The sequence below is a fragment of the Symphalangus syndactylus genome, chromosome 7 (assembly GCF_028878055.3).
Source record: "Symphalangus syndactylus isolate Jambi chromosome 7, NHGRI_mSymSyn1-v2.1_pri, whole genome shotgun sequence".
NCBI classification, from domain to species: domain Eukaryota; kingdom Metazoa; phylum Chordata; class Mammalia; order Primates; family Hylobatidae; genus Symphalangus; species Symphalangus syndactylus.
The window spans coordinates 51,463,805-51,527,332 of NC_072429.2; the positions used below are offsets into that span (position 1 = coordinate 51,463,805).

The 63,528-nt window shown below is 37.8% G+C and overlaps 1 protein-coding gene across 5 annotated transcripts; it reads left to right on the forward strand.

Annotated features, from left to right (window-relative positions):
• Positions 1–1,043: 1,043 nt before the first annotated feature.
• MYBL1 (MYB proto-oncogene like 1) lies at positions 1,044–50,386 on the forward strand. 5 transcript variants are annotated; one of them, XM_055286180.2, is made up of 16 exons: positions 1,044–1,517; positions 11,865–11,970; positions 12,614–12,685; positions 15,193–15,285; positions 16,807–17,027; positions 18,609–18,783; positions 21,490–21,564; positions 22,138–22,242; positions 34,506–34,739; positions 36,074–36,442; positions 38,968–39,110; positions 39,891–40,005; positions 45,585–45,701; positions 45,789–45,893; positions 46,339–46,518; positions 47,758–50,386. In XM_055286180.2, the coding sequence occupies exons 1-16, from the start codon at positions 1,498–1,500 to the stop codon at positions 47,884–47,886; spliced, it is 2,259 nt and encodes a 752-aa protein (XP_055142155.1). In that variant the 5' UTR covers positions 1,044–1,497; the 3' UTR covers positions 47,887–50,386. The 5 variants fall into 5 exon arrangements, with proteins under 5 accessions (XP_055142155.1, XP_055142157.1, XP_055142154.1 ...); XM_055286179.2 differs by having other exon boundaries at positions 1,077–1,517; positions 36,074–36,445; XM_055286182.2 differs by lacking the exon at positions 46,339–46,518 and having other exon boundaries at positions 1,049–1,517.
• Positions 50,387–63,528: the final 13,142 nt, after the last annotated feature.

Here is a 63,528-nt window from a genome sequence, read left to right on the forward strand (position 1 = left end):
TCTATGCAGCAGACCATGTTGCCTTGCAAATTTTCCTTAGCCAAGTCTAATTGTTACTGTAGCAAATCTACTTTAATGCTACTTGAACAGTTCGTAGTTATTAGACTGGAACCTCAAGTAGCTGCAACCGCTAGAAAACTCCTCCGGTGGTTCCCCCCTCCCTGGTCTCTCCAGAGGGAAGAAGGTCACCTTCTACACTTAACTACCATGCTCATTCATCTGGACGAAATGCTCAGTCCACTGTCATCTTCACGCGTTATTCTCCAGGACCGGGCTCCTCCGCCGCGGACGTTATTTCCTGCAGAGCGGGCACGAAATTAAGCACCTTGAGGACCAGCGGTAGACACAGATTATCTCCCGTTCCAAGCACGTCTCCCGCTAGGAACTTTTTTCACTTGTCACGCTTCTTCTGCTTTTTGAGGAAAATAGGTGATATTTGGTTTCCTGCCAGAGTCTTCGTCACTCTCGTAGCTATGATGTCTGGGTAAAAATAGCTCACATTTTTGCTTAAAAAATAACGGCCGCGCAAATTTATGGTTAGATTTGTCTCAAGTCTGAAGACCGCGCCTCCTACCTAGTGAGGCGGAAGACACCTAAGGAGCGAGGGGCTGTGGCCGAGACGAGGATGGGGAGACGTTCTCTTGCTGGGCCGCGGGACCACCCACCCCGCCAGAAACTCGGTCCGCTCATCCTAAGAAGTTTGAGGCAACTGGACGGCTTCACCGCCCGCTTCCGGACCCGCTCCGACGCCGTTTCCGGACCCACTCCTCGGCGAGCGCAGGAACTCGCTCTCCCAGCAGGCCCCACGCGGTGCGCCTCTCGGCGCGTTCCGAGTCCTGTGACAGCTCGGCTCGCCTGCCCCACCCACGGCCCCACCCGCGGCCCCACCCCCTGGCTCCCGGCTCCTTCCCCGACTCCCGCGAGTTCCAGTCCCAGTTTCCAGCTCCCCAGCCCCGCCCTCAGCCGCGCGCGCTCTCCCCGCCCCGCCCTCGCTCCTCCGCGTGCGGCCCCCACAGCCAATGAGGTTCAGGGCCGCGTGCGCAGATTCAAACGGCGGCTCTTGAGGGAGGCTGGGCGCGAGATTCGGCGGTGCGGACAAAACCCTGCAGGAGCTTGCGAGCCCTGCAGAACTGCTAGCTGCGGGGAAGAGGGCAGGGGTCGGGCCCCTGTGGCGGAGCCGGGTGGGACCCGGGCGGGGAGGCTGACAAGCGGCGGGAGAAGGCGGCGGAGGGCGGGATCGCGCCTCCTGACATGTTGGGGGCATCCCTGGCCGAGCCGGGCCGGGGCTAAGAGCTGCGCTGCGGGTCGGGGGCGGGTCGCGGTCCGCCCCCGCTGTCCCTCCGTCCTGCCCTGTCGAGGACGTGCGTTCCGCACTCGGCCGCCTCCAGAGGGAGAGAGGGAAGCGGCTGGAGGATCGGGGAGAAGGAGCATTCGCCGGAGGCTGGAGAAGGCTGACCCGCGTCCCCGCCCAGCCCGCTCCTATGCGGTACTTGAAGGATGGCGAAGAGGTCGCGCAGGTGGGTGGTACCCCTTTCGCCCAGGCCTGTCGGCGCCGTCTCGGCTCAGATTCTCTTTCCTATCCCGCTGCCTTCTCCCGCCATAAGGCCCTCCCCGGCGAGGGCAGAGGTTTTTCTTCCCGCGTCCCTGCGGCCGCTTGGCCTCGATGGCCGGAGCGCAGCTGCGACGTGTGGAGAGTTGGGGACCAGGGTGTTTGAGGCGCGGGACGTAAGAGATGCCCAGGTTTCTCGGTGGCTCTCCCCACAATGCGCGTCCAGATTCCTGACCTCATGCTGCCACTTCTTCGAGGCAGGTTTCTTGCCAGGTAAGTCGAGCGCTTTTAGGGAGTTCGCTACGCAGAGAAAACTGGCTGTGTCCTGCCGGGAGGACTTGAAAATGGTGTTCGGGCGACTCTTTTCTGAATGACGGTACAGTCAAAATAGGAACTCCACGGTGAACCTGGGCGGCCACCCCTCTGCCAACTTGGCTATCTTGAAACGTTGTGGAAAATCCTCTGGGGAATAGCTGAGAGGACTTTTCTGATGTTTTCTGTAATTCCTATACCCATATTCTCAGCTTTATGGATATATGTATATTTTAATATCCTTTATTGGGACCATGTCACATAGTAACAACTAGTAGTAACAACTAGTAGCTTGATCTTAAAATGAAACAATGTGTTTGATTCACTTAATATTTTGAGTGTCTGTGTTTGGCTCTGACCGTACCTAAGTGTTGCACAGAGGTAAGGCACTTTTTTCCACCTTTGCCTGGAAAATTTGCTAGGATGAATTTATGCGTCTAATTTTTGTTTACATGCCATTACAGCAGCTACTCATAAATTATGTGGAGTAATTGCTTAGATAACAAAAATATAGGATGTCTTCTGATTTTCAGCATTATCAAATAAACCTGAAAAGATGTTTGGCAGAATTTCCAAATATTTAATTGTCTAGATCCACAGCCCCAAAATCTTAACTAGAGATGTATTTCCTAAGTTGAAATTTAGTAATGGGGATCATTCACTGCAGAGTTCTGCTAAAAATTGGCAGTAACTATATATACATAATTGTTTTTTCCTTAATTTTCTGTTAAGCATCTGCTGTGTGCAGGATGCTTCTGCAGAAATCCGTAGGTCTCTGTAAGCTTATTAATTTTGAAATAAGTTATAGGACAAACCCTTGAGATGAAATAAATGTATACACAGACCCCTCTAAAACTGTTTTCAACCTTTGCACTATTGACATCTTGGACCAGATAATTCTTTGTAATGGGGAGATGTTTAGCAGCATCGCTGGCTTCTACCCAGTAGAGATAGTAACACTCCGCTTCCCTCAGTCATGACAGTAAAAATGTCTCCAGACATTGCCAAGTATCTTTTGGGGGACAAAATCACCCAGGAAAGAACCACCCCTCTAGAACTTCAAGCACCCAATTAACATCTATCTTCAGAAAAGATAGATATTTAAAGCTCTTGTAATTATGATTGCTGAAGTACTGGTTTAGGCTTTTTGAATTTTTAAATATGAAAAAATTTAAAAATAAGATGACAATTGAATATGTTAACTCAATAACAAGTTTATTAATGTGTGATATTATCTACTATCAGTATTGATGTTAACCTTATTTGGAACAGTTTCTTGGCTAATTCTGTCATCAGCATTTAGTTAAATTTAAATTATGGCTAGACACGAATGTTTAAATGTCAGAACCTTCCCCTCACCATGGGTTTTCTGTCCATATGTGTGAAGTGTATGCTTCGTAATAATGGACAAAGAAAGGAGAAATAACTTAATGTTAGTTTGCTTATATAAGTTATTTTATTGAGAATACTGTGAGCTTGAAATCTGAATATTGTACTTTTGACATTTATCCCTTGACAGTTGTGTAAGTTAATTTAAACATGATAGAATGATTTAAAGGGTCATAAATCTGGAGTAATTAAATGTGGTGGGGTGAAGCTACACTCTCCCTGGGAGTATACAGATAGAGGATGTGGGGAGAAATTATCATCTCTGAATGATATATCTCTTAAGTCTTCATACTTGAATGTGTTTCATACTCTGAATTACATTTCTTGCCCACGTAAATATGATTTACATATCTTAGAAGACAGTAGATGCTCTGCTTTTGTGCTTCAACAAAAAACAAAAGAGGATATAGTGTGAATTGTTTTGAAGCAAAAATAATGTAGTCATTGGGAAAAATCTCTCTTGCCTTTTAGCTAAGTATCTTAATATATTTGAACTCAATTTATAGTTGAAAGGGAAAAGAAATAATTCAGTTACTTCAAGTTGTAATTTGAGATCTCCAGTATACAACCACTTAAGCGTTCAATTGAAAACTATACTTTGCTGTATAAAAGTTTTGCCTAAGAGCATAGGCGTAAATCCTGTAATATATGTTTCCTATGTGATCTGAAAAAAAAAAAAAAAAAAAACCCCAAGAGTAGAAAACTAAGTGTTACCTCAAGTGTGAAACAACTGCAGGATGTCAGCTGTTTTGATCTTTAAGATAGCTGTAGTATCTGTCCTCTAGATTTACATAAAGGAAGACTCATTTGTATTGTGACTTTAAATAATTTTACATCCCACTGGGAATTGCAATGACAATTTACAGGCACTACTAAAATTAATATATCTGTTATTAACATATATTTGACTTTTAAGCATATTTATATATGCATAATTAATTTGAGATTCGAAAGTCAGTTTTACCCTTTAAAGTAAGCTTTAAAAAATGGCATTTAGAAACCTGTTTACTAGTAACAGATTAAACTATTTACACTTGAGATGACCTATGACTACACTAACCTGAAAAGATAAAAGCCAGCTCTTGAAATAGAAGATGTTTTTTGCAGTGTTATGTATATGTATGTGTATAGGAACCAGTTTTACTGTGTTGTTTCCAGCAAAATGGGTGGGAGTGAAATTATACCGAAATATGAGAACTGATCTTTTAATCAGTTTTGTCATTAACTGGCAATATTGTTTGGGGAAGCAGATAAACTCTGCCTCAGTTTTTCATCTGGTTAATATATGGAGTTTGGATTTTATGGTCTGTAAGGTAGTTTCTAGCTTTAATGTATATATTTGAAGACATTTTGTAATCTTTTCTCATTTAAAAGTACATACATACTAATGAAATAGAAATTTTCTCACATTGTTTTTGTTTATGGAATTACTAGGTAGAACTCTCCTCAATATTGCTATTAATAATGATCAAAGATTTTGTAAAGTTTGTCTTACTATAATAATGCTGGTTTGCAAAGTCTAGATTTGGAAATAAAATATTCATGTATGCAGTACATCATATTAACCACTGGGTGGCCTAATTTCACTTTATTAAATCAACCTGGTAAATTTTCATACCTTGAATATGATTGGACTTGTCCTCAAGATTGTATAATAAAGATATTTTTTTTTTTGTCTGTGATAAAGATTTCGGACTTGAGTTAATTTGTGATTAAAATATTATCAACCTGATGCGATTTTACTAGAGCAAATTTATAGAACCGGTATCTCTCTTTCTTTTAGAATAAAAAATTTCTAAAAATTTCAGTTTCCTCCTTGGAATACCTCATTTACTGGTTTAAGTGATATAATTATTATCCTCTAAAATTGAACTTCTAAATGTTTTATCTTAACATCACATGTGAATTATTTCATCAAGTACGTATTATTTCACAGACAAGGTCATGACTATCATGTCCTGTTAGCTTGTACCCCAATGTAAAATTACTCTTAAACTATTTTCCTGGCCTAATGAGTTATACAATTTTTTTGTGTGCTTCCTTTGACTGTTTTATAATAACTGTAATCACTTTAATTCACAGTCCGTGAAACTTACCATTTGAATATAGTAGTTTGGTTATGTATTAGACATTTATCACATAAATATTTTCTTTGACTTAGGAAAACTAGCAGAATCATTCTGGAAACCAAGTCCTGGGCTGGAGAGTCAAAGACCAAATTAATATATTATTGCTTTGTGACTAGAGAAATAATGTCACTTTATTTTGCTGTCTTCTAGATAATTACACTAGGCTAGAAATGGTTTATTTAACTACATGGTAGGAAGCCGATTTTATTAAATTATTACATATTACCAGCATTGATTGCTATAATACAGAAATGTCAAAAGATTATATAAAAGTAGACAAATAGAGCAGATCCATTTTGATGATGTCTAACCATTTTTCAGTGATGGGACTTTTTCACTGTTAAATGGTGAAACTGGGGTATTGGTGCAGTGATTTGTGGGGTTTTCTCCTTTCCCCGTTTTCTTTGCAAATTATACGCATTCTTAGGCATCTTTCTTTGTAGCTAGTGATGTTGATAGATATCTAGGATCTTTTTTTTTTTGGTCTCATGTATTTGAAAGTTAACATTGTCTTTTCAATACTCATATATATGTAGAGATAACTTGATGCTATAACTAAGAAGTAGGTAGACTGTAGGAAAGTCCCAGTGGTAGATAATTCTAAGAATTCTACTTGCTTCTTCACACTTACCCATTCAAAAAGCCCAGCTTACTGAACATTGAATGGGCTGTATAACTCAGTGTCTGAAACTGATGACCATGCTGAAATGCAAAACAGAGAATGAAACCTCATGTAGAAATAGAAATTTCTCACAATAAAGTATGTGGGTAAAAAGGGGCAAAGTTTTACAGTTAAAATGAACAAGTTTTTAGGAAAATTACTCTTTGAAAACTCATCTTTTTGACCAAAATAATGTTTTTGGACTCATATCCTTAAAATATTTTGTAAGAACCTTAAAGTGGGTTTTGTATAGATTAAATGTGATGTAGATTTGTGAATACTCAAGATTTATATGGGCAAATTCCCAAGGTAAAAATTATTTTGACTTAGAAATAACCTGTATTTTAAAGCAGTCTCAAATATGCTGTTATGGAAACTTTGAGGATCTGAAGAGAGGTAGGAAAAGAAAGAGACCCTGTGAAAAGCATGCCTGGGGGCTACTTGGGGTGTTAGGAAGTGGTAATGTTGCTGGTGGCATTTCTAAGAAAGGTTAAACAGTATAGTAGATACCTTCAAATAACCTTTTCTGTATTGAATATTTAAAAATGTTTGTTTCAGCAGGTTCTGCTTCTTAAAATTCTACCACTTGGAGGTGTTTTTTTTTGGGTTTTGAAAGTCTCCTTTAACAAATGAGAATGCCTTTTACCTCTTCCTAGAGGTATTTTCATTTGTTAAGAAGTTTTCTTTCTCAGATCCACTTTGAGATCACATGTATTGAAGAAGGTGGAAGTTTTGGTTGGGTTGGAAAGAAGTGAGATAATTTTGGAATATAGAGCTCTTGGTGAAGCTGGAAGGTTAGGGAAGATTGTTCATTAGTTTTACAAATATTTGAGTGGCAGGTACTGTGCTTAGTTAGTCCTGAGAGGTGAACGTGATAGTAGACATGGTCTGCACTCATGAGCTTACTTATTGGATGTGGAGGTTGGCAAATGTGATAAACATTAAAAAGAAGAAAGGTAGGTGCTCTTAGTACATACAAATAGGGCAGCAAGTTACAGTTTGGTGTTTTATCTGATTCAGTAGCTTTCTTAGAAATTTAGAAGTCATTGGACCCTGAAGCATGTCGAATTTAACAATTTAATATTGGCCAATCAGGTGATATTTCTGATAGCCGAAAATGGCTGCACGTATCAGATATTTAATCAAGCCTGTAGAGGTTTTTTTTTTAGTTGTTGTTGTTGTTGCTGTTTTTTAACACAGTTTAATAAAACAACCATATATGGGCCAGGCGTGGTGGCTCAAACCTGTAATCCCAGCACTTTGGGAGGCCAAGGTTGGCAGATCACCTGAGGTCAGGAGTTCGAGACCAGCCTGACTAACATGCTGAAACCCCATCTCTACGAAAAAAATACAAAAATTAGCTGGGCATGATGGCAGGCACCTGTAATTCCTTCTACTTGGGAGGCTGAGGAAGGAGAATTGCTTGAACCGGGGAGGTGGAGGTTGCAATGAGCCAAGATTGTGCCACTGCACTCCAGCCTGGGTGACAGAGCAAGACTCCATCTCAAAAAAGAAAAAAAAAAAAAAGCCATGTATGGAAGGAGGACTGGTGGATTATTGTTACAAATAGACAATGGCTTCAGGGAGAGAACATTGGACTACTGAAGTGTGTTGAACTGTAGAAGCAGATCATAGGGGAATGGGAGAATCTTGGTGTTTTGCCTGGTCAAATATGAAGAATTTTGTTCCAATGGAATTGACAAGTCAACGGAAGTTAGATGTTCCTGCAAAGGATCTATAGACAGCATATATTAAATCTGGGCCTTCATTTTTCAATTTTGTAAGATTAAAATTACATAACTTACATAGATATTAGAAACTACTTGCATGCGCTTAACTATATTAGAGTAAGCTTAAACAAATCTTCAAACTTTTGCTGTTTGAAATCAGAATGAATTTTTGAGAAAGAGTTGAATCTAGTAAGGCAAAAATAATTTTGAATACTATTAGGTGATCAGCCTATGCACGTAATACTAATATTGAGGCACCTTTCTGTGCCATGTGCTGTATGAGGTGTTATATATGTTTTCTCATTTAATTTTATCCTTAAAGCAGCACTGTAAGGTAGGTTGTATTATTATCATTTTACAAACAAGTAAACTAAACCCCTGAGAGGTTAATGTGTTCAAGGTTACAGAGTGAGTAATTAAATTAGAACCAGAACCTTGTTCTGATTCCAAAATGAACTTGAGGTTTGTCTTTAGTATCTTCCAGCTTCCTAGAACTTTCCCCCTATTTTTCCAGTATGTTGTAGTATAGTGGTTAAATAGTGACTGTGGGCAAGAGGTTACATTTCTAAGTCAAAGTTTCCTATTCCGTGAAATGGGAATAATGATAATATTCCCCTCTTCCAGTTGTGAGGCTTTAAGAGAAAAATTTAATAGACTACCACAATGTCTGGTACTTAGAAATTTTTAAATAAATGTTAGACTGTGTTATTTTCAGATGCCATGACTTTATTCAGTCCACTGCCTACTCAGAATCCTCTAATTCAGTTTACTTATTTATTTATTGAGACGGAGTCTTGCTCTGTCAGCCGGACTGGAATGCAATGGTGCGATCTCGGCTCACTGTAACCTCTACCTCCCAGGTTCAAGTGATTCTCCTGCCTCAGCCTCCCGCGTAGCTGGCATTACAGGCACCCACCATCATGCCCCGCTAATTTTTGTATTTTTAGTAGAGACGGGGTTTCACCATGTTGGCCAGGCCGGTCTTGAACTCCTGACCTCAGGTGATCCGCCTGCCTCAGCCTCCCAAAGTGCTGGGATTACAGGTGTGAGCCACCACGCCTGGCCTTCTAATTCAGTTTATTGTTAAGGCTTGCCCTTCTTTATGGGGCTTTATTCTTCAAAGTTGCTTTTTCTTTTTTTACTCCATCAAAACTCAGATACTGACTTTGGCCCTTTCCTCACTTTATTAATTTTCCTTGGGTCATCCTGTGCCCTCAACTATTCTTTGTGTGCTGGCCAAAACTGCATCTCTACCCTAGACCTTGTATTTGAGCAGGTCCACATGCTCATTTGCCTTCTAGATTTGCTCTGCCCCGTAGGATAGCCACTAGCCACATGTGGCTATTGAGCTCTTGAACTGTGGCTAGTCTGAATTGTAGTGAACTCTAACTACAAAACACACGCCAGATTTTGAAGACTTTAGTAAGAAAAAAATATGTAAAATGTTTCATTTATACTTTTTTATATTGATTACATGTTGAAATGATTATATTTTTGCTATATTAAGCTAAAGAATATTGACTATTGAAGTACATTTCACTTATTTCTCTTTTTTTAAAAAATGTGGCTACTAGAAAATTACATATGTGGCTTGTATTATATCTCTGTTGGGAAGTGCTGTTCCAGACATCCACCTGTGTATTTTTCAAGTACCTTGAAAACAGCTAGTCCCAAACTATACACACTCTCCCCATTTTCTTCTCTCTCCCAAAGTTCTGTTTCTCCTTCTATCATTTTCCATGGTAAATAGCTCTACTTATGTTTTCAAAGCCAGAAACTTTGGAGTCATCCTTAATTCCTCCTTCTTCCATGTCCCTCATCTATCAGTTACAAAATCCTTTTTTTTCTACTTTTTAAATATCTCTCAGTTTAATATATTTCTTTCAATTCCTAATATCATTGCCTTGGTTGATCTATTTTATGACTTCCAGATTTTTGTCACATTTACCTCTCTTTTACTCAAGGATATGAAAAATAGACTTCTTTTGTGTTTTCTTATAGTACTATTATGGTTTCATGTAAAAAATGTAAATAATTGCTTCACCCCAGTTTATTTTATTGTAAAGTAGGACACCATGGTTTTTTTTTTGTTTGTTTTTGTTTTTGTTTTTGTTTCTGTTTTTTTAATTTTGAAATGGAGGTTCGCTTGGTTGCCCAGGCTGGAGTGCAGTGGTGCAGTCTTGACTCACTGGGTACAAGCAATTCTCCTGCTTCAGCCTCCCAAGTAGCTGGGATTATAGGCACGTACCACCACACCCAGATAATTTTTGCAATTTTAGTAGAGACAGGGTTTTGCCATGTTGGTCAGGCTGGTCTCGAACTCCTGACCTCAAATGATCTGCTCGTCTCAGCCTCCCAAAGTGCTGGGATTACAGGTGTCCATGCCCAGCCCATCTTAATTTTAAAAAATGGCTCCCCAGTGTCTTAACACCATTTATTGAAAAGTCTACCTTTACTCCACTGATTTGAAATGTTACTGTTATAATTTACCAAATTCCGTGTGGGTCTTTTTTCTTTTCTAAATGTTCTGTTCTGTTCCATTTATCTATGTGTTTGTTCGTGTGGCAGTACCATTCTGTTTTATTTCTCTACAGTGTATTTTGATATTGGGTAGTGGTAATTCTCTGATTATTCTTTTTAAAAACTTTTCTCGCCATTCTTCTTGATTTTTTTTCGTATGAATTGTAGATTTAGCTTGTCTAGTTCCCTCCCAAAATCTATTGGTATTTTTATTCATTTAATTTATGAATTAGGGGGAATGGGCATCTCCCTAAATTAGAGAATGGACATATCTATAATATTGTTTTCTTATCCAAGAATGTGGTCAGGAGGCTGGGCATGGTGATGCATGCCTGTAATCCCAAGCGTGGGATTTGGGAGGCTGAGGCAGGAGGATCACTTGAGCTCGGGAGTTCAAGACCAGCCTTGGGGTGGAGCAACATGGCAAAACCCCATCTCTACAAAAAATAGAAAAAATTAGCTGGGCATGATGGTGCATGCCTGTAGTCCCAGCTACTCGGGAGACTGAGGTGGGAGGATTGCCTGAGCCTGGGAGTTCGAGGCTACAGTGAGCTGTGATTGTGCCACTGCACTCTAGCCTGGGCAACAGAGCAAGCTGAGACCCTCTCTGAAAAAAACAAAACAAAACAAAAGTCAGAATGTTCTTCCATTTGTTCAAGACTTCTGTGTCTCACAATAGTGTCTTGTCACTTACTGTACCTTTATCTTTTATGTTAAAAATATTTTTAGATGTTAAAAATTTTTTGTTGTTGGTATTGTTAATTGGATCACTTCTATTGTGTCTTTTAATTGGTGTGGTTTGTATTTTACCACTACCATTTGTCAGGCCCCAATAATTTCTTGCTTGGGTTGTTGTGAAGATTACTAATTGGTTTTTCTTTTTCAGTTTCACCACACTCTTGTCATTGATTTTTCTAAAACACAAGATATCTGTCTTTTGTCTTTTGCTGTGTTAAAATTCTTTAACTCTTTAGAGTAAAGGTCAAATAAAGAATAAAGGTCAAATTCCTTAACATGATGTACAAGATTATGATTTTTCCCATAGTGGCATATCCAACCTCATGTGTTTGGTATCAGTAAGAAGTATAGCTCCAGGCCAGGTGCAGTGGCTCACGCCTGTAATCCCAGCACTTTGGGAGGCCAAGGTGGGCAGATCACAAGGTCAGGAGATTGGGGCCATCCTGGTTAACATGGTGAAACTCTGCCTCTACTAAAAATACAAAAAATTAGCCGGGTGTAGTGGTGGGCACCTGTAGTCCCAGCTACTCGAGAGGCTGAGGCAGGAGAATGCCATGAACCTGGGAGGCGGAGCTTGCAGTGAGCTGAGATCACGCCACTGCACTCCAGCCTGGGCAACAGAGCGAGACTCTGTCTCAGAAAAAAAAAAAAAAAAAGTATAGCTCCACCCCACCCCGTTGTCTGACTCTTAATTTTTTATACTTTGAATAATTTCATTGTGAATATGTCTTGTAGTCTGTATGATTTCTTCAGTCATACCTGCACACACAAGTTCAATGTTTGAATTTACAAATTTAAATAAAATTCTTGATTTCACAAATTGTGTTTTTTTGTAGTGAGGATGAGGATGATGACCTTCAGTATGCCGATCATGATTATGAAGTACCACAACAAAAAGGACTGAAGAAACTCTGGAACAGAGTAAAATGGACAAGGGACGAGGTAATTATCTGACAAGGTTTCATAGTTTCTTACATGTATTTATTGGTTAATACTACTATAGTTATACGGCCGGGTGTGGTGGCTCATGCCTGTAATCCCAGCCCTTTGGGAGGCCGAGATGGGCGGATCACTTGAGGTCAGGAGTTCAAGACCAGCCTGGCCAACATGATGAAACCCCGTCTCTACTAAAAATACAAAAATTAGCCTGGTGTGGTGGTGCATGTCTGTAATCCTAATCCTACTTGGGAGGCTGAGACAGGAGGATCGCTTGAACCTGGGAGGCAGAGGGTTGCAGTGAGCCAAGATTGCACCACTGCACTCCAGCCTGGGTGACAGAGCGAGGCTCCATCTCAAAAACAAAAAAAAATGCTACTATAGTTATGAAAGATATTTAAAAACATATGAGAAAAGGTATGCATCAATTAACTGTACGTTCTTTTTCTTCAACCAGAGACGTGAATAACTGATGACATTGGGACTTACAGAAACAGTATAATAAATGGAGGAATTTGTATTATAGTGGGTGGCTTTAGTTATTCTGTGGTTACCAGATATTCCTTAATAGAATTGGAGAGTTATCTATATTTAGGGGTAGAGGTAAAGGATGGGGGAAAGCTTTCTAATTTTCGTACTGTTTTAATAGGATGATAAATTAAAGAAGTTGGTTGAACAACATGGAACTGATGATTGGACTCTAATTGCTAGTCATCTTCAAGTAAGTGAAATATTAAATTATATTTCTAACATGGCTGGTTTAAGGCATTGGGTTAAATTTGCTATTTTTCAAAAATGTGTCTACATATTTTAATTTTAGGTTTCCTTCCTAAAAACATCCCTGTTTGGTCTGCCTGTAGTTGGTTGCTAATGGCTTAGAGAGTCTGGTTTAGAGTCTGGTTTTCTAGTAATGTGTTTATCCAGGGGCCTAAAAAGATTATTAACTTAAAACAAAAATGATAATAAATGTATGTGGGACCTTATAAATATTTGCTAATACATGTTAAAACATTCTGTGAGAAATATATTGAGATATTTGATAGCTAACCAAAAAATCCAGAAAAGCCGTATTAAAAAAGCTTATCATCTGAGGCTTACCTTTTAAAATGTTGATTTTAAAAACTGTTATGCCTATTGTTTACCATACTACTATTCACCTGCTGTTTGTTATATAACTTTATAATTTATGAAGTATTTTCACATGTACTCTTTTTTTTTTTTTTTTTTTTTTGAAACGGAGTTTCGCTCTTGTTGCCCAGTCTGGAGAGCAACGGCGCGATCTTGGCTCACTGCAACCTCCGCCTCCCAGATTCAAGCGATTCTCCTGCCTCAGCCTCCTGAGTAGTTGGGATTACAGGCATGCACCACCACGTCCATCTAACTTTTTTTGTATTTTTTTTTTTTTAGTAGAGACAGGGTTTCTCCATGTTGGTCAGGCTGGTCTCGAACTCCCAACCTCAGGTGGTCTAACCACCTCGGCCTCCCAGAGTGCTGGGATTACAGGCGTGAGTCACTGCGCCTGGTCCTCACATAGGCTCTTATTTGTATCCTTAATACACTGTGAGTAGTGAGGGAAAATATACATATTTGAATTTAAATATTGACTACTTTGGGTTTCAGAAACCATGTTAACTATGTTTTCTCTATATTGTCATATGCCTTTCAACATAACCCAAAAATTGAGATCAAGTAATGGAAAGAGCATAAATTTTGGAGTCAGTTTGAATTATGTTCAAATGTCAGCTCTATGAGCGTGGAAAAATTACTTAGATAAGGAAGATTGTCACCTTCCTTATCTATAATGTCTAGATAATCATACTTGTTTCTGTAGTATGGTTGTGTAGAACTAGAAATAACATATAGGATGTTTGGCACAATTCTTAATATTTAGCAGGTGTTCAATAAATGGAAGCTAGGTTAGAAAAGTTATTTACATTAGCATTAACAGAAATGCTACAAGGATATACAGGAGCAACCTGATTATTTTGAAGAAAGTGTCAGCCTTAAATAGATCAGCGTTGGTGTACAGAAGCCATAAATGAAGCTGAGTTTGAATAAAAATAATTTTAAGTACATTAGGCAAAATAGCCATTGGTAGGCAAAACATTTTTATCTGTCCCTTTGTATGTTTCTAGATTTTCTGTAATCTTGCTTATGAACTAACAATTTTGTAAACTGTGAATCACTAATAAAGTGTTAGGTGTCATTATCCTTGTAATGTATAGTAATTACCAGGTTCTGAATTGACTAAAATAAGGCTTCATTTATTATTTTTGGAGTTTGAGATGTTTCTACCCAGATACTGCATAGGTTTTCTTATTCTGGTGAATTCATTTTCTTTTTAAGTGTCAACACTTAACCAATTTAATTGAAATGTAACATGCATCTTCTGTGTAGACTATGTAATGTTTTCTTAATAACTTGGAGTCATAATTTATAACATCCTTTTGATCCCATGCAGTAGTATAGTAATGCCTTTACATTTTTTTAAAACTGTATAGTTAGGTACTGCTGAACTACGTGAATCCAGACTGATAGGCTATTTGAGTTCTTTTTCTTTTTTTTTTTTGAGATGAGAGTTTCGCTCTTGTTGCCCAGGTGGGAATGCAGTGGTACAATCTCGGCTCACTGCAACCTCTGCCTCCCGCGTTCAAGCGATTCTTCTGCCTCAGCCTTATGAGTAGCTGGGATTACAGGCATGCACCACCACATCCGGCTAATTTTGTATTTTTAGTAGAGACGGGGTTTCTCCATGTTGGTCAGGCTGGTCTCGAACCCCAGACCTCAGGTGATCCACCCACCTCAGCCTCCGAAAGTGCTGGGATTACAGGCATGAGCCACTGCGCCTGGCACTATTTGAGTTCTTATGTCAGCTTTGTGTAGTTTTCTGTCCACTGCTTTTTATTCCTCCACATTAAATCCATTTCTTTATGGCAGTTATCTGTGTTTTATCTTTGCTGCTTCTGTATTATAAGGTGTAGTGTAAAGATACACACTTTAGTTTTAAATAAATTGTTTTTGTTTGTAGTCTAAGCCCTGTTGACTACTATAATTAAGAAAAAACATAATTGGAACAGAGACACGTAACATAAATGTTACATGTTTAAAGAATGCTATTGAATACACTATTCTTGAAGTCTTTGTTCTAAGGATGTGAGACATAAATTCGGGCTGACTTGCTTTCTGGAAGACAGTTGTTTAATAACAAAATCATCTAAATTTTTTCAGAATCGCTCTGATTTTCAATGCCAGCATCGATGGCAGAAAGTTTTAAATCCTGAATTGATAAAGGGTCCTTGGACTAAAGAAGAAGATCAGAGGGTAATATGTTCATATTCTTTATATACACTATGTAGGTAGACTAGCTTTTTTCTTTTTAATGTGGTGTTTTGACATATGAAGTACATGTTTAAGTCACTTTGATTTTCTCTGGAGGCTACTTGCATAAGAATTGAATGTCAAGTGTCTGGAAATGTTGTTGGGTTTTTAGAAAATTGAGTCAAACCAAGTATAACATACAGCCCTTTCTTTCTGAGAGTTTGGTTTGCAGAAGGAAAAATACTTGCTGTAAGGTTAGTTACCTTGTTTTGAGCTCAGTTTCATAACTATTAGGGTATAGTTTTTTGTCAAAAATCTAATTAACATTTTAAAACAGATTTTCATTTTATTTTTACATCTAATAACTTGATAAGCATGGAAGTCATTCTTAACTTTTTTCTCTTAACCTATAATGAGCCCCAGGATTAGACAGATGTCAGAGCGTCATGTTTCCAAAGGTTTTGTGATTTAAAAACCCAGGTCATTGTTTGTGCTATGAAGTTGGAGATGAATAGAAGCGTTTCTGCACTCTTTAGTTAATGCCCTTTAAGTCATAAAAGTTGCTAATGCAGTTGAGGAATTAGAGCATCCTTACTCCTGCTCAAAACAAACTGTATTTGTTATTCTTATTTTTTAAATTTTTTGAATAAGTAGAGATGGAATCTCGCTATGTTGCCCAGGCTGGTCTTGAACTCCTGGGCTCAAGCAATCTGCCCATCTTGGCCACTCAAAATGCTGGGATTAGAGGCTGAGCCATCATGCCCAGCTAGAACAAACTTTAAAGTTACTTCACCTAGACTGCTCTGATTTATTTGATGGCTACTCATAAGTTTTAAAATGTGTGATCTTGTTTAAAAATACATTTACCAAAGCCTGAAATTTTATTTTTTAAAGATAGTAAATAGATACATATAGTGAAAATATCAACATATATTAAACTTAGTCTACCAATATAAAATGTTTCTGAGGTGATATTTGACATAGGGCAGTGAGGTAAAGTGGGCTGGAATAACTATTCTTGCAATTTTAGATGAAATAAAAACAACTGTAAAATGTGGAAAAAAGAATATGTAATCTGTGTCCTTTCAGTTTGAGAAAGGAAGAAATGACAACCAACAACTGGGTAGACTCTTTCTGCTTCCTAATTGTTTTTTTGTTTTTTGGCTTTTGGCTTTGTGCTGAAGCGTTTTTTTTGTTTTTTTTTTTTTGTTTTTTGTTTTTTGTTTTGATGTAAGAGTAGAAAATGCACAAGTTTCAGCATGTTTACAGTTATTTCAAGTTAATAGTGTGTGAAAGCAATTGAATTTCAAGAGTCTTTAATTAGCCCCTTGGATTTTTAGATGAGTTTGGAATCAATTTTTGAAGCTGGCAAATGCTAAAGGGGTATTTATTAGTAATTTTTTTTTTAACAAATTGTAGTTGTGGCTTGGATTTAATGCATTTATTTAAAATGGTATTCTTGAATTATGTTTTAAAATTCTTTCAAGGTAATGCTTTTTTAAACTTTGTTTTTCTGTTTCCTAGGTTATTGAATTAGTTCAGAAATATGGACCAAAAAGATGGTCTTTAATTGCAAAACATTTAAAAGGAAGAATAGGCAAGCAGTGTAGAGAAAGATGGCATAATCATCTGAATCCTGAGGTAAAGAAATCTTCCTGGACAGAAGAGGAGGACAGGATCATCTATGAAGCACATAAGCGGTTGGGAAATCGTTGGGCAGAAATTGCCAAACTACTTCCAGGAAGGTGCTTATATAAATGTATATATATTTTTCTGTACTTAAACATGACCTTTATTACCTTACTATTAAATACATTTACAAGTCCCCCATGACTTTTTTTAAAATTTATAATTAAAATGTAGACTATATAACATAAGCAACCTTTTGGGACCATTTGTACTAAATTCTGTGGTAAAGGGTATGATTACTTTTTTAATTAATTATTTTATGGCAATAATTTGTACAATAAAATGATAGATTTTAGACTATATAAACATTTAATACATTCCTAAAATCATGTTGATGTATCAGTGCCAATCAAGTGAGATCCCCTTTGTATAAACTCTGTTGGAACAGAATCTAAATCTAAGATTTCTTTCATGTTGCGTTCTGTGTGTAAGACCAGGGAATGATATGCTACCTGCAGTAAACTGCTATGAAAGTGTGTTGGGGAAAATTCAATCTTAATTAATTATGGTGTGATCCAAACCATGGAAGTAGTATATATATATAATATCCATGTGGCTAAAATACAAAATTTTCCTCAGAGGCAGTCATGTGCTAAGTACACTCTACATTGTACTGGTTCATATGTTTTCTGATAGTGTTTAGTACAGCAGACAACAACCTTGTGAAAATTCATAACTTAGAAGATATGCATTTGTCTTTTGTTGCTGTAATCTCTATCTGTATAGTACTTTATAGCATTAAGTGCTTTTACATGTATTCTTAATTTTTATAGACTTGGAAAGTATATAGAGCAAACATTGCTATCTTTGTTTTATAGATAAGATATTAAGGCATAGTGTTAAATTTTTTATTCAAGTTATTAAACCAGGTCTAGATGCTTTTAATCTCTTGTACATCTTCTTGCTTTCCATAGAACCTAGCTTAGTGCCTTAACATTTACTGAAAACCTGCTGTACGTGTGTATATTTTATGAGGGATGAAATTTGCACTACAGGTAGCCATAGGTTGAAGATTTTCATTTTTATAAAGGGAACCTTAGACAAGAAGGGAGCCAATGAATTCTTTCTTACCATAAATATTTTGTTCTAAGAAGTGAAAAAGAATACTGGGATTCTTTAGTTTGTGATTTGCTTTTCATGATCATGTTTGTTCCTGGCTTAAGACCTTCGCCCTTGCTATGCTCTTTATCTGGAATGCTCTTTTTTTCTTTCTGTTCTTGTGTAGCTGGTTTGTTCTAACCAAACCAAAATTACTCTGTTACCCACTTTTCTTATCCTACTTTATTTGCATTGTACTGATTTTTTTTTTATTTATTTGTTTTTCTATTCTTCTTTGCTTCCCACTCCCACACTTCCAAGGAGAGTGTAAGCTCCACGAGAGCAGTGACCTACTTTGCCTTATTCACTGCAATATTTCTGGTGCTTAGAACTAAGCCTGACATATGCACATACAGTTTATCTTTTGAATTTTTAAAAAATACCTATCTTCCTGAGTAGAAACTCCAAAAGAAAAATTAAGAAAAAAGTATCTAATTTCATCAGTGTAAAAATTTGTTTTAAGCACTTTGTACAAGTTACATAGTGTTGAAACCTGTGGAATCCTTTTTTCTTTTTAAATCATACCTTTCCTTTCTTAGGACTGATAATTCTATCAAAAATCATTGGAATTCTACTATGCGAAGAAAAGTGGAACAGGAGGGCTATTTACAAGATGGAATAAAATCAGAACAATCTTCATCTAAACTTCAACACAAACCTTGTGCAGCTATGGATCATATGCAAACCCAGAATCAGTTTTACATACCTGTTCAGGCACATACTTTTAATACCTTTATTATTTAAAAAATTTTCTTAAGTTGCTATATGGGAAGGTGTTTGGTTTCTTAATAGGACAAATACAATGCGTATTAAGGGGTAAATAGACAAACTGAAAAAAATGTGTAACTTTGATTTATAAGTATTTTGAGAACAAACTTATTAAAATGTTTCCTTTTATATGTAATTTTTACATTAAGAAGCTATGTACATTGCCTAATACTCTGATTCTTTGAATCTTCATTTATGATTCAAAGCTAATGGTCATCTGTGCTTTAACATTCTCTTGTACTTTCCATTTTAAAAATTTTGGCGTAATTATAGTATTGCTTATCTCTAAGAGGTAGGTATATATAGAATGGCTTAAAAGAGAAAGTAGCAAAAAACAACTCAAGTAATTGTTTTGGGGGTGTGGTAATTAATTGGACTTTGCTGGCATTCAACTTTGCTTTTCCCCCTAATAACTAATCACTTGGGTAATTTTAGTCTTTGTTTAGATGATTCATTAAAGTAGATATTACACAAGCTCAAAATGGGGCAAGCTCTATGTTGTCCCTTACAGTGCATTTTTCTACTTGGAAGAAATTAGTGTAGGAGTCTTCATGGGATTTGTTTTACATTTCCCTGTCTACCTGTTATGCCATTTTTCACAATGAGCAATTCTTGATTCTTGTCACATAAATTATAAAGATTAAGTCAGGACTTAGTAGTTGTCTACCAAAAGATAAAATTGGGCAAGTTATTAAAAATCTGTGCTTACTATGCCTCAGATTTGATTTTTGACATTTTGTGGACGTTGTTAAGTTTTTTAAGCATCATTTTAAAAGAACCACTTAGAGTAATGACATTTTCATTAACAATAGGAAAACATGTGAAGACAGTATAATTATCTGCTGATACTCAATACCTTAAGGTTTTTATTATGTTTCTTCACATTTTTCTTTAGAGTCTAGGTTTCAGCAGCATAAACTGAAACATTCTGCTTCTGTCTTAGAAAGGTTATCATTTAAATTTATTTTTTTAAGTCGTAGAAAGATAATATATGGGGCCAACAGTATTTAAGTCTTAATCTAAATATGTTGGAAAGATGAGGATATTTCTTATACTGTAAGAATTGTTTCCCTTTTAATTTAGATATATTCATTATTCATTTAATTTAAACTAATAAAATAATTTTATTATATGTGTGACTTGATAAAAAAATAGATGGGTTGGCCGGGCACGGTGGCTCAAGCCTGTAATCCCAGCACTTTGGGAGGCCGAGGCGGGCGGATCACGAGGTCAGGAGATCAAGACCATCCTGGCTAACACGGTGAAACCCCGTCTCTATTAAAAATACAAAAAATTAGCCGGGCGTGTTGGCGGGCGCCTGTAGTCCCAGCTACTTGGGAGGCTGAGGCAGGAGAATGGCGTGAACCCGGGAGGCGGAGCTTGCAGTGAGCTGAGATCGCGCCACTGCACTCCAGCCTGGGTGACAGCGAGACTCTGTCTCAAAAAAAAAAAAAAAAAAAAAAAAAAAAATAGATGGGTTTAAAATACTGTCACAGATTTTCATGAAAAGTTTGGGGAAGATACGTTTCTAATTCATTAGAGTTACCAAGTTGAGTGATGAGTGGTACTAATCGAGTATTCTAAAAGTTAGTTAGAAGTTATACATAATGATTCTGCATTATATAGTGATTTAGGTAGACCATTACGGAAAGCAGACAATTTCATATTTATAGTTTTTGATTTTAAGGCTTTTTTTTTTTTTTTTGAGACAGAGTCTCTTTCTGTTGCCAGGCTGGAGTGCAGTGGTGCGCACACAGCTCACTGCATTCTCAACCTCCTGGGCTCATGTGATCCTCCTGCTTCAGCCTCCTGAGTAGCTGGGACTACAGGCGTGCTCCACTACACCAGGCTAATTTTTGTATTTTTTGTAAAGACAAGGTCTTGCCATGTTGCCCAGGCTGGTCTTGGACTCCTGGGCTCAAGCGACCATACCCCCTCAGCCTCCCAAAGTGCTGGCATTACAGGGGTGGGCCACGGTACCTGGCCCCGATTTTAAGGCTTTTAAAAACACCTTTTCTCTTATTTCTTTCCACTACTGCTTACTAAATTTATATGTATCTTGAAAATTCTTATTACAGATGTTTTAGAAAAGAAGCAGAATGATACTTAGCGTATCATCAGTGTGTCTATTAAAAGTATATGAGTGATTCTTATTGTTTTTCTAAGACAAGTAATAGAAGAAGACTTTGGTATGGGGTGGTGATAAAAGTAGGAGATATGAACATTGAAAAACTTGCTTCAGGTTTCTGTCCTTGTGAGTGCTTCATTCATATGGACACTTAGGAACACAATTACTTTGTTTTCTTTAGGAGATAGAGCAACCCTTCTAATAGTAGATGTTTAAATATATTTGGTGAATGTTAGATTTAATAAACTGGCTGATAAATCTAGGCTAAGTAATTCTCATATTTCATCTGGGAAAAAAAGTCTTTTCTAAGTGTTACGACTTTTAATCATAGATTCTAGGAGTGGAGCCATAGTTATTATTTAATAGATAAGAAAGTATTATAGGTATAAAATTTCAAAATTAATACAGGTACTTTTTAAGTGTTTTACGTTGATACTGTGTCAAAAGTTTTTGTCATTTGCTTCAGATTTTAAACATTTATATAGCATTATGTGTATGATAATAATGCATTAATTACTTTTTAGATCCCTGGGTATCAGTATGTGTCACCTGAAGGCAATTGTATAGAACATGTTCAGCCTACTTCTGCCTTTATTCAGGTAACTTATTTATAACAAAAACCAAAGGAAATGTGTTCAGTCACATTTTTAAAAGCCTAATAGTATCTATTTCCTCATCTATTAAACTAGTGTAAAAATAATATGATCTGTCCTACTTGGAGTACTCTAACCTTAAAGAAGAAAGTGTGTAAGTGAGTTTGAAGAAATATAAACTGTACAAATATGATTGATGATACCAGTATGATAGTCCTTTCATTCTTTCAAGGTAAACCATTCAAGTTGGGAATGGACGTATTTTTGCCAAATTGTATAGAATGTATGTATTAAGATTTAAAAATCTAAAATATTTCAGACATACATTTCAGCTGATAGAGATGATGCAACATTTTTTAAGGCATTAAAATTTTCCCACATCCATTAAGTTGAAAATATTTACCAGCACCTCTTTAGATACCAGAGGGATTGTGATAATGAGTATTTAGTATTTAGTAGCATTAAGCTTTATTAGAAAAAATATATTTCATGTTTCATAGAAGAAAATAAAAATGAGAACACTAATAATAAAGCAATTATGTAAGTAGCCTGTTTTCTGTTTTATTTAACTTATTTTAGCAACCCTTCATTGATGAAGATCCTGATAAGGAAAAGAAAATAAGGGAACTTGAGTTGCTTCTTATGTCAGCTGAGAATGAAGTTAGAAGAAAGCGAATTCCATCAGTAAGAAATAAGCTTGTTATTTGTATTGTTAGAATCTTTCATATATGCTTTTTGTCATTTTTATCAGTTAGAAAGCATACTCAGTATGACTGCGGATTTTAATATGGAGTAAAAATAGTTTTGTTTTTTTTTTCATTTGCAATTTTGAGGTTGCCTGTTTTTTTCTTTTTCTTTTTGAGACAGGGTCTCGCTCTGTCACCCAGGCAGAAATGCAGTGGTGTAATAACTGCTTACTGAAGCCTTGACCTCCTGGGCTCAAATGATGCCCCACCTCAGCCTCTCAAGTAGCTGGGACTACAGGTGCCTGCCACCATGCCTGACAAAATTTTTTTATTTTTTTATTTTTGTAGAGATGGGGTTTCGCCGTGTTGCTCAGGCTGGTCTCAAACTCCTGGGCTCAAGTGATTCTCCTGCCTTGGCCTCCCGAAGTGCTGGGATTATAGGTGTGAGCCGCTGTGCCTGGCCCAAGTTTGCCTGATATGCATTTCTTTGAGCATAATTTACAATGTTCTGTATTAGGATACTTCTTGAGTCATAAATGCAAAGCAGATGTAAAGTAAAATCTTATATATATACACATATATATTTGTGAAAATTATGTGTGTTTAGATTAGGCTTTGGCTTTATTTTAGACATTCCATGTAATGATGGGTTTAATTCTTTTTGAAATAAAGAATTGAGTAGATGTAGAGGGATTTATGAGCTCCAAAATTACTTTTATTCTCTTTGAAAATTTTTTCCTATTTACTAGATTTAGAATATGAGTTCAGTAAATTAAAAAAAAGTAATAACACTAAAAATATATGGAAAAAGGAACATTTAGATTTTATGCTCTCTAAACAATTCTTCTAAAAGAAGAAATTTTATATAGATGTTGGGTGTTGGTTACCACATGTGAAAACTATTGTGTAAGATTTGGTTGATGAGACTAACTAGGAGTGTTAAATTAGGATCAAAGATAATCATTCTAGTAGAATTAAGCAGGTTATGCTAGATTGGTTAGAAGAAAGATACAACTTTATATTTAAATGACTTTTTTTAGGTTTTTAAATTAAAAATTTATGTTTTTTTTTGAGACAGAGCATTGCTCTGTTGCCCAGGCTGGACTGCAGTGGTGCGATCTCGGCTCACTGCAAGCTCCGCCTCCCAAGTTCACGCCATTCTCCTGCCTCAGCCTCCTAGTAGCTGGGACTACAGGCGCCCACCACCACACCCGGCTATTTTTTATATTTTTAGTAGAGACTAGGTTTCACCGTGTTAGCCAGGATGGTCTTGATCTCCTGACCTCGTGATCCTCCTGCCTCGGCCTCCCAAAGTGCTGGGATTAGGGTGTGAACCACCGCGCCCGGCCAAATTAAAATTTTTAAATTGGGAAATACTTGTACATATTCGTGGGGTACACAGTGATGTTTCCGTACATGTAATGTATACTGACCAGATCTTGGTAATTAGTATATTCATCATCTCAAATTACTTATAATTCTCTGTCTTGGGAACATTGAATATCCATGCTTCTAACTATTTAATATTGTTAACTGTAGTCATCCTACAGTGATATAGAACACCAGAACTTGTTCCTTCTATCTAGCTGTGATTTTGTATTCCTTAACACATATTTCCCTGTCCCTGCCTTCACCCTACCCTTCCTTTAAATAACATTTTTAAAAATTTAAAATAATGCCTTGAGCCTTATTATTATTATTATTATTATTATTATTATTTTTTTTTGAGACAGAGTCTCACTCTCTCTGAAGCAGGAGTGCAGTGGCACAATCTTGGCTCTACAAAACTTTTTTTTTTTTTAATTAGCTAAGTGTGGTGGTGCACACCTGTGGTCCTAACTACCCAGAAGGCTCCTGGATTCAAGTGGTTCTCCTGCCTCAGCCTCCCGAGTACCTGGGATTACAGGCATGTACCAACATGCCCGGCTAATTTTTAAAATTGTTTTGGTAGAGATGGCATTTCACCATATTCCCCAGGCTAGTCTTGAACACCTAACCTCAAGTGATTTGCCCACCTTGGCCTCCCAAAGTACTGGGATTACAGACATGAGTCACCATTCCTTGCCCCTTTTTACATTTAGAAAAGGGTTTGTTTGTTTGTTTTTTGTTTGGGACTGAATGAGAGGACAGAATATTGAGAGTGACTGGGAACTCAGGCAAAATTACTAAGAAGATAACCTGAGATCTTGAAATAGTATTATAAGGCAACTGGTGATGTCTTTATACTACTTAAGAGGATATTAATAAAAATGATATTTATTGATTATAATAGGCAAGATATATACCATAAGAAAAGCAATTTCTGTTTTTTGTTTTTTTGGGGTTGAGTCAGGGTCTTGGTCTGTTGCCTAGGCTGGAGTGCAGTGGTACGATCATGGCTCACTGCAGCCTCAGCCTCTTGGGTTTAAGCAGTCCTCCCACCTCAGCTTCCTGGGTAGCTAAGACCACAGGTGTGTGCCACCACACTTGGCTAATTAAAAAAAAATACTTTTTGTAGAGACAAGACTTCCCTATGTTGCAGTTTCTGTTTTGAAACTGCAAAAACCATGAGCAACTAGGAAGACCTGACATATACTTACCTTAAAGTTAATTTGTTTTGTTAAGAAGCTACAAATAGACTGGGCTTGGTGGCTCATGCCTGTAATTTCAGGACTTTGAGAGGCTGAGGTGGGAGGGTCACTTAAGCCCAGTAGTTTGAGACCAGCCTTGGCAACACAGTGAGACCGCATCTCTACAAAAAATTTAAAAAGAATTAGATAGGCGTGGTGGCACATGCCTGTGGTTCCAGCTACTCAGGAGGCTGAGGCAGAAGGATCACTTGAGCCTGGGAGGTCGAGGCTGCAGTCAGTAGTTATCACACCCCTGCACTCCAACCTGGGCAACAGAGCAAGACCCCATCTTAAAAATAAATAGATTAGCCAGGCATGGTGGCATGTGCCTGTAGTCCCAGCTACTCAAAAGGCTGAGGAGGGAGGATTGCTTAAGCCCAGGGGTTTGAGGCTGCAGTGAGCTATGATCATACCACTGCACTTCAGCCTGGGTGACAGCAAGACCCTGTCTCAAAAAAAAAAAAAAAAAAGCCACAAAGAATTATGGTTAAAGAATCAGCATTTATAGATGATTATATCATGTTTAAACCATTTTGGATTTTTAATAGAATCTTACCCTTTTTTAATTTAACAGGAAAAATATAACTAAAAGAATGAATATTTTGCATTAAAAAGGAAGAAAGTTATTTTCTTTTTAGAACTCACTATCTAAAATCTGTTCTCATAAAGATTTGGTTGAATAAGCGTATTCTGAAATCTAGAGGGAAGTTGCTGCAGCCAGTAGAATAGAGTCCATACACATATAAAGCATTTTTTTCTTTCTTTTTGAGATGGAGTCTTACACTGTCGCCCGGCTGGAGTGCAGTGGCGTGATCTCGGCTCACTGCAACCTCCAACTCCCTGGTTCAAGAGATTCTCCTGCCTCAGCCTCCTGAGTAGCTGGGATTACAGGCACGTGCCACCACACCCAGCTAATTTTTGTATTATTAGTAGAAACGGGGTTTCATCATGTTGGCCAGGATGGTCTTGATTTCCTGACCTTGTGATCCTCCTGCCTTGGCCTCCCAAAGTGTTGGGATTACAGGCATGAGCCACCGTGCCCTGCCTAAAGTTTTTTTTCTAAACAGTTATGTGACAATATTGACTGCCATTTTACTGAGTATCCATTGAGCTCTACTCTTGTGAATGTTTTATATGTATGCTTGGTAATCCTGATGTTAACTCTGTTAAGTGGGTAGAATTTCATTAGAGAGTTCACATTTAGGGCCGAATGTGGTGACTCACGCCTGTAATCCCAATACTTTGGGAGGCTGAGGCGGGCAGATCACTTGAGGCCAGGAGTTTGAGACCAGCCTGGGCAACATGGCAAAACCCTGTCTCTGCAAAAAATACAAAAATTAACCAGGTGTGGTGGTGCGCTCCTGTAGTCCCAGCTACTCGGGAAGCTGAGGTGGGAGGATCACTTGAGCCTGGGAGGTGGAGTTTTCAGTGAGCTGAGATCGGGCCAGTGCATTCCAGCCTGGACGACAGAGTGAGACCCTGTCTCAAAAAAAAAAAAAAAAAAAAAAAAAGAAAAGAGATTCACATTTAAGTCTGTGTGATTGTAACCTACGGTTTTTTCACTGGGCCCAGTTATCGCCCTCTTTGTGTGTTGGATCTTTTTCTCACCTGCATACCAACTGAAAGGTATGTGGTTTGGAGGGAACCACATGTTCCCTCCAGCATGACAGGAAAACCATGCTGTCTCCTGCAAGTGATTGTCAAGTCAGAAGGTGGCTATGCTAATGAAATGGGAAATAATGAAATAAGATTACTTTAATTTCTTTTATTTATAAAACAAAACACGTCGAATTTGCTTTGCAACAGTGTTTTATTACCTTATTTAAGTTGAAATGTAACATTTTGTTGTGAATCTCTAGAACATTCTGAAAATTTTTACTTTAAGTAGTAATGGTTAACATTATTCAGTGCTTCCTATGGACTTCCAATGTGCTGTCTACCATATGGTAGTTACTAGCCACATTTAATTTTAAACAAAACTTAAAATTCAGTTCATTAGTTGCACTAGCCACGTATCAGTTGCTTATATGGCTAGTGGCTCCCATATTGAGCAGCTGGAAATATAGAACATTTTCATCATCTCAGAAAGTTCTGTTGAACAGTGCTACACACTTTACATGTTGTTTCTCATTCATAACTTCAAGGCCTCTTTTCTTATTTTTTATTATAAAACACTAGAAAGCTAGGCTTGCAAGATAAGTAAATTGCCTAGTGTACATTTCTAAAGAGATAAAGAAAAATGACATAGTCTCTGACTTCAGGTTTTACTCTGCAATGGGAACCTACACAAGAAACAGGATAGTATATGATAAAATAAGACACAAGGGTTTTTTTGCTTTTATTATTATTTTTAATTGACACATAATAATTGTACATATTTTCTGGGTGTACAGTGTACTATTTTGATACATGTATGCAATGTGTCTTGGTCAAGTCATGGTACTTAGCATATCCATCAACTCAAACATTTATCATTTCTTTGTGTTGGGAACATTTAAATCCTGCTGTTACAGCTATTTGAAAATACACAACAGGCCCGGCGCGGTGGCTCACGCTTGTAATCCCAGCACTTTGGGAGGCCGAGGCGGGCGGATCACGAGGTCAGGAGATCGAGACCACGGTGAAACCCCGTCTCTACTAAAAATACAAAAAAAAATTAGCCGGGCGTGGTGGCGGGCGCCTGTAGTCCCAGCTACTCGGAGAGGCTGAGGCAGGAGAATGGCGTGAACCCGGCAGGCGGAGCTTGCAGTGAGCCGAGATTGCGCCACTGCACTCCAGCCTGGGCACAGAGCGAGACTCCGTCTCAAGAAAAAAAAAAAAAACAAACGAAAATACACAACAAGTTGCTGTTAGTTATAGTTACCCTATAGTGCTATAGAACACTGGAACTTACTCCTCCTCTCTAGTTGTACTTATATATCCATTAACCAACCTTTGGCTACTCTCCCTTCCCTGCTTCCCTTCCTTGGCTCCCCTTCTTCTCCTCTAGTAGCCACTATTCTTCTCTATGCTTCTATGAGATCTACTTTTTTAGCTTCCACACGTAAGCTAGAACCTACAGTGTTTATGTTTCTCTGCCTGGCTTATTTCATTTAACATAATGTCCTCCAACTTCATTTGTGTTGCCACAAATGATAGGATTTCATGTTTTTTTTTTATGGCTAAATAGTATTAGGTCGTTATGTGTCTGTGTGTGTGTGTGTATAAATATATAGACACAGCACATTTTCTTGCTTTATTCATCTGTTGATAGGTAATTAGGTTGATTCCATATCTGTGAATAGTGCCGTAATAAACATGGGAGTACATATATAATTTTCTTTCCTTTGGATACATACCCAGTAGTGGGATTACTGGATCATATCATAGTCTATTTTTAGTTTTTTGAAGAGCCTCCATAGTGTTTTTGATAATGGCTGTACTAATTTACATTCCTTCCAACAGTAGAGTTCCCCTTTCTCCACATCTTTGCCAGCATCTGTTATTTTTTGTCTTTTTGATAATAGTCATTCTGACAAGGGTGAGGTGATATCTCATCGTGGTTTTGATTTGCATTTCCCTGATGACTAGTGATATTGAGCATTTTTTAATATACCCATTATCCATTTGTATGTTTTCTTTTGAGAAATATTGGTTCAGCTCATTTGCCTATTTTAAGTCAGATTATTGGCTGGGTGCCTTGTCTCATGCCTGTAATTCCAACACTTTGGGAGGCTAAGGTAGGTAGATTGCTTGAGCTCAAGAGTTCGAGACCAGCCTGGGTAACATGGTGAAACCCCATCTTTACAAAAAATACAAAACTTAGCCAGGCGTGGTGGTGAGCACCTGTAGTCCCAGCTACTCAGAATGCTGAGGTGGGAGGATGGCTTGAGCCTGGGAGGTGGAGGTTGCAGTGAGCTGGGATGGCACCATTGCAGTGTAGCCTGGGCAACAGAGCCAGACCTTATCTCAAAAAAAAAACAAAAAACAAAAAACAAAAAACAAAACCCAAACCAGATTATTATTAGTATTTTTTGCTGTTGAGTTTTTTTGTCTAGTCTAGATATTAATCCCTTGTTGGTTAATAGTTTGCAAATATTTTCTCCCATCCTGTACATCATTTCTCTCTTCACTCTGTTGATTGCCTCCTTTGCTGTGCAGAAGCTTTTTAGTTTAATATAATCCCATTTGTCTATTTTTGCTTTTATTGCCTGTGTTTTTGAGGTCTTCCCCAGAAAATTTTTGCCCAAACAATGTCCTCAAACATTTCTCCTATGTTTTCTTTCTTTTTTTGAGACGAAGCCTCATTCTTGTCACTCAGGCTGGAGTGCAGTGGCAGTGGCACGATCTCGGCTCACTGCAACCTCCACCTTCTGGGTTCAAGCAGTTCTCCTGCCTCAGCTTCCTGAGTAGCTGGGATTACAGGCGCCTGCCACCATGCCCAGCTAATTTTTTGGTATTTTTAGGAGAGACAAGGTTTCACTATGTTGGCCAAGCTGGTCTCGAACTCCTGACCTCAAGTGATCTGCCTGCCTCGGCCTCCCAAAGTGCTGGGATTACAAGCATGAGCCACTGCTGTGCCCAGCCTTTTATGTTTTCTTCTAGTAGTTTTATACTTTGGGTGTTAAATTTAAGTCTTTCGTCCATTTTGAATTGATTTTCTTCTTTCACAAAAAAGGAGGTTTTTTTAATATGGTGAGAGATAGGGAGCTAGTTTCATTTTTCTGCATATGGATATCCAGTTTTCCCAGCATTATTTATTGAAGAGACTGTCTCTTCAATGAGTGTTCTTGGTGCCTTTGTTGAGAGGCTGTAAATGTGTGCATTTATTTCTGGGTTCTGTATTCTGTTCCAGTACCATGCTGTTTTGGTTACTACAGCTCTATATAGAATATTGGGAAGCGTGTTAGTGTGATGCCTCCAGCTTTGTTTTTTTTGTTTGTTTGTTTGTTTTTTTGCTCAGGATTACTTTAGCTATTTGTAGTTTTTTAAATTAATTTTAGCATTTTTTGCTACTTTTGGGAAGAATGTCATTGGTATTTTGATAAAGATTGCACTGAACTGTAGATTACTTTTGGTAATATGATCATTTTCACAATATTAATTCCTCTAATTATTGAACATGGGAGATCTTTGTATTTTTTCATGTCCTCTTTGATTTTTTTTTTATCAGTGTTTTGTAGTTTTTCTTGTAGAAATCTTTTACCTTCTGGGTTTAATTTATCCTACGTATTTTATTTTTTTGTAGCTATTGTAAATGGCATTGCTTTCTTGATTTCTTTTTGTGCTAGTTTGTTGTTGGTGTATAGAAACACTACTGATTTATTTTATTTTATTTTTTAATTTTAGATATGGGGGTCTCGCTATGTTGCCCAGGCTGGTCTTGAACTCCTGACCTCAAGTGATCCTCCTGCCTTGTCCTCCCAAAGTGCTGGTATTACAGGCGTGAGCCACCGTGCCCAGCCAAAACACGACTGATTTTTTGTGTGTTGATGTTTTATCCTGCAACATTACCCCATTTGTTTGTCGGTTCTAAGAGTTTTTTTAGAGGAGCTTTATATAGGGTTGGTTATAGGGTTTTCTATATATAAGTTCATGTTGTCTGCAAACGGTGACAATTTGACTTCCTTTTTTCCATTTTGGATGCCTTTTCTTTTTCTCTTGCCTAATTGTTTTGGCTAGGACTTCCAGTACTGTGTTGAATAAAAGTGGTGAAAATGGGCATCCTTGTCTCATTTGAGATCGTAGAGAAAAAGCTTTCAACTTTTCCTTGTTCAGTATGATGTTTGCTGTGGTTTTGTCATATATGGCCTTTATTGTGTGTTTTTTCTGTAGTTAAGTTGTCAAGAGTTTTTATCATGAAGGGATGTTGAATTTTATCAAATGATTTTTCATGTCTATTGAGATAATCTTTATTCTACTGATATTTGATTTTATTTATTGATTTATGTATGTTGAATCATCCTTACATCCCTGGGATAAATTCCATTTGATCTTGGTGAATGTCTTTTGCATCTATGTTCATCAGGGATATCGGCTTATAGTTTTCTTTATTTGGTTTTGGTATCAGGGTAATGTTGACCTTGTAGAAGGAGTTTGGAAAAATTCCTTACTCTTCAGTTTTCTGAGAGAATTTGAAAAGAATTGATAGTTCTCCTTTATATGTTTGGTAGAATTCTACAATGAAGCCATTGGGTCCTGGGCTTTACTTTTATAGGAGATGTTTTATTGCGGATTCAGTCTTGCTACTTGTAATTGGTCTGTTCATGTTTTCTATTTCCTCTTGGTTCAATCTTGATAGGTTTCATCTGTCCAGAAGTTTATCCATTTCTGCTAAGTTTTCTAATTAGATACACAGTTATTCATAATAGCCTCTAATGATCCTTTGTATTCCTGTGGTATTAGTTGTAATGTCTCCTTTTTTGTTTCTGATTTTATTTGTTTGGGTCTTTTTTTTTTTCTTGGTTAGTCTGGCCAGCAGTTTGTCAATTTTGTTTATTTCTTTAAAAAGCCAACTTCTCATTTCATTGATTATTTGTATTTGTTTGTCTCAATTTTGTTTATTTCTGCTTTGATTTTTATTATTTATTTTCCTCCGCTAGCTTTGGGTTTGGTTTGTTCTTATTTTTCTGGCTACATTGTTTATTTGAAATATTTCTACTTTTTTGGTGTAGGTATTTATTGCTATAAACTTCCCTTTTGATACTGCTTTTGCTGTATCCCATAGGTGTTGGTATGTTTGTTTCTAGTTTTCATTTGTTTCCAGAAATGTTTTGGTTTCCTTCTTAATCTCTTCATTGACCTATTGGTTGTTCAGGAGCATGTTGTTTAATTTCCGTTTACGATTTCAAAAGTTCCTTTTGTTATTGATTTCTAGTTTTATTTCATTGTGGCCAAAAAAGGTATTTGTTATGACTTTAATTCTTTTAAATTTGTTCAGACTTATTTTGTGGCCTAATATGTGGTCTGTCCTGGAGAATGTGCTGATGAAAAGAATGTATATTCTGCAGATATTGGATGAAATATTCTGTAGATGTCTGTTAGGTTCATTCGGTATAAATGTGCAATTTAAAGTCAATGTTTGTTTCTTTGTTGATTTTTCTGTCTAGATGATCTTTCATTGCTGAGAGTGGGGTATTGAAGGCTCCAACTATTTTTTATTGGAATCTATTACTCCTTTTAGATCAAATAGTATTTGTTTGATGTAGCTGGGCGCTCTGATATTGGTGCATATATATTTACAATTATATTCTTTTGCTGAATTGATCCCTTTATCACTATATATTGACCTTTTTTGTCTTTTTTTATAGGGTGGTTTTTTTTTTTCTTTTTCGAGGCAGGGTTCCACTCTGTCTCCCAGGCCGAAATACAGTGCTGTGATCTTGGCTCACTGCAACCTCAACCTCCCAGGCTAAGGTGATGCTTTCACCTCAGCCTCTCCAGTAGCAGAGACCACAGGCATGTGCTGCCATGTCCAGCTAATTTTTTTTTTTTGTAGAGATGGGGTTTTGCCACGTTGCCGAGGCCGGTTTCAAATTCCTGAGCCCACCTTGGCCTCCCAAAGTGCTGTGGTTGCAGGCATGTGCTACCATGCCCAGCTTCTTTTTATAGTTTTTAATTTAAATTATGCTTTGTCTGATATGAGTATAGCTATTCCTGCTTGCTTTTAGTTTCTGTTTGCATAGAATATCTTTTTCCATCCTTTTACATTCAGTCCGTATGTGTCTTTACAGGTGACATGAGTTTTTGTAGGCAGCATATAGTTGGGTCATGTGTTTTTAATCCATTCAGCTAGTCTGTGTCTTTTAAGTGTGGAGTTTAATCTGTTTACATTCAGGGTTATTACTGATATGTGAAGACTTACTGTTTTCATTTTGTTAATTATTTTCTGGCTTTGTACATTCTTTGTTCCTTTCTTCCTCTCTTCATGTTTATTATTGCAGTTTGGTGGTTTTCTGTAGTACAGTGGTTTGATTATTTTATCTTTCTCCTTTGTGTACCTGCTCTACTAGTGAATTTTATACTTTTACATATTTTCATAATAGGGTCTGTTATCTTTTTGCTTTCAGATATAGGACTTTTTTGAGCACTTCTTGTAAGGCTGTTCTAGTGGTGATGAATTCCCACCATTTAAAAAGAAAAAGTCTGGGAAAGACTTTATTTCTCGCTCATTTCTGAAGGATAGCTTTGCTGGGTATTCTTGGCAGGTATTTTTCTTTTTTTAGTGCTTCTCAAATGTATCATTTCATTCTCTTCTGGCCTGTAAGGTTTTTTCAGATAAATCTGCTGTTATCTAATAAGGATTTCCTTATATGTGATGTAATACTTTTACTTTGCAATTTTTATTTTTAATTTTCTTTTGATAAGGGTCTCACTCTGTCAGCCAGGCTGGAGTGTGGTGGTGTGATCATAGTTTGCTGCAGCCTTGACTTCCTGGGTTCAAGTGATGCCCTCACCTCAGCCTCTCAAGTTCTGGGACTACAGGCGCGTGGTACCATGCCCAGCTAATTTTTGTATTTTTTGTAGAGATGGGGTTTCGTTATGTTGGCCAAACTGTTCTCAAACTCCTGGGCTCAAGCAGTCTGCCTGCCTTGACCTCCCAAAGTGCTGGGGCTATGGGCATGAGCCACCGTACCTGGTCTCTCTTGCTATTTTTAGAATTCTGTCTTTGACTTTTGACAATTTGTAAGTCACAAAGTTTATGGTAGCATACAGGAGAGGTGCTTGATTTAGATTGTTGTCATCAGGGAAGGGTTCCTGGAAGAAGTCCTAATTGAACTCAGCCTTGAAGGACAATGATTATATATTAGCAAGTTAAATGAATTAGGACATTATTATGAATGAAGCAGATAAAAGTGTATAATCAGATGAAGTACTTTCCAGTATTTGAACTGTGTCTTAAGAATAGCTTCTCTTTGGGAGGCTGAGGTGGGCGGATCACCTGAGGTCAGCAGTGTGAGACCAGCCTGGCCAGCATGGTGAAACCCCGTCTCTACTAAAAATACAAAAAATTAGCTGGGTGTGGTGATGGGTACCTGTAATCCCAGCTACCTGGGAGGCTGAGGCAGGAGAATTGCTTGAACCCAGGAGGTGGAGGTTGCAGTAAGCCGAGATAGCACCGCTGTACCCCAGCCTGGGCAACTGAGTGAAAACTCCCATCTCAGAAAAAAAAAAAAAAAGAATAGCTTCCCTGGTCAGTAGGTTACAGAGCATTTTATTAATAGATAAAGGGAGCAGCAATATGTGCAAAGGCACTCCAGTTCAAAAAAACAGTATAATTCACTGGGGAATTGCAAGTTGCTATAGTTGGGTATTCCTGATAACTACCAGGAATAAATAGATACACCTGATAAGGTTTAAATATATAGCTCTTGAGTAGAAGTGTTGAGAAATGAAGTTTGGAAGGAAGGGAGTAGCCAGATTCTAAGAGTTTGGACTTTATGTTGTGTGTAAATGCTTGTTTTATCTCATCGTGATTGTATAGATTAAAAATTTTAATTAGAAAAAAGAAACATATTCAAAGCATGAAGTTTAATGAAAAAAGTATACCAATTTTGAGGAAAGACAAAATATTTGCTACCATATTTTTAGCCTAATTGAAATGTGTTGAAATCTGAATTTATGCCTACATTGAGAATGACAAATAATATTCAAATTTCTTTTGTACCTTTAGCAGCCTGGAAGTTTTTCTAGCTGGTCTGGTAGTTTCCTCATGGATGATAACATGTCTAATACTCTAAATAGCCTTGACGAGCACACTAGTGAGTTTTACAGTATGGATGAAAATCAGCCTGTGTCTGCTCAGCAGAATTCACCCACAAAGTTCCTGGCCGTGGAGGCAAACGCTGTGTTATCCTCTTTGCAGACCATCCCAGAATTTGCAGAGACTCTAGAACTTATTGAATCTGTAAGTAAAAAATTGTAAGATTATCTAAAGTTCAATTTTAGTTATATGATTTCATGCTCAGAAACTCAGTTTTGGACATTGGCCAGTTTTATGTTTTGTATGCCATGCTTAATTTTGTTCTGATATTTTGCAGTGGCTTCTAGGGGAAAAAAGTTTAAATTTTTCTCAAGTATGTGCCTTGTGAGGAATTTTTAAAAATTAAAAACTTAATTCATTTTTTATTATATAAGTTATACAAGTGCATTAGAGAAAGCTGGAAACTAGAGAAAACTATAAAAAAGAAAATTAAAATCCTTCATAAACCCAGAGTTAATAATTTGATATATTCCTTTCAGTCTGTGTTCTATACTTAGAAAACATTATATTTTTAAACCCAAAAATACACTTCTGTATTATATTTGTGGATTTTTTTGTTTTCCACCCTGTCATGAGCATGCTTCTGTTTCCTTTTTTAAACTTGATTTTTTTTTTTAAGATGGAGTCTCACTCTGTCGCCCAGGCTGGAGTGCAGTGGTGCAACCTCAGTTCACTGCAGCCTGTGCTCCTGGGTTCAAACGATTCTTCTGCCTCAGCCTTCTGAGTAGCTGAGATTACAGGTGCCTGCCACCACACTCAGCTAATTTTTATATTTTTAGTGGAGATGGGGTTTCATTATGTTGGCCAGGCTGGTCTTGAACTCCTGACCTCAAGTGATCCTCCCACCTCGGCCTCCCAAAGTGCTGGGATTACAGGCATGAGCCACCGTGCCTGGCCTAAATTTGAATTTTGGGGGCTTTGTAGTATTCCATCAAATGAATATAAGAAAATATATTTACCCAACTATTATTATTGGACATTTAGGTAGTGTCTAGTTTTTCAGTACTACAAATAACATATAAAGCTTTGTGCAAAATCATGATTATGTCTTTAGGTTAAATTGAATTTCTGGATCAAAGTGTATCACCATTTTTAACATGTTCCATACACATTTCCAAATGATTATGCAGAATTTGATGGTGTCTTCCTGATGTGCGGTAGAATGTGAAGTTTTATGATGAACTATACTTTTGGATAATAACTTAATTTTTGTAATAACTTATAATTTGTTCTTCTTAAAGTACTTTGACAGTAAGCTTCAACTACTGAATTAGATGAACTATTATGTATTTTGGAATCATAGGAAAACCATAATCTGTTCCTCTTAAATGGTCTTGCTTAAAAAAAATGTCCAAGGAAAGCATTTCTACTGATAAAATGAGTTGTTAATTAACTCTGTGGAAATCATCATCCTGTGTTCAAGATCAGATTTAACTGGGTTATAGTATTAACTTTATTAACAGTTTAATTTATTGCAGGATCCTGTAGCATGGAGTGATGTTACCAGTTTTGATATTTCTGATGCTGCTGCTTCTCCTATCAAATCCACCCCAGTTAAATTAATGAGAATTCAACACAATGAAGGAGCCATGGAATGCCAATTTAACGTCAGTCTTGTACTTGAAGGGAAAAAAAACACTTGTAATGGTGGCAACAGTGAAGCTGTTCCTTTGACATCCCCAAATATAGCGAAGTTTAGCACTCCACCAGCCATCCTCAGAAAGAAGAGAAAAATGCGAGTGGGTCATTCCCCAGGCAGTGAACTTAGGGATGGCTCATTGAACGATGGTGGTAATACAACGCTAAAACATACACCACTGAAAACACTACCGTTTTCTCCCTCACAGGTAGTGGTGTTGATTTTGTTTATGTTTCTAAATGTCAATGAGTTACATTAAATTAGATCTTTAACATCCTTACTAGCAGTTGGTAGCTTTGATAACATATAAAAATAATGTGTTTAAATGTATATTGAGAATACTGAACTCTGAGAGAATAGAAAGTATCTCACAAAATGTAGTAGCTGCAAATATTTATTTATTTATTTATATATTTATTTATATTTTGGAGACAGGGTCTCACTTCGTTGCCCAGGCTAGAGTGCAGTGGCACAAACACGGCTCACTGCAGCCACAACCATCCAGGCTCGAGTGATCTTCCCGCCTCAGCCCCCCAAGTAGCCTGGACTATAGATGCGTGCCACCACACCTAGCTAATTTTTATATTTTTTGTAGAGATGGGGTTTTACCGTGTTGCCCAAGCTGGTCTTGAACTCCTGAGCTCAAGTAATCCACCTGCATTGGCTCCCAAAGTGTTGGAATTACAGGCGTGAGCCACTGCTCCCAGTTCTGCATGATATTATACTACAGTTTTTAGAGGGACATTTTCTTTATCTTGTAGTCCCATATCTTTAATAGAACTCATCAGAAAACAAGCCCAGAAAGGTAACATTGATTTGCCCAAAGTTATTTAATGCAAGGCTGAGACTAAGATCCAGTTTCCTGACTGACTACTGTTCGATAGATACACCTGATAAAGTTTAAAGTGGCCTTACCTATTTAGAGCAATTTATTTAGTTTGCCCACTGAATTTTTCCTTTTAATGTTCTTTGGAAGAAACTTAGATAATTGCTTACTGTAAGAATTTAATGTGTCAAGAGGTTTCCTAAGCATGTCTGGAACTACCTACTTACTTTCTCCTCTCGTAATATCCCTGGACAATAGATGTTTATGTTAGGACAGTTTCCTATTGAACACTTGCTATGCTCCAGGCTGTTTGCCAAACACTTTTTTTTTTTTTTTTTGAGATGGAATTTTGCTCTTGTTGTCCAGGCTGGGGTGCAATGGCACCATCTCGGCTCACCGCAACCTCCGCCTCCCGAGTTCAAGTGATTCTCCTCCCTCAGCCTCCCGAGTAGCTGGGATTACAGGCATGCGCCACCACGCCCAGCTAATTTTGTATTTTTAGTAGAGACAGAGTTTCTCCATGTTGGTGAGGCTGGTCTTGAACTCCCGACCTTAGGTGATCTGCCCGCCTCGGCCTCCCAAAGTGCTGGGATTACAGGCGTGAGCCACCGCGCCCGGCCTCCAAACACTTTTCTTACAGCATCTCAGTTAATGCTCTTTCAAAAGGAGTTAGGTGGAATAAAATTCTGAAGTTGAGCCACTTGTCAAAGGCAACAGTTAGTAAGAGATGGAGCTGATGTTTTCTGAAAGTGTTTGGCAGAGACTACAAAGTTTAAGGAGGAAGAAGGGAGTTTAATGGTCAAACATGGAGAATGCTGGGATATTATTGGACGTATATTTTGAGGCTAGGGAGATAAGTAGGATCTGGCAGAACACAGATCTCTAAAAATTGTGCACCCATGCTTCAGGGGATGTTGTGTAGACTACAATGTGAATAGTCTGTTCACCCCCAGCCCTGCTCTCAGAGTTAAAAAGCACTGGAGAAAGTGAAGTAGGCTTGGGCACACTAGCAGTTTTCTATTCTGGAGTTTTGCATGCTAGCAATTTTTGTTGAAGTGTGAATTCTAAGGTAGAAGTGGCTGAAAGATGCTAATTTCCCATGGCAAACTGCTTGGATTTCATCCTGTAAAAGAGGGTTTGATTACTAATCTTAGGGTAAAATAAATTCAAGTATTCAGAGCCAGAAGTGATAGAGCTAGACTTCATTCTAGTTATAAGTAGCTTTGAAGCCATTTCTATGGCTTCATATCACTGTTTCTAATCTTTTGACTACAAAAATAAATTAGTATTTCACAATTGTATTGTGAATATAATTAGTATTTCACAATTGTAAATTATATAATTTAGAAAATGGACTCTGTTATGCCAGTTTTGGCTGCTTAGAGGTTCAGTTCTGTGTTCCAGATAGGCAAATTTGCCAGACAGCTGTATTTCTTATCAGCAAAGCATTATTATTATATTCTAAATTAAAATACTCTCATAGAAAAAGCCACTTAAGGTCATTTATTAATAAGAGCTAAAAAACTTGTTTTTTCAGTTACACACTGTTGTACAAAACTGTTACATTTAACACAGCAGCTGTTTATGGTTTCTATAGATCTCTATTTGATAATATACTGTTTTTTAAGTTTTTAGTATTTTTTTGTAACTTTTGAATATTTGTTAAATATTTCTTGAATTCCTATATGTGCTAAACACTGTTCTAAGAGCTGGGGAGACAAAAATGAACAAACCAGACAAAAATTCCTACCCTCATGGAGCATAATTTCCATGGAGTATAAGTGTAATATTATTCTAAGCTTTTTTTAAGAGGTATGAAGAAATAATTTGAAAATCTTATCAGTTTAATATTTGTGTAGGGATTTTGATGTTCTAGAAGTCATCTTTAAACTCTCTTCCCTTTTTAGTTTTTCAACACATGTCCTGGTAATGAACAACTTAATATAGAAAATCCTTCATTTACATCAACCCCTATTTGTGGGCAGAAAGTTCTCATTACAACTCCTCTTCATAAGGAAACAACTCCCAAAGATCAAAAGGAAAATGTAGGGTAAGTAGGTATTAAATAATTGTGTTAGAGAAAATGGGGTGCACAATGTCAAAGTAGATTAGCTTTTTGTGCATATAAATAGCATGTATCATAATCCCTATTCCTGCAGGACTTAGAATTTTTTTTTTTTTTTTAGATGATATTTCACTCTTGTTGCCCAGGCTGGAGTGCAATGGTGAGATCTTGGCTCACTGCAACCTCCACCTCCCGGGTTCAAGTGATTCTTCTCCTGCCTCAGCCTCCCGAGTAGCTGGGATTACAGGCATGTGCCACCATGCCTGGTTAATATTGTGTATGTAGTAGGGATGGGGTTTCACTATGTTGGCCAGGCTGGTCTTGGACTTCTGACCTCAGGTGATCTGCCCGTCTCAGCCTCCCAAAGTGCTGGGATTATAGGTGTGAGCCACCGTGCCCAGCCAGAATTTTTTTTTAATCGTCACCTTATGTTTTCTCCTTAGGACAGTGAAAACCCACTTAAATATAGTATCAAAACTATATTTTTATATATCAAACTTTGATTTCAATCAAAATCAAACTTTGATTTCAATCAAAACATTTCTAGTACTTTTTTCTATATTAATTCTTTTTTTCTATTTTAAGATGATTGATTGAAATCAGAATTACCATAGGTGGGCATACTTTAAAATAATCTTAGAATGTTTAAATGAAGCATATATATATGTGTAAGAAAATTTAGCGTGTGCTTAAATTGCTTTGCTTTCATTAACTTGTATGAAATCAGATCGTGACTATAACATAAATATCTAAATGACTGGATAGGTTTAGAACACCTACTATTAGAAGATCTATATTGGGTACCACACCAAGAACTCCTACTCCTTTTAAGAATGCGCTTGCTGCTCAGGAGAAAAAATATGGACCTCTTAAAATTGTGGTATGTATATTCATTTTATTTTTAATAATTTTCCTAATTTTAATAAAACACAAATTGTGATTTTTTTCACTTTGATTTTTAACATTTAAGAAAAGATATTTACTGAAACAGATACAAAGGTTTATCTTTTGATTTTCAAGGTTTTTTTTTTTTTGAGACGGAGTCTCACTTTGTCACCCAGGCTGGAGTGAAGTGGCACGATCTCAGCTCACTGTAACCTCCACCCCCTGGGTTCAAGTGATCCTCATGCCTCAGCCTGCTGAGTAGCTGGTATTACAGGTGCCTGCCACCACACCCGGCTAATTTTTGTAGTTTTAGTAGAGATGGGGTTTCACCACATTGGCCAGCCTGGTCTTGAATTCCTGACCTCGGGTGATCCACCCCCCCTCGGCCTCCCAAAGTGCTAGGATTACAGGCGTGAGCCATCACACCTGGCCTAATTTTCAAGTTTGAATGTGTGTTCACCTTTTTCTTTAACTTGTAAATAAACCCTTGCTTGGCTTGTTTTGAATTCTTAACTTTATAGCATCTAGAGAAAACAGATCAGATGTCAGTGGAACTCTTTTCCTTTTTTTTCTTTTTTCTTTTTTTGAGACCCAGTCTTGCTCTGTCACCAGGATAGAGTGCAGTGGCTCATTCTCGGCTCACTGCAACCTCCGCCTCCTGGGTTCAAGCGATTCTCCCCCAGCCACCCGAGTAGCTTGGACTACAGGCTTGCGCCACCACGTCCAGCTAATTTTTGTATTTTTAGTGGAACTGGGGTTTCACCATGTTGGCCAGGATGGTCTCTATCTCTTGACCTCGTGATCCACCCCCCTTTGGCCTCCCAAAATGCTGGGATTACAGGAATGAGCCACTGCGCCCTGTTGGAACACTTTTCTTAATACTGAAATATACATTTTAGTAGTTTCAGTCATGGTTACATGTATTAGAATAAAATAATTTTAATATTTTGATATACTGAAGCACTTTCATGATAATATTTAGGAAACTAATCAGGGTACGTCTTTAGGAAACTAATTAGGAAAAGGCTCAGTTTCCTTTTCTATGCAAAGGAGACCATAAAACACACCCCAAATTGTTATTGTGAAGCTGAAAGAGATGATGTAATTAAAGGGGCTTGTCTGAGTTTCAAGTAGTGTGTGCTTGGTTGCTGCTATTATTCTAATAATCGTATTTGTGGTAGTAGTTCAGAATGAATAGGACTGGGAAGTGTTCTAGTTACTGTACTTTCATATATCTTACCGCCTTTGAAATACCTTGGAAAAGTGATGGGCATTTTAGGCAGATACAGATTTCTGACAAGTTCTTTAGAAATAGGATTTTTAAAATACTGGTCACTTCCAGGGTTTTTCAGTTATGTTCTTCTATTTTTAGTCACTTTTTGGTTAGATTCATTAACAAATTCTAGTTTACTTGATTTAATTAATTTTCTGCCCCAAAGCATGTTACACACGCACATCTTCTCGTCTTTTCTTTCTTTTTCAAAATACTGTGTTAAAGGGTAAATAGTAGGGTTGATCGTCTTTTTGTCATTTAGCTCCATGTACTGCTGTGAACAATCATATTTCCTTTAGAGCTTCCTAGAGTTTTTATTTATGCATATACATAAATAAAACAAGAATATGACCACACTTTATTATTTTATAACACTTTTTTAATTTAACCAAGTAAATGTATATATTTATCCCATAATTTTTAATGTTTGCATAATATTCCATTGTATGGAATTACCTGATTGATTTAGGCTGTTTCAGTGTTTTGCTGTTTATTTAAAAAATTCATCATTAATTCAGCAAATATTGATTGAGTGCCTAATAGGTTCCAGGCACTGTACTAGGCTTTAGGGATGGAATGAATGTTGAAAAGGTCAAGTATGGTTTCTGCCTTCATAGGAGCATGTAGACTAATTTGGGATTAGACAAGTAAACAATGATTTGAAAGCATTTAAAAGTTCTACAGTGAGTCAGGGTCATTTGATCAACATATAAGTGGAATAAAAATTATAATTTGATAGCTGGGTGTGGTAGTATGCTCTTGTAGTAGTCCCAGGAGGTTTGTTTGAGCCTGGGAAGTGGAGGCTACAGTGAGTGGTGATGAAGCCACTGCGCTCCAGCCTAAGGGACAGAGTGCAGCTCTTTTTGAAAAAAAAAAAAAAAAAAAAAAAAAGACAAAAACAAAAGTATCATTTGTAATAGGTTTCAAATACCTAAAGTCCTTGTCAGTTTGTTTACTAGCCTTCTGACATTTTAAATTTAATACCAGCAGCACTCACAGCTCTTTGGATAGAATTTGACTGTTGCCAAAATAGATTACTTGCATCAGCAATTTAAGATAAAAGGAAGGCAATGATTTATAAATTAAAATTCCTAGAATATCTATAGGCTCATACATCTCTTTGCAGTAAGCTGACTTTTCATTTCTCCTGCTCCTCCTCCAGTTATTTACTGAGCATCTACTATATGCTAACCATTTAGCTTTCTTTTGTATCTTACTATGAGTCAAATGTGCTTCTTGGAGATTGGCTTTGGAATTTTAATCAGGTATACCTTAAATATCTGTTGCCCTTTTAATAAACCAATTCTTTTAATATTTACTATAAATTACTCAAAAGGCTAAAAACTGTAGAAATATTAAGTTTGGTAGTATCAAACCTGAAAGCATTAAATGCAGGAGTTCTTTGCTTTTGACACATTAGAACAATTAAGAGAATAATTCTTGCTAGTGAATGAATTAATCTGTCTTAGCCCTATTCTAGGACATTTGTATTCTTAAAGGGGGAGAAAACTCCAAATCTTTTTAAGAATACTAGACTAGATCAAGAAAATGTGGGCTGGATGCAGTGGCTCATGCCTGTAATTCCAGCACTTTGGGAGATCAAGACAGGCAGATCATTTGAGCTCAGGAATTCAAGACCAGCCTGGGCAACATGGTGAAACCCCATCTCTACCGAAAATACAAAAAATGAGCTGGGTGTGGTGCTGTGCACCTGTGGCCCTAGCTACTTGGGAGACTGAGGTGGGAGGATCGCTTGACCCTGGGAGGTAGAGGTTGCAGTGAGCTGATATTATGCCATGGCACTCTAGCCTGGGTGACAGAGTGAGACCCCACCTCAAAAAAAATTAAGGAAAAAAAAAAAAAAGAAAATGTGGTACATATACACCATAGAATACTATGCAGCCATAAAAAAGAATGAGGTCATGTCCTTTGCAAGGACATGGATAGAGCTGGAAGCCATTATCCTCAGCAAACCAACACAGAAACAGAAAACCAAATACTGCATGTTCTTATTTATAAATGGGAGCTAAATGATGGGAACACATGGACATATAGAGAGGAACGGCACACACCAGGGCCTTTCAGAGAGTGGAAGGTGGGAAGAGAGAGGATCAGGAAAAATAACTAATGGGTACTAGGCTTAATACTTGGGTGATGAAATAATCTTTTTTTCTTTTTTTGAGACGGAGTTTCACTCTTATTGCCCAGGCTAGAGTGTAGTGGCGTGATCTCGGCTCACTGCAATCTCTGCCTTCCAGTTTCAAGCGATTCTCCTGCCTCTGCTTCCCAAGTAGCTGGGATTACAGGTGCCCGCCACCACCCCGGCTAATTTTTGTATTTTTAGTAGAGACCTGCCTCTGCTTCCCAAGTAGCTGGGATTACAGGTGCCCGCCACCACCCCGGCTAATTTTTGTATTTTTAGTAGAGACGGGGTTTCACCATGTTAGCTAGGATGGTCTTGAACTCCTGACCTCTTGATCTGCCCATCTCAGCCTCCCAAAGTGCTGGGATTACAGGCGTGAGCCACTGTGCCCAGCTGGGTGATGAAATAACCTATACAACAACCCCCCATGTTTACTTCTGTGACAAACGTTCACTTGGACCCCTGAACTTAAAAGTTAATTTGAAAAAAGAATACTTTATGTTCTTGGTGAAATACCATCATTAAAAAGCTCTTTGAGGCCAGGTGCAGTGGCTCACACCTGTAATCCCAGCACTTTGGGAGGCTGAGGTAGGCAAATCACCTCCTGAGGTCAGGAGTTCGAGGCCAGCCTGGCCAACATGGTGAAACCCCGACTCTAGTAAAAATACAAAAAATTAGCCAGGCATTGTATCAGGTGTCTATGATCCCGGCTACTCGGGAGGCTGAGGCAGGAGAATCAGTTGAACCAGAGGGTGGGGGGGGTGTGGAGGTTGCAGTGAACTGAGATTATGCTACTACACTCCAGCCTGGGTGACAGAGCAAGATTCCATCTCAATAAATAAATAAGTAAATAATAATAATAATAATAAGCTCTTTGAGAAGTATACAGAAACACTAAAATAATTCCTGTATGTCTCAGTCTAGATGAGAATACTTTTAACATTTTGTTTTCATCTTAAAAGTTTTTGTAAGTGCTGTGAAATCTCATTTATATATGAATACTATTCTCTCTAACTTTGCTGGCTGGGGACATAAGCTGCTGGTGTTTTTTTGTTTTTTGTTTTGTTGTTGTTGTTTTTTTTTTTTTTTTTTGAGATGGAGTCTGGCTCTGTCGCCCAGGCTGGAGTCCAGTGGCGTTATCTCGGCTCACTGCAACCTCTGCCTCCTGGGTTCAAGCAATTCTCCTGCCTCAGCCTCCCGGGATGCACACCACCACCCCCGGCTAATTTTTGTGTTTTTAGTAGAGATGGGGTTTCACCATGTTGGCCAGGATGGTCACGATCTCTTGACTTCACGATCCACCCGCCTTGGCCTCCCAAAGTGCTGGGATTACAGGCGTGAGCCACCATGCCCAGCAGCTGCTGGTTATTAGGTGCTGCCAGTTCTTTTATTTAGTAGAGGTTTGATTACCTTTTCAAGTATATCTTGGTTATGAAAGGTATGAGTTAGATATAATTTTTAAATTTTTTCTGGGTTATAAGTTGTGCTTACCTATTTGACAGAAAGCTAGATGAATAATATTTCATCACTCAGCTCACACTCAAGTATCTATCTCTCTGTAACCTACCCTCCCACACTACACACACACACACACACACTCTCTCTCTCTCTGTCTCTCTCTCTCTCTCTCTGTCTTCTTGGATACTGTGTCAGTTCTTTGCTTAGGCTAGGTATACAAAGATGAAAAGCACCTGATCATTGCTCTCAAGTATCTCACAATCTTAGTGGTAACAGAAACATGTTAACTAGCAATTACATACTATGTAATAAGTACAATAAAAGTTGAATAAGAGCTAGTGTATTCCCAATGTTCTATATTTCCTGTTTTTATGTAAAAAAAAAAAACTTGAGAAATAACATCTTTCTTTTCTGTTTAATTCTGAAGATCCTGACCTGAAGCAGGAGCTACAGTGGTTTCCCCAAAAGGAAGATTTTTGTTTAGTAGCCTAGAAAGAAGAAATTGCTATTCTTTACTCGGTACTTGCAAATGTATAATATTGTTTTGCCATAACATGGATTAATTTAATTAATATATCTATAGGGGCTAGGAGAAAATTATGACAATAATGGAAAAGTATAAAAGATGGGTTTCCTATATATAGGGAGAAAGAGGAATTGCTATAAATGACTTTTTACAACATTTTAAAAAACAATTTAGTCCCAGCCACTTGCCTTCTTGGAAGAAGATATTCGGGAAGTTTTAAAAGAAGAAACTGGAAGAGACTTATTCCTCAAAGAGGAAGATGAACCTGCTTACAAAAGCTGCAAACAAGAGGTAATCTTCTAGTGTTATTGTTAATAAAAGTCTTATTTTATCCAAGAGACTTTGCTATAAAGCTTCTCCATAAATTACTCATTCTAGAATACCGCTTCTGGGAAGAAAGTCAGAAAATCACTAGTCTTAGATAATTGGGAAAAAGAAGAATCAGGCACTCAGCTGTTGACCGAAGACATTTCAGACATGCAGGTTTGTAAAGGATTATTATTATTGTTATTTTAAATGGTTGCTTTAAGTCCTAGAGGTTCTTATTTCTTACTCATTGTGTAGCCAGTTCATTAGAGAATCATGGAGGATTTTTATTTTAGTATCATTTTGCCTAATTCACAGAGAAACTATTCACTGTAGAGGATATTTTATTTACTTTTTTTTTATATATCTTTTGTTATGAGAGGAGTTAGCTGCCTTATATCTGATGTCAAAAAATCGTAGTTCTCAAGATTTTAAATATCAAAGTTTATCTTTGGTTCATTTCCAAAATACTTAATATTACTACATTACTAGAAATTTCATCAGAGCCAAATGCTTTCTTGGAGGGAAATAAACAGGGCTCCCATTACCACTTACTCAGTAGTCCCTCCATTTGTCTCCATTTTTGAATTAGTTATTTTCCTCTTTCTTTTTTCTCTCTTAGTCAGAAAATATATTTACTACATCCTTATTAATGATACCATTATTGGAAATACATGACAATAGGTGCAACTTGATTCCTGAAAAACAAGATATAAATTCAACCAACAAAACATATACACTTACTAAAAAGAAACCAAACCCTAACACTTCCAAAGTTGTCAAATTGGAAAAGAATCTTCAGGTATGGATTTATAAATTTCTTCAGTGATTTTTGTTTTTGTTTAATCAATGATCACTTTGGATTTACTGATCACAAATTATACTTTTTCTTTTAAATTCAAAATTGATTGTAACAGTAACTAAACATTTACCATTATTTTGTCACTCACATTTGGGTTTGAGAGACTCATTCATCAGGGCACATATAAACTAAACAATTGGAGCTATAACCAAAGACTCGTTTGGTGATTTCCTAAGCACTGTATCTTTTTTAAACTAAAGATATATAAATCTACTTCTGGCACCTCTTCTCCTGTAACAAATATGTATAGCCCTAATTGCTATTCTGAAAAAGGGTAAGTGGTTGGAAGCAGTTTCAGCATGATTTTGTTGGTACCATGGTTTCCAGTGAACTTTTTGGCTGAGAAGTTGTAAAACAAAGTCCTCTTTTTTCTGTTGGGTTGTGGCCAGTGTATAACTGCAAATGAAGGTTGGAAAAATTTTTACTGCATTAAGAGTTTACCCCAGAGAATTTGAGAGTTCATTGAGTAGGAAATTTTCTTCTTTATGCCACAGTGACTGCAGCACTAGTATTCCTGATGTTGAAGCATACCTTGAAAACATCTTTGGCAATCACATATGACCACCTTACATCTGTTTTCAGCCACTGCTTTCTAAGAGCCATGTAGCATATTCTCTTAATCCATGTAAAATGATTTGAGTTCCCAGCGTTTAATTAACATAGAACTTTTGGGGAAAGTTATTATATAGAAGATCATGTCTATAACATAGTAATCTTTATAATAAGGGAAGGAAAAAAACATAAGCTTGATTTTTTGTTATGAATATATTTCCTAATTTGTAAATAAAGCATTCTTGGCTCATTTTTTGACATTACATCCTCTCTTTAAACCTTTTGCAAAATTTTGAAGCAATAAAGACTAACATTTATTTCCATGTTAAGACTCATTTGATTTGGGGGAGGAATTATTGGGGACAAGACTTTTAAACTGCCTCCATAGTCCTGTAAGCAATATAGATAGCTAAAATAATTGACTTTTTAAAAACTTGATCAAAAATATTTCAGTATATATTTTAAAACATTATTATTAAAAAAATACAATGCCATTGTTAAAACATTTTTATAATTATTGTTTATAAAATAATCAGTTAAAATAACTGACTTTAAGAGTCTAATTGTGATATAATATGGATAGCTATTTTAATAATTTTCACATCACTATTAATATTTCCTTTCTAGTCAAATTGTGAATGGGAAACAGTGGTTTATGGGAAGACAGAAGACCAACTTATTATGACTGAACAAGCAAGAAGATATCTGAGTACTTACACAGCTACCAGTAGTACTTCAAGAGCTCTCATACTGTAATTGTTATTAAAATTGATGAACTGCCCCACTCCCTTACTGCAATCTCTACTAAATTAGGTTGCAGTGAAATTTTTCTCAATTAGTTGTTTTTAAAGTTTTAAGATAGCCCTTTTAATACAGCATCTTTTTTCTATTCTATATAGTAGGCAGAAAGCTAGTAAGTCACTTAAGGGGTAGACAGTTTCATAGTTTATTTTTTAAGAGATGAGATTTTTAAAAATTGTTTTTAAAGAACAAGATGGGAAAATAATAGAATGTTCATGGATTTCTAAAAGTAAATTCTCATACATTTTCTTCACCAGATATATGTTGCTACTCTCTTGATGCTGCAGTTTTGTTATAGACAGGTGTATGAGTATATATGATTTCTGAAATTAGTCTATGTATGGAAAGCACACATGATTTTATGAAGTACTTTTGCCCACGTGCTGATTTACTTAGGCTACCATTTACAAAGAAACACATTGAGAAGGAATTTAAAGGAAGGATAGAAAGTTGCACTACTAATTTTTGGTTTTTTTTTTTCAGAAGCAGTAAAATTAACTACAGTGTTAAATGTATTTATTTGAGCATAGTACTGAAAACAAAAAGCATTCAAAAAAGAGTTTTTTCTTTATTAGTAAATAGTATTTTCTTAATCTCAGAGGAGCTGAGAGTTTTGTTGAATGTATTGTACAGTATGTAGGAGCAGGAGGACTTTGTAAATTGGAAAGAAGTCTGTTTTTATAATTTATTTTTATTTTTAAAGCTTAAATGTAGATATTTATACGTATACAGGGTGCCTAGAAGCCAATGTTGTTTCCTGTTATTACAGCTAACACAGTAAAGAATAATTTTGACTTTAAGTATGAAACAGTAGCAAGTTATAGCTGCAAAGAATACAATATCTATACTGTATGTCACATCTACCTAAATGTTGCACTATGCCCTTTAAATCATGTTGGTTATAAAGTAGTTCTAAAAATGTACTAAATAATAATTTAATATTTTCTTTTTAAATTATATCGGGGTGGTCATATACATTAATCTGGTGATTTGTATATGTGTTTGAAATTTTTGCATTTTGTTTAAAAAATAATATGGTACCTTGGTCCCTAAAAACAGTCTGCACTTAGAAGTTTATATTTACCCAGTGTTTCAGAAGTGGAGAACATTATCTTTTATTTATAAAAATATTTTGTCCTTTTTTTAAATGTTTTGTGTTTCTCTACAGGTTACAACAGTTGCTTCAGTTGCCTGTTTTAGGTGTTTGCACTTATTTTATTTCTTCTTGAAAGAATTTTTATTTGCTTTTGTGGTAGATAGTATATGTAATTTTTTTTCAGTCATATAATGGTGTGCTGTCAACTTAAATACTGACAGGTAAATAGAATTGTACACTGTAGTTCGAATTATTTATAATTGACACACTCTCTCCCTCTCCACTCCTGAAGTATGCTGCTATAGAAAATAGCAGAATGGGCTTGCTGCTACGAGAGAAGGAAAGAGCGACCACCACTTGCACTGTGTGAAAAGATAAAAAACAAATGATGGCAAGTTTTCAAGTTAACTAAATGGAATCAACCATTACCAGACAAATTCTTACAAATACCAAAATACTACTATGCCTTATAAAACAAAATGAAAGCAGGTTAAGATTTTCTGCTCTGTTTGTATGTTAATAGAAATGGAAATACTAAGTATTTTAATGCTTAGCTCCTGAACAGTAGACCTAAAAGGGTTTTAAGCTATTTAAATCTACTTGCTAGTTTTTGCATATTATATATATATATAGTGAGAAGTGAAGAAAATGTATGGTACCAAGACTATGCCTTATTGATAAATAGATAAATCAATTTGAATCCTCTTAGCATGTTTAAGTATGTTGATGCTTTCTAATTAATGAACTTCTCACAGAAATTTCACTTAGTGAAACCAATGATTGTAGCAAACTCATACTGGATCATTTCAGTTACCTTGAACTAATAGCACATAATGGTTTTTTGTTGTTGTTTTTAATGTAGCCCTTACCTGGATATACATAGTCTGCAATCACCAAAGTATAATATCTTGTAAGAGCTATATTTTTTAAAGCATATTTTTTCTTGAGCATTAAATTATCCTAAATGGTAATATATTGTGGATAAGTCTGGGCTTATTGGACATAATACATATTTGGTTGGTACTGGTTGAATCCTTCAGTTAACTGTTTTGTTGCTTTTTGCAAGATTTTTTATCTTAAACATGTCAGGCATCTTAAGTCACCTTTATACTGTTTTGTTCCTCTGAGTTTCTTTCAGTATGTTATACAAATGCCAGACATACCTGTAGCAGCCATACTTGCATAGAAACTGACTACACTTATATAATACTGCATTTTATTGTAAGGTTTTCACATTAATACAGCAATTACCCTGACTAAATTGAGTTTTGTGATATATGGAAAACTTCATTGTAAGAGAATCTTGCATACAATGTCGACATATTAACATCCAAAATAAAGCGTCTGTGTACAAGCTGACTTGGCGTTGCTCATTCACTTGGTTTTGTGCTTTATAAGGACTGATGGACTCCTTAGAGACTTAACATTCTGTTCTTAGGCCTTTTTTTCTCATTTAGAACTCTCTTTATGGTGATTTTACCAATAAATACAACATTGCCCCTTTATTGAGCCTCATTTAATACCAGATTTTCAGCTGTCTTTCAGATACTTTCACATGACACTTCCTGTTGGCGCCTTAAACACATGTTCAAAGCAGATTTCCTCTTTTTCCCAACTTTGACCTGCCCTTTGTTCTGTCACTTAGTGGTATTGCCTTCCCTTCATTTACCCACTGAGTAATCACCCATCTCCACATTGAAGTCAGCTGTGAATTCTCAGCCTGCATATGGCCTCTGTCTCCATTCTATAGAAATGTCAAGAAATTGAGCAGTGGCATAAGGGTGTCATCTGGGAAAGGCACACTGGTCATCCAGGCAGGGCTGTTTGGTATTATATTACCTCGGTAAATTCATCACCATCTAGATTCTATCTCTAGCCTTGTAGGCTCAGAAGTCTGAGGGAATTAACTCATTAAAAATGAGTTTACCTCTCAGTAGAAGGCTTACATTAAGTTTATGACTGATATATGAAATTATAATGCCAGGCTCTTAATTTGTAGTGTGAAATAAAACTGCTGAGAGGACTAGGCACATTTTCTCCTTATATGTAAACAGAAAGAAACAAATATAAAAAACAGACGTTCCATAGTTCTCTGTTGCCTAAATAATAATAATTCTCCTCCTCCTTCACTCCCTAACCTGGACATGACCAACTTTTCCACACTTCATTTTTCAGTCATACTGGCGACTTGGATCTCCCAGGAACATATGTGCACACTCCTATCTCCAGGCCCGTATTTGTAATACCCTCTTTGCATGACTTTTTTTTTTTTTTTGAGATGGAGTCTCACTCTGTCGCCCAGGCTGGAGTGCAGTGGTACCGTCTCGGCTCACTGCAACCCCCACCTCCCAGGTTCAAGCAATTCTCCTACCTCAGCCTCCGGAGTAGCTGGGATTACAGGTGTGCACCTCCATGCCCGGCTAATTTTTGTATTTTTAGTAGAGATGGGGTTTCACCATGTTGGCCAGGCTGGTCTCCAACTCCTGACCTCAAGTGATCCGTCCGCCTCAGCCTCTCAAAGTGCTGGGATTACAGGCGTGAGCCACATCGCCGGGCCCTCTTTGTATGACTTCTTTTCTTTGTCTCCCTAGCCTGTTAAAATCTTAGCCTTCAAGGCATGGGTCTGTGAGTCATTTCCTGATTATCCTGGTGCTTCCATAAAACTTTCCCACCAGACTACATTTCTGAAGAGTAGGGATTGCTATTTATAACTCTTTCATTTCTGTGCCTATCATGGTGCTTAGAAAAATCTCACCAAGTGTTAAGTAATTTAAAAAATTAGTCATGACTTGGAATATTAACCATACTTTTTTATACTATGAATTATGAATAGCTTTGATTTCTTAGTTATCTGCATGAAGCTAGTTTTGCTTCATAGCCAATAAATTCTATTACTTTCTTAAAATCTTTCAGTTCATTTTATAGCCAGATAATTTCCTGCCTGACTTATCCAGTTCTATAGTGGTAGGCTTGCCAGCCAATCAGACCTTTAATTTGTAATGTAAAACTGATGATAGTATTTGAAGACGTGCTTCCTACTTGGTGAGAAGTGAAAATTTATTTTTAATTAAGTAGTAGGAGATAAATTGAACCAAGTAGAATTCTGTTGGAACATTGCACTTTCCCCTGGCCTTTTTTTTTTAATGAGTATGGATATTGTCAATAATATGTGAACTATATCAGTAGAAAATCAAGATAAAGTGCACTTGGAAAATACTTGTGACTGATGTGCTAGGAAGAGAGTGTTTTTGAAAACATTTTAGTGTGTTGGTCTAAGTACATCAAAAGCTGTTGAGTTTGGAGCAAATAGTATTAAAAGTAGTAGTGTGTACTGCCCTTATTTCTGAAGTTTTCAGACCTAGTATGCTTAACTCAAGTTCCAAGTACAGAATGTGCTAGGTTTGATTGGATTTTCCTGGCCAGCACAGGGAAAGAAGGCAGGAGATTCACTTTACCCTGATTTAACTACTGTGATTTTGCCAAACAAAGCTCAAAAGTTTTAAGCAGATTTGAACATAATGTCCTAAGCCCTAATATTGTTAGTACTTACCTATTTATTCAGTTTAGTTAAGTGCTTACGATGCCCTGTGCTAGGCACTGCATATACTATGGTAAACAGTGCATTACCTTTCCCTTAAGGAAGCTGATATTCTAGAAGGGGAGATGAAAAAGTATGTAACAGAAATGTCTTTTCTCCGTTGGCCAAAAGTGAGATGGATCAAATAGCCAGGTTCCCTATTGTATGTGTAGATGCTCATTTGTGAATAAAGGAATAGTTGGACTCTGCCCAGATGACATGGATTTTTTCCCTCTCTCATATTCAGAATTGATTGGAGTCTTGCATTACCCAGGAAGTTCACAGACTATAAGTTTGAGTACAGTGTGGCAGCTGTAGCCACACTCCACCCACTGTGCTAAAACCTTTACATACATTATCTCACTTAATCCTCACAATACCCCTATGAGGCAAACACTGTTATAATCCACTTCTCTGGATGTGGAAACAGGGTTAAGAGGCTTTCCAAACTCACAATGAAATACTGAGCTGGGATTCAGTCATCCGAGGTTTAGTTTGATTCTTTAAGCATAGGGCACGAAAGATTACATAGTGTATGATTCCCTTTATATAAAAGTACAAAAACAGGCAGAGCTAATGCGTGTTGTTAGAAGTCAGGATAGTGATGGTCCTGGTAGCCCTGGGCGGGAGGGTTGGAAGGAGCACAGGGCAGTTCTGAGTGCTGCAATACTCCACATCTTGCACCAGGTACTGATTTCATGGATGTGTTCACAGTTTGTAAAAATCAAGCTCTACTATTAATGGTATGTGTACTTTATCTACATTATGCCTTAATAACAAGTTTTAAAAATGAAAGCTAGGTTATAACAGGAAAATAAAAGTGCTCAGCCAGAACAAAATGTAATGAATCATTTTCTTTTTTTTTTTTTTGGATATGGAGCCTCGCTCTGTTGCCCAGACTGGAGTGCAGTGGCACGATCTTGGCTCACTGCAACCTCCGCCTCCTGGGTTCAAGTGATTCTCCTGCCTCAGCCTCCCAAGCAGCTGGGAACACAGGTGTGCACCACCTTGTGATCCACCCCCCTCGGCCTCCCAAAGCGTTGGGATTACAGGTTTGAGCCACCACGCCTGGCCAATGAATCATTTTCTATATTCTTCCATTTGTATGCTTACTTATAACAGTCTACAAAGCTAGCACTCAGAACTTTTCATTATTCTCCAGCATGTGTTAGGCCCATTTCTCCTGGTAAAGTAAATTTATACTAAATTTTTACATGAAATAATTATTTCCTTGAGCTACATATACTAAATTTTTATGTATATGACCAAACTCTTTTTATTTCCTTGGTTTTTTGTTTGTTTGTTTTTTGGAGATGGGCTCTCGCTCTGTCGCCCAGGCTGAAGTGCAGTGGTGAGATCTCAAGTCGCTGCAACCTCTGCTTCCTGGGCTCAAGTGATCTACCTCAGCCTCCTGGGTAGCTGGGACTACAGGCCCGAGTCATCATGCCTGGCTAATTTTTGTATTTTTGGTAGAGGTGGAGTTTCACCATGTTGCCCAGGCTGGTCTTGAACTCCTGAGCTCAAGTGATCCACCCACCTCAGCCTCCCAAAGTGCTGGGATTACAGGCATGAGCCACCGCGCCTGGCCTGTAAGTGCTAACTCTACCCTATTGCATGAATCCTTTACTCAAGCCAAGCTACACACTCGCAGTTCTCCATAAATATTCACAATTACCCATCTCTGAATCTCCACCTCAAAGTTCATACTTTCACTCCCGCCCCCACCAAAATATCCATATTCACCAAATCACTTGTCACGAGATAGTCATCTGTCTAATGTGGTCCACTAGTTACTTTGTACCTTATCAACTGCACTTCTTTATAACACAGTATGTTTTCTTGTTTATTTAGAGTTGATATTAACCAACATTTACTTAATTCACTCACCCAATTAACCCACATGCTTCCTTCACCAGGGTCCCTGTTCACCAAGGGCTTGTGGACTAGTAGGGCTCTCCAGCTTATTGAACACTTTTGCTCAGTTAACTGTGAGTGCAAATAATGCCAGAAATGAGGGCTATTACTTTTTTAGGTTGAATATATTTTATCTAATCCAATATATCCAAAATATAATTTTAACATGTGATTAATATACGTTATTAATGAAGTATTTTACAGTCCCTTTTCTTCATTAGTAAAACAGAGATTACTACATTTTTTAATTCCTTTCCCATCTCTCTCAGTGGACTGTAAGCTCCCCGAAGGTGGGAGCTTTGTCTTGCTCACTACGACATGTCCAGCATTTAGCACACCACCTGAAACTATGCAAAACACCAATGGTGCAATGGAGAGTGGAAACAAGCCGCCCTGCTGGCATAGTTAGAGTCTAGGAGCGGAGATAGACAGAAATCCAAGTGCTGTGAAGGAAATATGGTTCCATGAGAGGTTGTGAGAAAGGAAACTCATCTGTTTTCCTCAGGAGAAAGTGATGTTTGAAGTGAGATCTTACAGATGATTAGGCATGAGGTAAATAGGTAAAGAGGTTGGGGAATAGCAGGTAATGGCCCAATGGAGGGGCCCATTCCATATTTAAAGGTGGGGGAGTGGGTGCTGAAATAGATTGGCGGAGGAACAGATGGTCTAGAGGAGGCTCCTGAAGCAGAGGGGCCTGGCTGGCCATGTATTCCGCAGGAGGCAGATTCGCAGATGGAGATTAGCAAGGAGGAAATGCATTGGGGAGCGTTTTGGTGATCGACACCTGAGGGAGGGGAGGAAGCAGGACTAGCAGAGGGAGGAGCTGGGCTGCAGTGCAGTCTCCATGAAGACCTCGGAAATTCCATGGGGGAGCTCTGAAGCTGATGGCCCTTCAAGTTGTCCCAAGTCAGGGTAAGGAGACCATATTTTTATAGTCCTGGGTCTAACACTGGAAGTGGACTGCCCTGGGAAAGGGAGCTGCCCCTTGGGTGAGAACACTCTTGTCAGCAGAGCTAATTCCTTGATCAGTGTCTGTGGAATAAGAGGCAGAATCGTCTGCTGAGAGGAAAATGAGGTATTGTTGGGATGGGAGGCACAATCAGAGATCTCATGAGAATAAAGAATTTTTGAAATAGCCCTTGAGAAGAATGAGGGATTTGATGAGGGAAACACAGTAGAATTGCCAAGGGGCACCAAGGACTCATTTTAGGTTGGTAAGCATGAGTTCAGGCCCTCTCCTATGTCCATAATGATACTTTGTGCTAATTTAGTCCCCACTTTCCTCTCAGCTGGGCACGCTACCACAGCAGAAGCCCTGCATGAGTGTACAGTGATACTCACCTGTCTTGCCCTTGGCATCATCTAACAAGGCAAGGTTGATCTGGTGCAGCAGCAGAGGAAACAAGCAGCATATGCATTTGCCAGATGGATGTGACAAAGGCTGGAGAGGCAACGGAGTGTGGAATATTATCAAGGATAGTGGTTCATGGAATGGCAGGACAACCCTCTACATGACGTCATCTGGCCTCTTTTGAATTCCAGTTGTATCTGTCCCTTCTTTGTGGTTGTCATTCATTCCATTTTTTTGGTCGTGGTATTTATGTGCAGCTAAGCTCCTCTTCTCAATCCGTAGCTCTCTGAAGAGTTCCAACTCCCACTGGGCCCTCAATAAATGTTTTCTAAATGTTCTGGAATGTTTTTTTCTGGTTTTATTTTGACTCACCTACATTGACTTTATAACTTAGCCAAGTGTTAGGGGACGAGGAAGGGAGCCTGAATCTGTACCCTAGGTTTCTCATTCATTCATTCATTCATTCATTCACTCAACAAATATTGATCATATTCTACCATAACCTAGTAGGGATAAGTCAGACCTGGTTGCAATCTCAGTCACAGGATTTAATGTTTGGTAGGGAGAGACACATTCCAAACACATAACCACCCTAGTGATTACATAACTACAAAACATGATAAACATTCTGAAGAAAGGGAATACAGAGTGTATGGCCATCTATAATGAAGGGACTCAATAGATGGGTCAGGCGGGGAAAGTTTTCCCAAAGAAATGATGCAGGGTCAGAATCCCTGACTGGGGAAAGGATTAATAGGGAGAAAGAGATAAAACGTAAGAATATGAACAGAACGAGGCTACGATTATTTATTGGTTGGCATTTGCTACCAAATGGCATTTGTCCAAGTTCTGCATCTTTCAAAGTTTCAGAAGGGCACAAGAAATACGGCACCTTGTTGGGGAGTGTTCGAAGAAGGAAAGCCAGTTGTTAGGACAGGCCCCTTGACCTTTGACCTTCTGGTTCTCACTTGACAACTATAAATACTTCTGGAAGAAACTTCCTCTATACACATCTACAATCTGTTTCTATAACTATATTGAATCTAGAAAAATCAAACCCAGCATACAGTCAGGGCCATTATTATAATTGTCAACATATTGAGTTCACCGTTACCATTAAGTCCTAAAGGACTCTAGAGTTTATTGAAATAGTATTTAAAAAAAAAACAAAACTTGAAATGATTTGAAAAGCACATAATGATAGTTATTGGGTAAATTCTTTCTTTAAAAATAATGTAATAAAGTATCTACATTGGATTGTGTTTATTGATTTCCCTTAGACACTTTTAACTTTGAATTTGGTTGGGCTGGGCACACTCTTCTTATTAGAAAACACCATGCATAAAGCTATACTGATACTACAAAAAAAAAATCAGTTTAGCTTAATGTTTGAAGAATATGGAAGCCAAAATTCAAGATATAAAGAAGAAACCTGGGTTGAATCTTTGGGAAGAACAATTATAGGTGTTAGTGTAAATTTCTCATGCCTTTGGACTGTGGAATAAATAGGTGGGCCATATTATATTGAGAGGTGGGATCATGAGGTTTGCCATAGAACCAAAAGTTGGTAAAGCAAGTATTTTTTTTCTATTTTTATAATTTTTTTTTGAGACGGGGTCTCACTTTGTCACCCAGATTGGAGTGCAGTGGCACAATCTCAACTCATTGCAGCCTCGACCTCCTGGGATCAAGCAATCCTTCCACCTCAGCCCCTACAAGTAGCTAAGAGCACAGGTGCTCGCCACCATGCCTGGCTAATTTTTTTTCTATTTTAATAAATTTAATTGAAAATTTGAGGTCAATTCTATCTCTTACAGAATGTGTAATTGCTAGACATATAATATTTAAGGAAATTTGCTTACGTGTATTGAATTATCTCCATGTATTTTAAACATATACTCTTTTATATGTGAAAGAGAAAATTAAAATTTAGAGAAATCTTGGGAAGTAACAGCCGCTTCTTACCAACAACAACAACAGCTTCTTCTTACTCTTTAAAATTAGCTAATTGGTAGCTGGGCGTGGTGGTGCATGCCTGTAGTCCCAGCTACTGGGGAGGCTGAGGCACAAGAATCGCTTGAACCTGGGAGGCAGAAGTTGCAGTGAGTGCCACTGCACTCCAGCCTGGGCAACAGAGTGAGACCCTGTCTCAAAAAAAAAATAATAAAAATAAAATAAAAGTAAAAAATAAATAAATAAATAAAATTAGCTAATTGGTAACTTATTTCCTCTTTCCAGTACTCCCAGGTTAATATATGGCCCATTTTCCTGTCCTTTAGGCCCAGATCTGCTTATGAGATGGGGCCAAGCCTCCATTTCTGCCCACGTTGCAGTTCTCTCCACCCTTTCCTTCTTCCAGTATTATATAAAGTGAGGTAGCTTCCAGCTGAGGTGGGAGTAGTTGTAACTGCAGAAGCATTTCTTTCACAATTGTTTAAAATGGAATGAGACAAGTTGGCATCTCTCGCCTGTTGGGGTATTATCACCTTTTCCAAGGTTGTGTATTATTTTTCAGAGCTGGGAGAATATCAGGTGAAATGCAGCCACCTGCAAATCGTCCTTTGAGGGAATTATGTTGTAAACCATGGAATAATGACTTAGGGACAACTTTCAATGATCAATCTCAGGGTTTTCACAACATTTTGAAAAAGTCACTGCAGGAAAGGGTGCCTTTCCTTGGTGAGGAAGCTGTAACAGGAAATAGTCAATAGAAACCTTTGTCGGTTACTTAAACAATAAAAGGATTGTGGCAGCTTCCCGGTGGTATGAAGGAAAGCGTTTATGTGTTGCCTACGCTGGATTTCCCTGTAGTAATTTGTAAAAGCCAAATAATTGAGGGCGGCAAGTCCCTCTGATGACTGCAGGCCACCAGAGAGGCCAGCCCTGAGCAATGGGGCGTGAAACACACACATCGCCAGCCTTTTGTTCCATAAGCAGACCAGCTTGGGCAGGAGATTCATCGGAGGCTGCTCTGAATGAGAAACTACAAAGTTATGAATGGCCCGTCTGCTCAGAGGCCAGAGCCGTTGGATCTCTTGAGTCCTCTAACCTCTTTCCTAGTTGCTTTAATCCACTTCCTCCAAAATCAGATGTTATTAGGCATTGTTTTCTGAAGAAATAAGCAAGGGGTAGCGCTCAGATAAAGAGTTTCTTTACTTAATTCCCATTTTAGCCATAAATTGCTACAGAAGGATTTGTAAAAACGATCAACATTTACTAGTCTAAAAATCCATTAAAAGTGACATAAGAAAGGAAGACATAGATTGTTTGTTGAAAAATGACAATAACATAATGGAAAGAAGCTGGTCTTCATAAGGAGCCAGAGGACTGCAGGGCTGGCATTAGGGGAATGATAAACGGCCTGGGTGGTGCTCTGTGCTTTCCAGCACTAGTTTCTGCATGGTTTCCTTTGGTCCTCACTGTAACTTCTGCAGGTAGCTATTAATATAATGATTCCATTTTACAGGGGAACAAACTGAAGACCAAAGAAGTTATTTGACCTGCCCAAGATCATACTGGCAGAGGTGGATTTACTGTAAAGCAAATGAAGCTTAAACATCAAGGCTTGTATGGACTCCTGTGAGCGCAGGGAGTCACACAGTGTGAGATATAGGAGGGGAAACCAGATTGCAATTGGAAAGCATTTCTATATAAGCATTTCTGGTAAATTGCCTAAAGAGCTCTTAGAAGAAAAGATCAAAATCTCCACATCTCCAGAAATGTGTTGTGATTTCCTTTTTAATTCCAAAGAAACAGTCAATTCTTCTAATTTTGTATAAAGGGTCCCCAAATTGTAAAAGCTTTGAACCCCGTCAAACCTGCATGTGCTTTTGCACACAGGTGGTAAGTCATAGAGCTGGGTTTTGAATTTCAGTCTTCTGATTCCAAGACCTATTCTATTTTCAGACTATGTCAAAACACAGAAAAGTATAAATAGGACATCAGAAAAGGCAGGGCATGAGAATTATAAGTGTAATAATGTAAAACCTTATATTTGATAAAAGACTGAAAGAAAACACTTTTGGGCTAAGAACTATGTGTTAAAATGTGTAGATTAGTGATTTATCTTCTTTTTTCCCTAAATTTTCTGAAATGCTAAGGTATTTCAGTAGTGTAAGACGAAACTGGACATACAGAAGAATTTAAAATTTTTACTGATTTAACAGATTATGATACTAGTTGTTCAAATTTTAAGTGTTTATAAAGCAAGGCCAAGTTACCAACAATCAAACTTATAAATTCAGATAAATTCTGGCAAAGAGCTTATTTTTTCTGAAGGCATTGATATCTCATTTATATTTTCTTGATGGAAGAAGTAAGATGGAATTTTATTTCCAAATGCCACTAGCTTGCATTTATTTTGCAGTAGATCCTTGACATCCACTGTGCTTACATATTGTTTTTGTTTTGTTTTTTGTTTGTTTGTTTTGAGACACAGTCGCACTCTGTCCCCCGGGCTGTAGTGCAGTGGCATGATCTCAGCTCACTGCAACCTCCGCCTCCCGGGGTTCAAGCAATTCCACTGCCTCAGCCTCTCGAGTAGCTGGGATTACAGGTGGGCACCACCATGCCTGGCTAATTTTTGTATTTTTAGTAGAGACAGGGTTTCACCATGTTGGCCAGTGTGGTCTCGAACTCCTGACCTCAAGTGATCTGCCCGCCTTGGCTTCCCAGAGTGCTGGGATTACAGGCATGAACCACTGTGCCCAGCCGGTTTTTACAAATAAAGTAGAACTAATGTTGCTTATCCCTTCTCTAACTCCTAGTTTCGTTTGTATATAAAGGACGTGTTGATATGGCACAAAGAGTCAGAAAGAAGGCCAGGATTCTCATCCTAGAGAGAGATCTCTAGAGGAATGATAGATCTGACAGTGGCCTATGTTGGCTACCTTAACTTCTCTGAATTTCAGTCTCCTCTTTTATAGAATGGGAACAGGTATATCTTTGCTACTAACCTCTGAGTTAGGATGAAATGAGCTAATGAGTGTGTATGTGCCTATCAACTATGGAATTGTCTGCAAAGATGAGGCATTTGTATTGGCCAAATGACCAACTACTGTATTATTATATCAGGAAAACAAGTCATTGTAAATAGAAACCCTGCCTCAAATTTGCAGAAGAGACTGCCCAATTAGCAGAGGTATGAATGATTAAGAGGGCAGCAAATCATTTCTATCTCATTCAATACTGTAATTCAAGCACACAGTACAGTGCCTGGCATATAGTAGATGCTCAATAATTATTTGTGGAATAAATGTATACATGCATATATGCAAGAATGATTGAAATTTTGCCCTACTCCAATATTGGGCTCCAATATTAGAGGGTAATTTTAATCAATGGAGATGGAGGAATTGAATTTTAGGCAGAGAGAAAAAAATGAGTAAAAGGCTGGAGAATGGAAAATTAAAGATGTACTTAAGGAATGCCAAGTGGCTCCACTTTGGTTGAAGAAATCATGTGGTAAAAATGCACACTGGGGCCAGACCCTAAGGGGTCTTTAAAATCCTGGTAAGGGTTGAACTTTTATACTGAAGGAGTTTGGGAACCTGTGAGTATGTGTTACAAACAGGAAAGTTTGTGCTGACAATAGGCAAGACGGGCTACCAAGAAATGGCTCACATAGTGATCACTGGCCCCAAGCTTTAATACAGCTAGTGATTATAACTTATTCCCATCCAATCAACCAACAAGTATTTACTGAGTGCCTCTGTGTGCAAGAGCCTGTGTGGACCATGTGTGGCAATCACAGAAGTACAAGATAAAAGTGAAGATTAACATTGTTCACAGCTCCCCCAGAAAGATGGACATGTGCATGTGAAAAGTTTACCAAAAACACACGGCAGTTCCTGCTGCGGACCAAAGGAAGGGCTGGAGATGGAGCACTTTAAGAGTTTGGGGAAGATCGGATGCTAGGCCAGAGCAAAAAATTGCCATAAAGGACATTATTGGGACCATGCTTGGGCTGCCATAATAAAATATGATGAACTGGGTAGCTTAAGCAACAGACATTTATTTCTCACAGATCTGGAGGCTGGGAGTCCAATATCAGGGTGCTGGCAAACTTGGTTTCTGGAGAGAGTTCTCTTCCTGCCTTGCAAACAGCCATCTTCTTGATGTGTCCTCACACGGCCTTTCTTCTATGCATGTGTGGACAGGCATGAGAGAGCTCTGGTGTCTCTCCTTATAAGGATACCAGTCCTATCGGATCAGGGCCCCATGCTCAGGACCTCCTTTAACCTTAATTACGTCTTTAGAGGCCCCATCTCCAAATACAGCCATGCTAGGGGTTAGGGTTTCAACATATGAATTGTAGAAAGACAGATTCAGTCCATGAAGTTAGCAACACTTAAATAAAATTAATATATTAGACAATGGTATTGTATCAGAATTAACTTTCATGATTTTGATCTTCGTAGTATGATTATTTAAATGAATATTTTTGTTCTAATAAAGGAGCAGTATTTAGGATAAAGAAGTAACTCAGTTCAAGGGAAATGTGTGTGCCTGTGCATATGCATGTATGTGTGCACACACGTATGCATGTAAACATACAGAGAGAGAGGGAAAGAGGATAATAAAGCAAACATGGCTAAAACATCAACAATTGGTGGACCAGGTTTGCAGGACGATTCAGAAATTTCTTGTATTGGCCAGGCACGGTGGCTCACACCTGTGAACTCAGCATTTTGGGAGGCCAAGGTGGGTGGATCACCTGAGGTCAGTTCAAGACCAGCCAGGCCAACATGGTGAAACCCCATCTCTACTAAAAATACAAAATTAGCCAGGTGTGGTGGCATGTGCCTGTAATCCCAGCTACTCAGGAGGCTGAGGCAGGAGAATCGCTTGAACTTGGGAGGTGGAGGTTGCAGTGAGCAGAGATCACACCACTGCACTCCAGCCTAGGCAACAAGAGCGAAACTCTGTCTTAGAAAAAAAAAAAAAAAAAAAGAAAGAAAGAAATTTCTTGTGCTATTCTTGTTACATTTCGTGTTGAATCATTTCAAAATGAAAAGTTAAACAGGAAATGTTTGAAGAAGCTAAAGAAGTCTGGAGTTCTGGAGGAGGTGGGAATAAGACTTTCCTCCGTTCTTCCTGGACGTTGTGCCTCTAGCCTGGTCCCACTACCCACGTCTTTGAAGGCTGCTCTTTGCGTCTGACCTCCCTTCTTTGAGACTAGCCAGTGGGTGATAAACCTCTGAGGTATTTAAACAATTTGAAGTAGTAAATGTAACTTATATATTTATTATTTCATTTACTGTTCACTTTCCAAAGGAGAAACTATATGAATGGCACCAGGGAGTCATAGTGAGTCTGGGGAATAGATGTGATGATAGCATCAAAATTTACTGCAATTTCTGAGCACTTTAGATTTAGTGGTAGCTTCTTTGTGTAGTTTGGGTCCTTTATTTATTGCAATTACCTTTGCACCAACCTAATAGTTTTTCTCACTGTAACTTTTTATGATATGGTTTTTATTTTTTAAGACAGGGTCTTGCTGTGTCACCCAGACTGGAGTGTGTGGTGAAATCATGGCTCACTGCAGTCTCGACCTCCCAGGCTCAAGAGATTCTCCCACCTCAGCCTCCTGAGTAGCTAGAACCACAGATGCACACCACCAAGCCTGGCTAATTTTTTCTCTCTCTCTCTCTTTTTTTT

Coding starts and splice junctions, on each gene's coding strand:
- MYBL1 (XM_055286179.2), top strand. CDS start 1,498: ATGGCGAAGAGGTCGCGCAG. Junction 11,971..12,613: donor TAAAATGGACAAGGGACGAG/GTAATTATCTGA, acceptor CTGTTTTAATAG/GATGATAAATTAAAGAAGTT. Junction 45,894..46,338: donor AAGACATTTCAGACATGCAG/GTTTGTAAAGGA, acceptor TTTCTCTCTTAG/TCAGAAAATATATTTACTAC.